Source organism: Dromiciops gliroides, chromosome 1, assembly GCF_019393635.1.
Source record: "Dromiciops gliroides isolate mDroGli1 chromosome 1, mDroGli1.pri, whole genome shotgun sequence".
NCBI lineage: Eukaryota > Metazoa > Chordata > Mammalia > Microbiotheria > Microbiotheriidae > Dromiciops > Dromiciops gliroides.
The window spans coordinates 54,431,546-54,502,077 of record NC_057861.1 but is presented as its reverse complement, the minus strand read 5'-3'; the positions used below and the strand labels follow the sequence as shown (position 1 = coordinate 54,502,077).

General features: G+C 48.9%; 1 protein-coding gene and 1 long non-coding RNA gene across 9 annotated transcripts; one reads left to right on the top strand and one right to left on the bottom strand.

The window, feature by feature from the left end:
* The first annotated feature begins 17,433 nt into the window (after positions 1-17,433).
* LINGO3 (leucine rich repeat and Ig domain containing 3) lies at positions 17,434-58,943 on the top strand. Of its 8 annotated transcripts, none has more exons than XM_043975669.1 (5): positions 17,434-17,740; positions 20,320-20,471; positions 37,322-37,508; positions 51,512-52,262; positions 55,014-58,943. In XM_043975669.1, the coding sequence occupies exons 4-5, from the start codon at positions 51,546-51,548 to the stop codon at positions 56,091-56,093; spliced, it is 1,797 nt and encodes a 598-aa protein (XP_043831604.1). In that variant the 5' UTR covers positions 17,434-17,740; positions 20,320-20,471; positions 37,322-37,508; positions 51,512-51,545; the 3' UTR covers positions 56,094-58,943. The 8 variants fall into 8 exon arrangements, with proteins under 8 accessions (XP_043831604.1, XP_043831606.1, XP_043831605.1 ...); XM_043975670.1 differs by lacking the exon at positions 17,434-17,740 and adding an exon at positions 18,714-18,805; XM_043975668.1 differs by lacking the exon at positions 17,434-17,740 and adding an exon at positions 48,311-48,355 and having other exon boundaries at positions 20,252-20,471.
* Positions 18,752-20,339, bottom strand: LOC122734680. The gene is made up of 3 exons (XR_006354071.1): positions 20,208-20,339; positions 19,602-19,672; positions 18,752-18,874 (listed from the first exon to the last, which is right to left on the bottom strand). It is a non-coding gene; the product is annotated as an uncharacterized LOC122734680 (long non-coding RNA).
* Positions 58,944-70,532: the final 11,589 nt, after the last annotated feature.

Sequence of the window (70,532 nt, the reverse complement as noted above, 5' to 3'; positions counted from 1 at the left end):
GGCAAATATGAAGAGTACAGAAAATTATGGGAAGACTTACAGGAACAGATGCTGAACTAGATAAGCAATAAACACAATGACAATTAAAAGTAAACAGAAGGGACAAAACACCCTGAGACTAAATACTAAGTAATAATAGCTAACATTGGTATAGCTCTATGTGCCAAGCACCCTTCTAGGCACCACCTAGTTGCCCTACCTAGGAGCAGAACAGGAAGAGCCAGTTGGATCCTCACAACATTCCTAGGAGGGAGGTACTATTATGATTCCCATTTTACAGATAAGAGAATTGAGGCAAGCAGAGGTTAAGTGACTTGCCCAGGGTCACTCAGTTAGTGTCTGAAGCAGGATTTGAACTCAGGCCCAGCGCTCTGTAAACTATGGTGCCACCTAGCTATCCCAGCTGTAATGACAATGAGCCAGCCTGGTCCCCTAAAGGGAGAGAAGAAAATATACCTCTTGTACTCAGGGGCCGAGTTGCTTGTCTTTTCTCTTTCTTTCTTCTTTGTTTACAAGGGATGTTTCTCTGGGGAGGGAAGGAATATATTTGAAAATTTAAGTGATAAAAGAACAATTATATTTAAAAAACAAAAATTGCATATCTCTGAACAACGTTGTGATGCCCAGGAAATGCTGCCGCAGTCTTTGGAGAGAAAGGCAGTCAGTGAGCTGCTATCATTGCTCCCAGAACTCATCCTAACTAATTTACTTATTAATCTTCATGACTGTGTTTGGAGTTCTTAAGGTTCACTAATATGAAGCAAATTTCTAAGATGGTGGAATTTGGTGTCTTAAAAACCAACCAACAGGGGCAGCTAGGTGGCGCAGTGGATAGAGCACCGGCCCTGGAGTCAGGAGGTCCTGAGTTCAAATCCGGCCTCAGACACTTGACACTTACTAGCTGTGTGACCCTGGGCAAGTCACTTAACCCTCATTGCCCTGCAAAAAACCCAGAACAAAACAAAACAAAAACAGGTTAAAAAAAAAAAAGAAATGGAACAGGTCAAAGCTGAACACTAGTAGGACTGGGCTTTTGATTGGTCCATTGTACTTCCAACCTATGCATGATAGGGAGGTGTTTTGTTGTTGTTTAGTTGTTTCAGTCACATCTGACTCTTCATGGCCTCTTTTGGGGTTTTCTTAGCAAAGATACTGGAGTGGTTTGCCATTGCCTTCTCCAGCTCATTTTACAGTTGAGGAAACTGAGGTAAACAGGGTAAAGTGACTTGACCAGGGTCACACAGCTGGTTACATGTCTGAGGCTCTATTTAAATACAGGAAGATGAGTCTTCCTGACTCCAGGCTTTGGCACCACCTAGTTGCCCTACCTAGGAGCAGAACAGGAAGAGCCAGTCTCAAAAAAACCCAACATCTATATATTGGACATTGTTAGAGCAACTGAATTTACTACCAATCGGCTTATCAACAAGCATTTGTTAACAGCCTACTCGATACCAGGCATCTTACTAGATGCTAGAGATGCAGAAATAACATTGTAATAGGCCATGTTTTCAATTAGTCTCTATACTACAGGGAGCAAACAACACATAGATGGATAGATAGATAGATAGATAGATAGATAGATAGATAGATAGATAGATAGATAGATAGATAGATAGATAGATAGATAGATGGATGGATGGATGGATGGATGGATGGATGGATGGATGGATGGATGGATGGATGGATGGATGGATGGATGGATGGATGGATGGATAGACAGACCAGTAAATGAAAATATTAATCTGCTACATATATGAAACAAATACAAGGTAAGAGGTAGGGGAGGGAACCAGGAAAGGCCCTTTTTAGGAGACAGAGCCTGAGTAGGACTTTGGAGGAAGCTAGGGGTTCATAGAGGTGGAGGTGAAGAGAGTGGATCCAGGCCTGTATCCCTGGGCCCTTCCTTCTGTCTTCTGGTCATCAGCACAATTGAGGGGGTGGAGGGGATATTGGACTGGACAATCTCTAGGTCTCTCCAAACTCTGACGTTCTGTGTTTTCAGGTCAAGCAGGGCGGTGCTGGATCCAGTTCTAACCAGCTTGCTTATGAGTACCAACCTTAAACTTTTAGGGTGAGCATTTACTCCTCAGAAATCAGACTCGATTTGTTGTTTTGTTCATTGTCTAGACTTAAGGGCAAAAACTTCAAACTGTCTGTGCATCTGGAGAGCCCAATTAAAGTTTTACCAGTACAACTCTATATTACTCTATAAATTTTGCTTAAGCTCACCTGGGGCCTAGGAGAAGGCTTGGGATATAAAGATAGCACCAGGGGCAGCTAGGTGGCGCAGTGGATAGAGCGCCAGCTCTGGAGTCAGGAGGACCTGAGTTAAAATCCAGCCTCAGATGCTTAACACTAGCTGTGTGACCCTGGGCAAGTCACTTAACCCCAATTGCCTCACAAAAAAAAAAAAAAAAGATATCACCAGACTGGAGGCCTGGTGACTATAGGCTAATAATAATAACTGGCATTTATATAGTGTTTTAAGATTTGCAAAGTGCAAAGAAAATGGATGTAAATCCATTATTTCACTTCAATGTGTCAACATTCTTGGTTCAACATCTAAGGTTTTACCCACTTTGACATTCCTTGTTCTAAGGGCCCTCCCAGCTCTGCCATCCTTTGTTCTAAGGGCCCTCCCAGCTCTGATATTCTCTTTCCTAAGGTTTTTCCCAACCCTTACATGTTATGTACTAAGGTTCCTCCTAGCACTCAGATTCTAGCCCTGAGGTCCTTCCTAGTTCTGACATCCTGTGTTCTAAGACACCTGCACTGCCGGTTCTGATAGCCTGTGATTCACCCCAGCACCTCTGCCATTACCTGGACAGCCCCCAGCTCTTCGTGCCATCCTCGTGCCTCTAGCCCATTCAGAGGCCTAGGAAGCCTCTGGGCCTTCCTGGCTGGTTGGCTCTCCTCACTGTCTGGCCTCATCTCTTCCCTCTCCCACTCCCAGCCTGGCCCCCTTCCAACAGGCCTTAGTGGAGGAGGCAAGCAGCTGCTAGGGAGGGGAACTGTGGCATTTGCCAGCAAGAAGCTGTTGTTGTTGTTATTGAAGACCTGGATTTCTGCCTAGGGAAGCAGGCGCCCTATGACCATGGGAGCTGAGGGAGGTGGAGAGAGAGGCAGATGGGCATCGGGGGATGAGAGCTGGAAATGCCAAACTTCTCAGAGAGTGACTCAAGGGGACAGGGCGCTCTGATAAAAGTGCGGTGGGCAATTTGGATGGTGGAAAGCTGGTGTCCAGGTTGCCAGAGAAAGGGAGGGAGGCAGAGAGGGAGGGAGATAGAGGCAAAGACAGAAAGAGGTCAAGAGAGCCTGAGAGGGAGAACCAGAAACAAGGAGGGCCAGAGGGAGGCGGCATTACGTGTCCAAGAAAAGCAAATGGGATTTGGGGCTTTTAAAATTAGGCAGTGAACAATTGCAGTGATCTCTCACTTGCCAAGTCCTTTGGCCTTTCTCTGAGTCCTCACCCTCACTGACCTCTCTGTGGCATCTGACAATGCTGACTCTTCTCCCAAATACCATCCTGGTCCTCAACCACCAATTTGGCCTTCTTTCCATCACAACACAATTATTTCTTCCCTGCCCCAACGCTCCTTCTCCCATCACCTTCACTGAGATGTGTGTGAATTCTTCCCATAATCGCTTGGCGTTGCCAATCTCATCGGCATCCATAGTTTCTTTCTTTCTTTCTTTCTTTCTTTCTTTCTTTCTTTCTTTCTTTCTTTCTTTCTTTCTTTCTTTCTTTCTTTTTTTTTTTTTTTGCAGGGCAATGAGGGTTAAGTGACTTGCCCAGGGTCACACAGCTAGTAAGTGTCAAGTGTCTGAGGTCAGATTTGAGCTCAGGTCCTCCTGAATCCAGGGCCGGTGCTTTATCCACTGCGCCACCTAGCTGCCCCCAGCATCCATAGTTTCAATTACCGCCTTGGTGCAAATGATTTCCAGACCTATACCTTCAGCCCTCCCGTCTCCTGTCTCCAGCTATCCCTGCTATACATCTCCACTGGATACCCTGCCAGAATCTCAAACCCAACTCATCATCGTCCCCCTAAAGCAGCCCTTTCCTCCATCTTCCTGTCTCTGTGAATGAGGAAACCACACTCCAAGTCACCCAGGAAAGAAACCTGAGGATTGATTATCTTCTATTTCTTTCCTTTCTTTCATTCCTTGGCTTCCAAAGTCAGTGGCCAAATTTTGTCATTTCTCCTTCCATAATATCTCTCATCTCTCATCTCTGCCCATTTCTCTCTCCTCTCATTGTTATCTCCCCAATTTAGGCTCTCTTCACCACTTAGCTGGATTATTGTAACGGCCTCCCAATTGGCTCCCTCCCTTTTCCAGCCTATCTTTCGCGAAGCTGCCAAAGTCATCTAAAGGCAAGCTTCTGACCACAGCAATCCTCTGCTCTACAATCTTCAGTAACTCCCTATTACTTCAAAGACAAAACATCAGGTCCTCATCCTGGCATTTAAGGCCTTCTACCATCAGGCTCCGGTCTTATTCCCCTTCTTACATTTATTCCAGTCAAACTAGATTAGTGTCTGTCTTTCACATTTAATGTTTTTCCGCTGTGCATTCCCAGACCTTTCTCATACTTAGCATGCCTTATCCCTTCTTTCAGAATCTTCTTTCACCAAGCCTCAGCCCAAGTGCCCCCTCTTCAGTGAAGCTTTCCCTCATACCTACCCCCCACCCCCAGCAGAAAGTGTTTTCTCTTTTTTTGGGGGGGGGCAATGGGGGTTAAGTGACTTGCCCAGGGTCACACAGCTAGTAAGTGTCAAGTGTCTGAGGCCGGATTTGAACTCAGGTCCTCCTGAATCCAGGGCTGGTGCTCTATCCACTGCGCCACCTAGCTGCCCTCCCTCCAGCTCATTTTTGCAGATGAAGAAGCTGAGGCAAACAGGGTGAAGTCATTTGCCCAGGGTCACACAGCTAGTAAGTGTCTAAGGTCGGATTTGAACTTAGGTCCTCCTGACGCCAGGCCCAGAGCTCTATCCACTGTATTAGTGGTCAATGACTGTATAGTTTAATTGAGTTGCAATAGATTTCATTCATAAAGGCATATTGTCCAAAATTCCAGAGAGTATAGTCACATTACCCTCTGACCAATCGATCAACAAACATTAATTATTAAGAACCTACTGTGTGTGTGTGTGTGTGTGTGTGTGTGTGTGTGTGTGAAGAACCTACTATGTGCTAGATACTCTGCCAAATGCTAGGGATAGGTCTTTCTGCTGTTGAGTTTGGTATACTCTTACTACACACACTGACTCTTCCCCCCCCCTCCTGGGCAATGAGGGTTAAGTGACTTGCCCAGGGTCACACAGTTAGTAAGTGTCAAGTGTCTGAGGCCAGATTTGAACTTAGGTCTTCCTGAATCCAGGGCTGGTGCTTTTATCCACTGCACCACCTAGATACCCCCCCACACTGACTTTCTTAATGAAGTTGTTCATCCTTCATTTTTGAAGACCAGTTGACATTATGGGATGATATCTTGACTAATGGATGAATTGGATTTAAGTGAGGCATGACTGCACAAAGTTGTTAGCCTCACTATCTCTTCCAGAATCATCTAAATCCAGAGGCAGGACAAAAATCAGGATGGCAGGTGACGGTCCAGGATGCAGTGAATGACCTTGGTGTCTTTGATGTCTGACCAAACTCTAAGCGCCCCGTAGCACCTGCTTCAGCCGCTTTCACGAGCATTGGAACAAATTATTCTCAGCTGCCTATTCTTCGCATGTTTAGGTAAACACCTCCCTAATTCACTGAGGGGTCTGAGGCCTGTTGGTTACCCTCAACCTGGATTAGCCATCTGCCCAGACAGTTTTACCCAGGTGTGACTGCTGCATGTGCCACAGCTTCTTGGAGCCATGAGTGAGAGTGGGGTGACAGGTGGACACCAAAGATAGATGAGCAGCCCAGAAAATGGCTCAGCAAGCCCGCACACTAGAAGCGCTGGTCCCCTCCTGAACATCCCCATATACCCCAACTCCCTTAATAAAGAGCACGGAACAGGAAAGTTCGGTTGCAATGTGGGACAGAGAAAAGTCAAGCTCTCCTAATAAACATTAAACACCCACTTTGTGCCAAGGACTACACTAAGCACTGGGGAAACAAAGGCAAAAACAGCCCCTGGCCCCAGGGGGTGTGCAACCTAAGGGCCTGGAATCTGGAGTCAGGCAATGCAGTTTACAAGCTGGCCCTTCCACTCACCTGGCCTGTGTCCTTGGTGTATACAGTGAAAGGGACCTTCAGATCTTTTCCAGTTCTATAGCCTGTGATCCCTTCTAAGCTACTGCCCACCGGTGTGACTTTGGGGCCAGATATTTCTTTCTTTCTTTTGTTTGTCTTTATTTCTTTCTTCCTTCCTTCCTTCCTTTCTCTTTCTTTCTCTCTCTCCCTTCCTTCCTTCCTTTCTTTTTCTTCCTTCCTTCCTTCCTTTTTCTTCCTTCCTTCCTTCCTTCCTTCCTTCCTTCCTTCCTTCCTTCCTTCCTTCCTTCCTTCCTTCCTTCCTTCCTTCCTTCCTCCCCCTTTCTTCCTCCCTCCCTCTCACTCTGATAAACAAAGTTAAGTGACTTGCCCAGGGTCACACAACTAGTAAGTGTGTGAGGTCAAATTTGAACTCAGGTCTTGCTGACCTCAGGGCTAGTGCTTTAGATACACTGCTTCGCCTAGCTGCCCCAAATCCCTTTTCTTTCTAGTCTAGAGCTGCAGTTTCTCTATCTGCAAAATGAAGTAGATTGGGTTCTCTGATCTCTTAAGTGTCTTTCTGATTCTCACATTCTGTGATTCTAATGGAGAAAGAAGGGAGGAGGAAGTAGAAGAAGAAGAAAGAGACAGAAACATAGAGAGATAGATACAGAGACAGATACACAGAAAAAAATAGAGACAGAGAGAAAAGGAAGGAGAGAGACAGAGACTAAGAGAGAAAGGGAGGGACACAGACAGAGGCAGAGATGTGCCTTTCTTCCATACACACACACACACACACACACACACATATACACACACTTCCATCTATACATACACACATTGTTTTCCCATACACACACACATACACACATGCACATTGTCTTCTCTGGCTAGGCTGGAAACTCTCTGAAGGCAGGGACTGCTTCTCTTCTATTTTTGTACTCTTAGCACCCAGTACAGTACCCAGCATGCAGTAGGTGCTTAATAAATGCTTGATCGCTAAGTAAGTGATTGGCATAGGTTCTGGTGGCTGCCAAAGCTTCCTTTTCAGATTTCTGTCTTGGGTCCTGAATGTCAGAGCCATATCCCTAGATTTTTAATTAGAAGGGCCTGACTCCGAATCCTGGATCTGTCACTAAATGGCAGTGTGCTCTTGGGTGAGTCCCTTGCCCTCTCTAGGCCTGGTTTCTTCCTTTACAAGACTGGGGGGGTAGGGAAGGAGTGGCCTAGATGCTCTTTTCTTGGTCTAAATCCTTTAATCTATGGCCAGCTTTCTGCTCTGCAGTTCAGGGAGATAAGGACCTTAGTGGAGTGGAGGGAGGGAAAAGGGATAGAGAGGGGGTATCTTTTTCCCTCTCCCTCCCTCCCTCCCTGCCATGCCCCCTTCCCTCCCCCTGCCCTTCTCTGCAGAATTCCCATAGGATCAGAGGCAGCCAGCATCACCCTTGGCAGCCCAGCAGGGGGACTTTGGTTGGCCTGGCAGGGAACCTGGACTGGTATAAATGCCCAGGAAGACTGAGCTGCTGGTTGGGACTGCCAGCTACCAGGACAGCTATGGCATCCAGAGGCAGCCCCCCAGCTCAGGACGTCTTCAGCTTGCTGGTGACCCCTGACTGTATCCCTCCTTTCACCATCCCCAGGTGGAAGCAGCCCAGAGGAAGAGAACAGCCGCAGGTGATGCCCGACCCTCCTGACTCCCAGCCTGGCACAGCCCTGAGCCTGGCCCACCTCCCCAAGATCACCACACCCTACGGTTTTGTGACCCTAGGGGAGAAGCCAGCTATGGCCAATGAGGAGATCTTACTGTGTCCCCTGCCGCCTCCCAGCCCCCCTGTTCTTCCCTCAGGCCACAAGGAGAACCCCAGTTGGCTCCAGGCCAGGGAGGCTGCCTGGAGGAAGACCAAGTCTGTCTGTGCCCCAAGTGTGCCAGGACTGAAGATCCCCCTCAATCTAAAGAAAAGCCCTGGTCCTCAAAGGAAGAACCTTTTGAAGAACAAGATGGCAGCTTGGAAGTTTGGTGGTGGCCCTGGGCCCTGGGCCCAGCCCCAACCCCTCCCTGTAACCACCTCCCCCAGAGGTCCCCAGCCTCTACCGCTTCCCCATGAGGTTGTATAGCCAGGGAGGGACTGCGGTGTGGTGGAAAGATCCCTGATTTGGAGTCAGACCATCTGGAAGGGACCCTAGAAGTCATCGAGTTCCACCAGAAAAAGAAACTGAGACCCAGAGAGGTTCTTAGCACCAGGGATCCCGGTGGAGACCTTAGAGGCCATTCATTCTAACTGCCTCTTTTTACAAATAGGGAAACTGAGTTTCCCAAGGTCAAAAAGGTGGCGTGGGTTGGGATAAGAATTCAGGTCTTCTGATTCTACTTCCAGAACTTTCCTCCTCATGCCAGAGCCCCTCTCCCTTCCCCAGTCACGGTCATGTCCCCTGGGGCTCCATTCCTTCTGACTGCTGCCCTGCCTCTCCCTTCAGTCTGCCCTAAGAAGCATCCCCTGAAGACTCCCCAGTCCCCTCCCCTGGGCCATCCCCTTGGGGCTGCTTCATGCCCCCCCCCCCGGGGCTACAGCTTCCCCAGGGTGTGCCTCCTCCAAGGAATGTCTTCGGTTTCACTGACCACTGGACCTCTGCCACAGATGGCCACCTAGCACCCATCCTAAAGGCAGAGAGGGATTCAAGTCCCAGCCCCCAGGATTCTGGATCAGGAAGGGAAAGCCTGGGCCCACCTGGAGGTCCCAGCATATTGTCTCTAGGTTGTGCGGTTAGGAGCCCGAGTCATGGATACGAGGAAGTAGCACGTTGCCAGCCTCTGCTTATGTCTGAGAGGCCGCATCAAGGACCTCCCCAAGGAACAGGATGAGCCAGAAGAGGGGGCGGGCTGGTCACATCTTGAGGCTGAGGAGTAACAGATGGCCAGGCTGGTGGAGGCCGTGACATCTGTGAAACATTAAAAAAATAAGAGCCAGGGGGATGGGGCTCTGGTGATGGGGCAGCTTGTCTACGCAGGAAAGCCCAGCAAGCCCAGGATGACAGCGTACAGGCCATCAGTGGTCTACACTGGCGGAACGAAGGCCTGTGTGGCAGGCAGGATGGAGCGGCTGACACTGAAGTGAGTACCACACGGGGAAAATGTTTGAGTTATTATTTTTAACATTGCAATGCTTTCTTCATAGAAAATAGACTTTGGGCGCCATTGTGAGGACCAGATTGAAAATCAAAGGACTTGGGTTCAGGTTCCTGCTCTGACTACCTTGGGCGTGTCCTTTTCTGGAGCCTCACTTTCCCCATCAGTAAAATGAAGGATTTAGACTAGATGACCGCCAAGGTTCCTTCTGGCTCTAAAGCTACGATCCCAGGAGAGTGACATGACTTTATGATAACCAACATTCATAAGGCGATTATGAGTTCAGAGAGGGCTCTTACACACATTCTCTCATTTGAATCTTGCCAAGGACCCTGTGAAGGAAATACCACATGATTGTCATTTTACGGATGGGGAAACTGAGGCTCAGAGAGGGAATCAACTTGCGAGTGGTCACACAGCTAGTTTCAGAAGCAAGAGTAGAACCCTTGTCTTTCTGGATCCAGGTCTGGCACTCTATCCACTACACCGTACTGCCTGGATGGTCTACTTGTAACTCTTTTTTTTGTTGTTGGTTTTTTTGTTTTTTTCAGTGAGGCAATTGGGGTTAAGTGACTTGCCCAGGGTCACACAGCTAGTAAGTGTTAAGTGTCTGAGGCCGAATTTGAACTCAGGTACTCCTGACGCCAGGGCTGGTGCTCTTTCTACTGCGCCACCTAGCTGCCCCGTTGCAACTCGTTTTTAACATGTTTGTTTTATATTTAAGCACTGTAGTAGAAAAGTTATCATGACAGCAGCATTTCTCTATATTTCTTTTGTTCTTTCATTCTTTCTTTTCCTTCCTTCCTTCCTTCCTTCCTTCCTTCCTTCCTTTCTTTCTTCTTTCCTTCCTTCCTTTCCCCCTTCCTTTTCTTCTTTCTTTCTTTGTTTAGTTGTTAAATTTATTATTTTGTTTTTCTAAAATTTATTTATTTTAATTTTTCTCAATTACATGTAAAGATATTTTTTTAGTTCCAAATTTTTCTCCCACCCTCTGTTCTCTCCTTCCTCCTGAAACCAGTAAGCAATTTGACATAGGTTATACATTACGATCATGTTAAATGTATTTCCACATTAGTCAGAACAAAAGGAAAAAAACTCAAGAAAAAATAAATATGAACAATAACAAAAAAGCAACAACAAAATTGTCTTCCTTCCTTCCTTCCTTTCTTTCTTCTTCCTTTCTTTCCTACCTTCCTTCCTTTCCTTCTTCCTTTCCTTTCTTTCTTGCTTTTTTCCTTCCTACTTTCCTCCTTTCTTTCCTCCCTTCTTTCTTTTTCTACCACAAGAAAAATGTAAAGTTGAAAAAAGAAGCTTTTATCACTGTAGGTAAATAAGGTGGTACAATGGTTAGAAGACCAGATCTAGAGAGGAAGCCAAGGACCAGCAGGGTGATCATTTGGGGGATAGAGTGCTAGACTTGGAGTCAGGAATACCTGAGTCCAAATCTAACCTCAGATACATACTGGCTCTATGACCTTGGACAAGTCATTTGATCTCTTCAGCCTCAGTTTCCCCATCTGTAAAATGTGATAATAATAAACACCTATCTCACAGGGTTATGGTGAACACCAAATGAGACAGCATATATAAAGTGCTTTGCAGATCTAAAATCCTATGGAAGGGGGCAGCTGGGTGGCACACTGTATAAAGCACCAGCCCTGGATTCAGGAGGACCTGAGTTCAAATTTGGCCTCAGACACTTGACACTTAGTAACTGTGTGACCCTGGACAAGTCACTTAACCCTCATTGCCCCTCAAAAAAAAAATCCTATTGGAATGGTAGCTTTTTTTTTTTTTTTTTTTTTTTTTTTAGTGAGGCAATTGGGGTTAAGTGACTTGCCCAGGGCCACACAGCTAGTAAGTGTTAAGTGTCTGAGGCCGGATTTGAATTCAGGTACTCCTGACTCCAGGGCCGGTGCTCTATCCACTGCGCCACCTAGCTGCCCCAAATGGTAGCTCTTTTTATGAAAAGAAACATTGGGTTGAGAAGACACAAGCATTAATACAGGTGAGATTTCATCGATAACAAGTTACAAGAGCTTGTGTTATTACAGTTCTTTAAGAAAGATGTATTACTCCTATTTTACAAAGAAGGAAACTGAGGTTCAGAGAGGGGGAGAGAACCATCCAGGGGCACAAAGCTAGCATGTGTCAGAGGCTGGAATTGAACCCAGACTTCCTTCTGTGACCTGTGACCCTCTCTCCACAGCACCCCATTGTCTCTTTCCATGGGCCTCTTGGCAATGAGTGGATCTGCTGCTGCGATGACAGACACGCAGTTGGTACTTGAAGCCTCTCCAGCTTAGCAGGACCTGCCAGAGCTGGCTTTCCACTGGCAAAGCTGTGGAGAAACTAAGGTCACCTCTTCCCCATGATGGAGCATCCGAGAAAGATTTGTCCAAGAACAAAAACCAAATCAATTATAAGCTGGATAAAGTGACAATAAATATAAATCAAAGAAAAGAAAGTTGAGCAAAGCTGGCAGTGAAATGCAAAGTCTTGACAAAATCTTGTACCTCCCCCCCCCCCCACCCCAGTAACACAAATATAATAGTCTCACACATTAACAAGGCCAAACCTAGGTGCCGCCCCTCCCCCCCAGGAGGTGGCTTGTAGGAATGGACAAAGAAGGGCAGGTCATGACTAAGAGTGTCAAACTCAGGTCTGGAATTCCCAGTCCAGGTGGACAGCAACGAGGAAGAGGAGGAAAGCCAAGGACATTAACCATCTTAGTCTATGGACAAGGTGAAAAATACCAGGAGCCTCCAAAGCTCTGAAGAAGATGGAATGGGCAAGGGGGTTCACCAGAATGGAAACAGTTTCTCCAAGGAGAAGTCAATTTCATTAGCCCCCTTTTCTTTGTAAGCCCACTCCTGTCCAGCGTCTGTGGTTTCCTGAGGGATAACTCCGTGATGCTTCATGCAGTGTGGTGGGAAAGGGTGGGGGGAATGTATAGGGTGGGTAGGAGATGTGACGACTGATTGGCTGAGAGACCTTTGAGCCTTTGACACAGCATCTACATAAGGTATAGGGACTTCAGAAGGAGGAGGGGATCAAATCACAGACTTTTGAACAGAAGCCTAGAGATCTCCATAGGAGATGTGTGGGAAAGCCAGGCCCCAACATGTCCCTGGATTCCCAGCACCTGCAACTCTAGAGACTGAGCGTTGTCTGAATTACAGAGGAGCCGATTATTAAATTTCCAGCGGGAGCATCTATCCCTCAGAAATCAGAAAACTACCAATCAGGGCAGGATTTATTGTTTTTCCTATTATCTAGATTTAAGAAGGTGACAGAGAAAATGTTTAAAATGCAGATTAAACTTAAAAGTGTGTCAAGCACACATTTTTCTTTTGAGAGAAGAGTTGGTTGTTAAATATTTACTAGTCCATTTCTGCTTGGAATGGATTGTCCCCACCCCCGCGCTGAGTCATCTTTTCCCTTTGGTGGAGTTGAGGTCTTATCTTATTCACAGTCCAAGACCCCACTTACAGTTTATATTCGATTCTCTTTTCTGCATAACTTTCTCCATTTCTGTTTACTGCTTACATCAATAAAGAAATTTAAAGCTGTTTGTTGGTGGTTGTCTTTATGTAACCAGCCGTTGGAGGAGGGGAGCTAAGTTAAGTGAAGATCATCTGGTACATTTCCCAGGAGAGTGATTAAGGAAAATGTCTTTTGTTCTGAACCTCTAGTACCCCTGGACTACTAGGATTGGAGATAGGTCAAGTAGATGTAATTCTAGCCCCCAAATCCCTCTTGAAGATAACAGAGTGAAGGAGTGAGTACTTAGTCACTGTATGTTTTCTCTTGCTTCTCAAAAAGGCAGAAATCTCATTCTCCCTTGGAGAGGAAATGGGCCAGATCCCAGACCACATCTTTCTATGGCCTATGCAGGCCACCCAGATAAACGTCTCTTACAAGGCACTGCCCGCAGATGTCTTCTGTCTCCTCTAGCTTTGGGGGCTCTGGGTCCCCTGGTCTAAGGTGCCTGTGACATCATTCAGTGTTGCCTAGAATTCTGTTTTTACTTTTGTGCTTAGCACAACACTGGACACATAGGAACTGCTTAATATATATACTCAATTGGGTTGGTTGATTGATTTTACCAGATAGGAAAAGGCTGATCTCTTCAAAGAGGAATTGGGGCGAGGAAGTGTGGAGAGAACCTTGGACTTGCGGTCAAGAGACATGGGTTGAATTATAGCTCTGCTCCTCTACTATCAGTGTGACCTTGGACACCAGTCAATTCATCTCTCTGGGCCTGAGTTACATCATCTATGAAATGAAGGAGTTGGGCTAGCTAACCTCTAAGGGGGCAGCTAGTTGGCAGAGTGGATAGAACACTGGCTCTGGAGTCAGGAGGACCTGAGTTCAAATTACACTAGCTGTGTGACCATGGGCAAGACACTTAACCCTCAATGCTTCCCCAAAAAAGATAAGAAACAAAAGAGATGACCTCTAAGGTCTTATCCAGCTCTAAATGCTCTGATCTATGCCAATCTAAGACCCTTACTCAAGAAGAGCCAAGCTTGGCCCTACTAGAGGAATGTGACCTGGGTGGGGTGGGGGAGTGAGGAGGAGTTTGTGGGAGGCGGCCCCACTATCTGGTGATCACCATAGTCCAAGCCTGAGGGCATAAGGGCCTGTCCCAGGCTGGTGGCTATGTCAGAGGAGAGGAAGGGGTGGATGTTATGAAGATTAAATCAACAGGCCTTGTGTCAGAGGGTGAGGAGCAGAGGATGGCCCCTAGGTTGTGAGCCTGGGGGACTGGAAGGAGGATGGTACCCTCAGCAGGAAGAGTTAAGTTAGGGAGAGTGGAGGGTTTAAGGGTGGGGGAAAGATAATGTTTGAGACCTGGTGAACTTAAGATGTTTCTGGAACATCTAGTTTGAGATGTCCAATGGGCAGCTGGGAGTCAGCAGAGAGGTTAGGGCAAGATAGGTAGATTTGAGAATCATTAGTATATAAATGATAGGAGCTCATGAGGCCACCAAATGAAGTAGTGTAGAAGGAGAAGAGAAGACAACCCGGGATTGTCTCTATGGCCCCTTGCCGCTTCAATATATATGTATTTTTTTTGGTGAGGCAATTGGGGTTAAGTGACTTGCCCAGGATCACACAGTTAGTAAATATCAAGTGTCTGAGGCTGGATTTGAACTCAGGTCCTCCTGAATCCAGGGCCGGTGCTTTATCCACTGTGCCACCTAGCAGCCCCCTGCTGCTTCAATATTATAAACAACTGCCCAGCCATTCATCTAAGCAGGCCAGTCCTTGGCAGAAAGAAACCCACTTCTCATTGATGATGAGGAATTTGGATGGATTCTGAATACTTGCTTCCCAGAGCCTGTGACTGGTTCCAGAGACCACTGATTCTCTCTCTATCTCCCTCTCCCCCTCTCCCTCTCGTTCTCCCCACCCCATCCCCAGCCCAGGACTCACCCCACCTTAGGACCTACTTGCTTGCCATCCTGCTCTGGGCCAGAAGGGGTCAGTGTCCCCTTAGGAATGGGGACACACCGGTCTTCCCTCCCAACCCTCCCTTCTCCAGCACCTCAGCCCTGCTGGACTGCTAAATGCACTTTGATCCCCAATCTGCTTGTCCCAATCTACGTGAGGACTCTGGATCTCAATGTCCCTAGAACACAAAGCTAAAACCATCTTGGGCCCCATAGAGAGAGGCACAACATTCAGAAGGAGGAAGGTGATTGATAGTCCTGCTGCCCTTTGCCCAGTTCAGGTACCATCTGGAGTACGGCATTTAGTTCTGGACATCTTTAGAAAGACCGGAGTGTTAACTCAAGAACCCCAAAGAACACTGATGGGGCGGAGACTGGACCATTACCTTAGATTTGGAAGGAACCTCAGAGGTCAGCTAGTCCATCCCATACCTTCACAGGAATCGTCTCAATCATCTCTGACAAATGGCTATCCTAGCCCTTTGGAACACTTCTAGCAAGGCAGGAATCCCCATTTCAAAAAAGATAACCCATTTCCCCTTTGGACATTTTAATAGGCATTTGGTATATTAATATTTATATAATATTTTATTAATAGTATTGTATAATATTTGGAATTTAATATTTGGACATTTCCAAGCAATTAACTTGGAAATTCTGCCCTTTTACAGTTTCCTCCCACTGCTTCTCATTCTGCCTTCCCAGGCCAAGCAGAACAAGGATTCTGCTTGGCCCAGGAGGGCAGAACAAGGCTAATTCTTCTTCCTTATTACAGCCCTTCTGATAATTGAGGATAGAATCAGAGGACCATATATTTAGAATAATAAGGGAACACAACAGACATATCATCTGACCTCTTTGTATTACAGATTTAGGAAACTAAAACCCAGAAAGGTCAAGATCACAGAGACAGTAAATGGTAGAGTCAGAATTTGAACCCAGGTCATAGGATCATCTATTTATTAGCAATAATAAAAGCTAGCATTTTTATAGTGTTTTTCAGGTTTGCAATGCAATTTATAAATACTAACTCATTGGGGCCTCAAAACAATCCTGGGAGGTAGATATCATCCCCATCTTAGATATGAGGAAACTGAGGCATAAAACAGTTAAGTGACTTGCCCAGGGTCACATGGCTGATAAATGTCTGAGGTTGGATTTGAACTCAGATCCTCCTGACTCTAAGTCCAACCATTGCACCACCTAGCTGCCTCATTGCAGCTAGAAGGGACCCTAGAAACCATCCAGTCCTCATTTCCTCATGAGGTTGTGACTTGCCCAAGGTCACATAGTCCTATCGTCTCAAAATCATATTCTCCTGAGCCTTGTCCTTTCTAGACTAATCATCCCTAATTCCTTCAGCCATTTCTTTCTTGACTTGGTTTGCAGTCCCTTCACCATCCTCTACATGCAGTGAGATCTGGTCAAGGTCCTTCCCAAAATGTGATTCCCAGAATGTTCCAGATGGGGTCCTGAGCAGGTCTGAAAGTACTTTCACAGGCATCATCTAAGGTGCTGCCGTGCCTAGGAATGGAGATTCTACAGTCTCTTCCCTCCTCCCCAGTTATCAGGGACCTAAAGTCTGGGGCAGGGGCACTAAAGCAAGAAGCCAAGAGTCCCTGCGTCCTCCTTCCTCTACTCCCATCTCCTACTCCTATTCCTTCCTTCACCCTCTTCTTTAGCAACAACCTTCTCCGGCTCTGTGATCAATGGCTAGTCAATCAAAAACATGGCTATCCCTACTCATGGAGGTGGGAGACCAGATTCACACACACACACACACACACACACCACCAAAAAAAAAAAAAAGTAGGAGCTATAACTGCAAGCCCTGTGTCATCAGGGTTAAATGAATGGTGTAGACAGGGTTGTAGAAGCTCAGAAGGAGAAGGCTCAGAAAGTTAATCTGGCCAAAGAAGACTTCCAGGAGGTGGCAACATTCTGGCTGAGCCTTGAAGGACAGAGAGAGGATGTCAATGGTGGCCTCTGATCTGCTTCCTCCTCCTCCTCCTCCCTCCCCCCCCCATCCAAGAGCTTCTATTAGGGAGAGGAGGCATACAGGGCTTTTAATTATAGAAACAATTATTAGGAAATAATGACTCTGGCAGCAGTCAGTCCGCAGTAGGGCTCGGATTGGTTTTTGTCAGAATTGGTGCAGAGGTAGATAAGCCGTTCTCCCTGTCCGTCCTCTTCCTCCTTCATTACCCACACTCCCTTCCCTGTTTTGCCCCAAGAAGATTTGAGCTCAATTCATTTCAATTCTCCATTCCTCCAGCAGAACTTGTTGGGGAAGGGAACGGAATGCCACTCAGACTCATGTCAGGGGTGAAGGGAACACCCACCCTCACCAGCTATTCCATTCCCTTTCTCTTCCCTCCTCCATGCCTTCATTCTGTCTATCTCATCCTTCCCCACTCCCTCCCCAGGGGATCTCCCTCACCTCCCAGGGTGAGATGTGCCCAGGTAGGCCATCACCTTGACAACGGCCTCTGGGCCTGTTCAGTCCTAGCCTCTTCCCTGCTCCCTCCCCCATGCTCCCACCCCCAAATTACAGGTGGTTCATTTCCATGACAACCAGGTACCCACGTGGCCCCTTCTCTGATGATTAGTCAGTGGCTGAGGCTCCGATGGGAGTTACTCACCTAATTGCTCCTGGCCTGTGCTCCCCCTTTTCATTATTGTGCCAGGATGCCTGGTCTAGTGAGACAAGCCTAGGCCTGGGCATCTGAAACCCTGGGATTCTATTTCTGAATCTACCACTGAGGAACTGGATGACCTTGGGAAAAGTCACTTTTACCTTCCAGGCCTCAGTTTCCCCTCCCCTGTAAAACGAGAGTGTTGAATTAGAGGATTTCCTGGCTTCCTTCGAACACTAACATTCTATATACTTGAAGGTTCCTCCCAGCCTGGACGTTCTGAGGGTCTACGACTTCTAAACCTGGGGTGCTCTCAGACTACGGTAAGTAGAAGAGCCCCCAAATTTACAGGGCCCCAAAGACCAGTGTAAGAGGCAGACAGGTGGCAGACTTGGATAGAGCTCTGGACCTGGAGTCAGGGAGACTTGAGTTTAAATCCAGCCTCAAACAAGTAGTAGCTGTATGACCCTGGGATGTCATAACCTGCCTGCCTCTGCAGTTGTGAAGATACAATGAGATATCTTTTCAGACCCTCCCCATTTCACCCAACTCTTCCTTCTAGCTGCTGTTTCACTTTTTTTTGTGGGGGGGTGGTGAGGCAATTAGGGTTAAGTGACTTGCCCAGGGTCACAGCTAGTAAGTGTCAAGTGTCTGAGGTCGGATTTGAACTCAGGTCCTCCTGACTCCAGGGCCCATGCTTTATCCACTGTGCCACCTAACTGCCCCTGCTGTTTCACTTTAGATCTGCTTCTTCTGCTCCCTGGTCTTAGGGTGGTTAAGGCAGCCGGCCCCCTGTCCTGGCCTGACAAGATTCGATGCCTCTACCCAGCTCTCGGGCCTCTGAACACCCGCCTCCTCCACCCCAGCCCCTGTCGCTTGTTGGCTCTCACCTCCTCCTCTGCTGTCTGGGTTCCTCAGTTGGCAATAACCTGGAGAGTAAGGCACCGGCTGTTGATTCCCACCCATGATCATTCACAAAGATGCTAATTAGGAAGCCAGCCATCGGGACCCACTTCCCAGGCCCAGGCACTCCGGGTGGCATGACTGCCCCCGCTTTTGGCTGAGCCAAGTCCTTGGACTGTATAAGAGAATGTTGGAGCCAGAGGGAGGGGCCTTAGAACAAACAAGAGAAAATGTCAGAGTTAGAAGGTGCCTTAGGAAGGACACTGTGGCAGAGACCGTGGAATAAGAAATGTGACAAGTGGAGAGGGTTATTCTTTCCAACCTTCTCACCTTATAGAGGAAGAAATGAAAGACCAGGGAAGAAAAGTAACCTACCTAGAATCGCTCAGGAGTTTGGAGGCAAAGATAATAGGAGAAGACGTGTTCTCTTCATTCCTAGGCCAGGACTTGCCCCACTGGACCCGGTTTCCTCTTCTGTACAATGAGTGAGTTGAACTGCACAACCTCCGAGGTCCCTTAGAGCTCTTAATCTATGATTCTGGGACCTTCTAAGACTGAAAAGAAGGAAGGAATGAGCCTAAACTAACTGACTCATTACTGGGCTCTCCCTAGGGGTGTCTGGCAGGATGCATTTTTTTTTTCTCCGGAGCCCCTTCAGAGATTAGGGCTCATGAGACAGAAAAGCAAAAACTGGTTAAAATTTCAATCCACATTCCAGAATCCCCCAAACCAGACCCTATGATGTGATCCCCCAACCATTCCCCTCCCCAACCAGCTGGGATACCAGCCCCCTATATGGGTGACACAATAAAGTCAGCCCTCACCCATTCCAACTGTTCCCTCCCTCATTCCTCCATGAATGAATGAATGAGCCATTTATTAAGTGCTTATTAAATGCAAAGCACTAGAGATATAAATAGAAAAGTAAGCTCATCCCTGTTCTCAAAGCGGGAGACAACACACATGGAAGGTTTCAGATGGAGAAGTCCCCAGGTCCAGCCTTAGGTGTGGTATAGCCACAAAGCAGATGCTAATGCCTTTTCTGTAATGTCATTTCCTCTGATAAGATCATATCAGTTTCTGACAGTGAACCATTTGACACTGCTGAAAGCTTTGCCAGTCCCAAGGCTCTGGGGTTCAGGGTCCTGGGCTTTCTCCATCACGGTGAGGGGTGGTGGGGGGAGGACAGTGGTCAAGTAGTGGTGGTTTGACCTTCCCAGGGTTCACTGTCTCCTGTCTTTCCCTGGGGGGGGCCTTGCTGATTCAGCTAGGCTGGCTCACCTTCCCTGTGGGAGGCTGTTGGTTGTCAGTTGGTGAGGATGGCTGGCTCCTTGTCCACAGGAATTGTCTCCCTGGAAAATGGCTGTGGTCAGAAGCAGGACTTAGCTGAGCATTGCTGGCAATGGGCCAGCAGCTGTTGCTTGTGGGTGATATTATGGAGAAGGTGGTCCCCTTCTCCATAACGAGGTCTCCCTTGAGGATGGCTGTGGGGACTCCACAGAGAGATTTGGAAAGCACTTAGCACAGTGCCTAGCACTAATTAGCAGCTTAATGAACGCTTATTCCTATCCTTCCTTCTCACAAGGAACCTCCCTCAGTAAGCACCCATCTACTAGACCATGAACTTCACGAAGGTGGGGGACCTAATTCTTACTAAACTTTGCATTTCTCCCCCCTCCCCCCATGCATAGCGCAGAACCAAGCCCAGAGCTGAGCACTAATGACTGAAAAAGCCCCACTCCTACCACCCAAAGACTTTCAAGGAGGATCCCCTCCCTCAATGCCACAGGCATTAAAGGAGTTTTTCCCCTAGAACCTTTCCCCTGGGGCATATGCCCTGGCAGAATCAGGAGGAGGGGGGGGGCGGGCAAGGTAGACGTGGTCTACCTGGGACCCAGCGAGGGTGACTGAGGGAGGTGGGGTGCCAGCGAGGAACTCTTGTCAATTTGGCTTTTCATAAATGTCCATTGTTGATGTTAGGATATGCCCCTCTCTCTAGCCCCGTATTCAACAATCCCGTCCAGCCGGCGTTTAGGGAGCCTCTCCGAGTCAGGCACGGTGCTAGGCGCTGCGGGGCAGGCAGGAAGAAGAGCCTCCGCTCTCTGCCCTCGAATAGCTTACACGCTTTTGGGTGAGACAAGACGGACCTACGTGAGTATACAAGAGGAATCAGGCATACAATGCCCGGACTCACGCAATGCACAAACGCTCACCGCCACGCTCACAATCAGCCGCCCAAGCATCTGCACCCTCACTCTGCACTGTGTGCGGGCACACACACGCAATGCACACTCACACATGCGGTGACACGTACTGCATGCCAGACCCCCGGGCGGCAGCAGCCCCGCACCGCATTAACAAGTGTGCGCAGCGCAGGCACACCAATGCCCCCGACACACTCACCCGCGGACCAGCACGCGCACACCCGCACACACACACACACACACACACACACACACACACACACGCACACACACGCACACACACGCACACCCCCGCCCTCCGCCCGGCTCTGCCCCGAGGAGGGTCGGTCCCCGCTCTAGCCCGGGGCTCTGCGTGGGAGGCGCGCGCACGCACGCGTGGGGGCCGGCCGGACACAGGTGGGGAGTCTGCCAGCCCGGCTGCCCAGGGCCTCGAGGGCTCGGGTCGGCTCCCGGGGCCGGGCCGGGCCCTCCCCGTGGTTCCCTGCCGCAGCAGCCCGCGCGCGCCGCTCCCCCCGTCCCCCCCTCCCCAGGCCCCCGCCCCGCGCCGGCCCCGGCAGCGGAGTTGGGCTCCGCAGACCGAGACCGCGGGCGGGCAGGCTGGCAGGCGGCTCGGGGCGCGCGGGGGAGGCGGGCGCACGGCAGCGCGCGGCGCGCGGCGGGGCCGGGGTGGGGGGAGGAGGCGGCGGCAGCGGTGGCAGCGGTGGCAGCGGGCTTCTGCTCGGGCTCGGGCTCCTGCTCCGGCTCCTCCGTCCCCGCCCCCAGCCCGGGCTGCAGGGAGCCGGGGGCAGCCGCGGCAGGCACGCGGAGGAGCAGCCGAGGTGAGTGAGCCGAGCCCCAGCTTGGGGTGGGGGGCCGGGAGCCCTACAGGTGCTCCCCTTCTCCCTCCTTCCCCTCCATTCCCTCCCTCCTTTCAGCAGCGCCAGTGCCCACCACTCCGTGCCCGGGGTGCTAAGTGCCCGCGCCTGCGTCCCTGGTCCGAACTGGGTGGGGAGGTCCAGGCACCAGCCTCGGAATGGGAAAGCTGCACCCTCGCCTCCGACTTCCTGTCCAGGTGTCTGGAGTGTCAGCATGCCTTCTTCAGTTCCCAGGTGCCAGGGTGGGCTCTGGGCACAGAGACAGGGAGCCCGGCCGGCCAGTCTCATAGTTCTCTCCCCTTCTCGGGGCTCCTTCTCCGACTCTTCCTTATTCCCCGTCCACACCTCTCCCCCTACCTCCCTTATTTGCCTGGGGTAGCCCACTTCCCTACACCACCCCACCTTTCCTTGTCCCTTTTGCTTTGCCATCCCCTAAGCTGCTCCCTCTTCTCCCCCTCCCCCTTCCCCCCAGGTAAGCGGGAGAATCCCCCAAGAAAACCTGGAGCTGTAATGTTTGTGGTGGTGCTGAGATGTCTGTGGGGCCACCTCCCTGTTTGGGGAGTGTACCCATCTGCATGCTTGGGTGCAGAGGGTCCGCATCCCCCTCTGCCCGCCTCCCTTCTCTCTTCCTTTTCCTCCTACCATTATTTTTGATTGATCCCCCCACTTGAAACTTTGGGTTAAAGTCTCAGCAGGGCCAACCCTCCTGTGGCCTTTTGCACCCATTCCAACTGTGTGTTAGGGCAGGGGATGGATTTCTCCTGGGCCTTAGGGAATAGTCCCCATTGAGGTTTTGAGGATTTTCCTCTAAAGAACCAGTTAGGGATGGGGGGGGCGGTTCCTGCCCCTCTCTTACTGCCCACCTTCCAGGAGAGAACCTGAGCCATACAAGAGGGCAAGGTGGAAGCTTGGAACTCTTGTTCCGGAAACTAGAAAGGGTTTCCCATGAGCTTAGCTGTTCTGGTGTGCTGGGGTGGGAGGCTGGGGCCGCCTGGCAGCAAGCTGTAGGTAGTGGGGGTGCAGAGTCTGCACTGTCCTTCACTCCCCATCAAACCAACCAACCAACCAACCATGGGACTGTGCCAGGGACACACAGGCCCTGAGGGAGGTCAGGGAGGAATCTTGAGGAACACCTTTCCCTTCCTGGTGAGTTCTATTAGCTCCTCTCTCCAGCTCTCGTTACCCTTCAGCATTTGAGACTGAGTTCATCCCCTACTAGGAGCCAGGATCAGGGGTGAGGAGTACTGGGATGGGGGATGGGGGAATGGAGGAATGAGGAATGGAGAGATGTGGGCTGGGCCAGGCTCAAGAGCAAACCAAAAAGTAGCTCCCAAGGGAAATGGGTGTGTGTATGTGGGGGGGGTGGTGTGTAAATCATTCAACAAGTCTTTGTGGAACAACCACAATTTGTCCTATCCTCCCCTGTGCTAGGCAATGGTCAGAAGACAAGAGATGATGTCCTCAGAGAGTCAGATGCTAAGCTATGTTCATCTGAAATGAGGGAGTGTTAAAAGTCTAAGGTTAAGTGCTAAATTGAGGGGTCTCTGGGGTCTGGAAGGGCCGGTTTCAGGGGAAGCTTCCCGGAAAAAGGGCAGGATCTAGAGTCAGAACCTGAGTTCGAATCTCAGCTCTCCTACTCACGATCTTTGTGACCTCTTTCATTTCCTTTCTCTGGGACTCAGTTTCCTTATTTGGAAAACAAGGAGGTTGAACCAGGCAATCTTTTTTTTTTTTTTTTTTTGGCGGGGCAATGGGGGTTAAGTGACTTGCCCAGGGTCACACAGTAAGTGTCAAGTGTCTGAGGCCGGATTTGAACTCAGGTTCTCCTGAATCCAGGGCCGGTGCCCTGCCACCTAGCCACCCCGAACCAGGCAATCTTTAATAGCTGCTGTTAATGTATTGCTTTAAGATTTTGCAAAGAGCTGCAATATGTTATCTCATTTGGGAGGTAGGTGCTAGGATGATTATTCCCATTTTGCAGATGAGGAGAGGTTAAGGGGACTGCCCAGAGTCACAGAGCTAGGAAGCATCAGAAATAGGATTCAAACTCCCACCTTCCTGACTCCAGGTCTTGAGCCAGCCTCCATCTTTAAGATCCTTTCCAGCCCTTGATAATAGATAAGGGCTAAGGTTCTCTCCAGCTCTTGATCCTTCGGTTCTCAGATATTTTGGGTTGGGGGGCCCAGGGGAGGAGTCGGAGTGTCAGCAAAGAGCTACTCCTGCCTACCTGTGGGGGAACAATGGGAGACTGGGGTTTGTGAGGTAGGTTAGGTCAAGGGTGGGGAGGGTGTCAAGCTCCCAATGCAGTGAAGAGGTGAGATAGCCAGTTGGGGGTGGCGGGGCCGATCATTGTTCCCACTCTAGGCATTTCCCCCATTTCTTTCCCTCTCCCCCTCCTTCTCTTGCCTCCAGGGACTAGGTTGAGTTATAAGGTCTCTGTCCTGGTAAGTAGAGGCTTGGGATGCAGCATCCATCTGCTTTGATCAGGTCACCCTGGCCTTCTGGCCAAGAGAGGGGCCCATATTAGGATCATAGGAATTAGAACAGGAAGGAAGCTCAGAGACCATTTTACTAAAGAAGAAGCTGAGTCTGGAGCAGCTAGGTGGTGCAGTGGATAAAGCACTGGCCCTGGATTCAGAAGGACCTGAGTTCAAATTCAGACTCAGACACTAGACACTTACTAGCTGTGTGACCCTGGCCAAGTCACTTAACCCTCACTACCCCACCAAAAAAGAAGAAGAAGAAACTGAGTCCCTGAGAGGGGTAGTAATTTGTCCAATGTCCTATAGGTTGAAGAGGCAGGATTAGAAGTCAGCTCCTCTGACTTGAATATAAGCACTGAGGACAGGGCCTGTCTCAGTTTGCATTCACATCCCCACATCTTGGCATGCAGTAAGCACTTAATAAATGCTTTTCACTCATTCATTGTACTGTGTTGCATCCTTTGGGAGGGCACATTGGAGCTGGGATCAGAGGCAGGCAGCTGTCTGGGACACAGCTGAGGAATCAGAGGGAGTGTAATGAGAGGTACTTTTCAATATGGCTTTATACAAATTCACTGATTTTTCATACCAGGAAATTCTCTTCTCATATTTGGGGATTAGCCAGTCACTGGAGGCTCAGTGATTGCAGGGGACAGTCACACATGGGGGTGCAGCTTTCAGACCGCGTCCAGGCTGGCTCTGGCCCTAGGCACCCCACACACCTTCATTTATCAACCCAGCTTGAGGCCCCTTCCTCATGGGTGTCCCAGGATTTCACAGGAGCCTCAGCAGTGGCTCAGCATCAAGGCTTGTTGTCCTAAACTCATCCTCCAGGAGAACATGGGAGCCAGAGTCATCCCTGGCTTGTCTGTCAGGGTAGTAGAATGGATGCTAGGCTAGGAGTCCAAGGTTTAATTCTCAGCGCTGACTCACTGGACAAATCATAAGATTTAGAGCCAGAAGGGAGCATAGGGGTCATTTGAGTCCAACCCTTTCATTTTATAGATGAGGAGATAGAGTCTCACAGAGGTCAAGTGACTTGTCCAAAGACATACGGCTAGTCAGGAGCAGCCAGAATTTGAACTGATATCACAGAAGGATTTTAGAAGCCATCTAGTCCATGGTGTCAAACTGTACATAAGGATCAAGCAGCATGTACACTTAGAAAACCACATATTAATCTTATCTATGTCCCATTATATTTTATTTATTTTGTTAAATATCTCCCAATTGCTTTTTTGGGAGGGGTGAGGCAAACAGGGGTTAAGTGACTTGCCCAGGGTCACATAGCTAGTGTCTGAGGTCGAATTTGAACTCAGGTCCTTCTGACTCCAGGGCCAGTGCTCTATCCACTGGACTACCTGGCTGCCCCTCCCAATTACACTTTAATCTGGTTCCTGCTGCAGTGAGGATTGTTGAGGACTGGTGGTGTGTTTGACATCTCTGCTCTTGGTCAGGGCTTCTTTTTTTTTTTTTTTTTGGTGAGGCAATTGGGGTTAAGTGACTTGCCTAGGGTCACACAGCTAGTAATTGTTAAGTGTCTGAGGCTGGATTTGAACTCAGGTCCTCCTGAATCCAGGGCTGGTGCTCTATCTACTGTGCCACCTAGCTGCCTCTCGGTCAGGGCTTCTTAAACTTTTTCCACCCAAGAAATTTTTACTCAACCCCTGGAATATAGGTATATAAAATGGGTATACAAATCAAACATTTACTGCCAAATTTTTCACAACCCCCACATTCAGTCACACAACCCCATATGGGGTCAAGACCCCCAGTTTAAAAGGCTTTGTTCTAGTCCAACCCATTTTACAAACGAGGAAACTGAGGCCCAGAGAGGTGAACTTTGTCCAAGATCATACAGCTAGTAAGCAGCACACCCTCTGACTCCAAATCTTGGGATCTCTCCGGTATGCTGCAGCTGCTTCCTCCTTTGCCTCAGTTTCCTCATCTGTAAAATGGGGGGAATAGCTACTGCCCCAACCAGGGGCAATAATGGCAGCGGGAAGTGCTTTGAAGGTCTGTCATTATTATTTTTTTTTTTTTAGTGAGGCAATTGGGGTTAAGTGACTTGCCCAGGGTCACAGAGCTAGTAAGTGTTAAGTGTCTGAGGCCTGATTTGAACTCAGGTACTCCTGACTCCAGGGCCGGTGCTCTATCCACTGCGCCACCTAGCTGCCCCCCCAGCACTTTTTAGATGAGATATTCATAGACTTGAAGAAGTTCTTGAGTTGGGAATAGAGTGGGTATCAGGGCTAGAGTTCCCGGCTTCCTGGGGATGGCCCCCAGGCTCCTGACACAGCAGAGGCTGTAGAAAGTGGGTTGGGTGGTATGCTAGGGGTTAAGATGCTTAAATTAGGTTCCTTGGTAGCTAATTAAGCACTTAATGAGTTGCTGTAACATTAAAGCCCGAAGGGGTTGGGAATCCAGGGCAACCAAGGCATCAATCCCTTTGCCCCTGAAACTCGCATCCCCCAAATTGGGGCTTAAAGGCAGAGGGAGAAAAAGGGCAGGTGAGGCAGGGAGAGATTTGGAGCAGTAGGTAGTAATGCTCCAAGCTGTCTTACTGAATACCAGGGAATCTGGGTCACACTTGGGCCTTCCCGATTTCTCTTCCCCTGAGTCTCAGTTTTCTCATCTGTAAAATGGGGGTTGGGGATTTGAACTGGAAGATCTCTCTAAGTCTCCTTCTAGCCAGGTCCTTTTCTGCTGTAACATTCTACGGTCCTGTGGTCCCTGCCAGTTGTCAGTGAGGCATGGAGGATAGCATGTGGTTCTGGGAGTAACTGGGTTCAGATCCTGGGTTCAGATCCTGCCTCTTACATACGCTAGCCACCAGAAGCTGGGCAAGTCCCTTAACCTCTCAGACGTCCCCCAGGCAATTCTCTGTGTCTGTAAATTCCAAGGGAGTCACTTATTTGCTTGGTGGAGGCCTCAGACACTCCCTCGCTGTGTGACCCTAGGCAAGTCACACGTAACCCTATTTGCCTTAATCTCCTCATCTGTAAAATGAGCTGGAGGAGGCAATGGCAAAACCACTCGGGTATCTTTGCCAAGAAAATCCCAAATGGGGTCACAAAGAGTTGGGCACAACCGAACAACGACAATGGTGGAAGGCGTTTTCCCTACGAGGAAATAGATCAATGAAATCATTGGTCAGAAGCAACATGAAACCTATCCCTTCCAGCTCTGACACCATACAGAGCGATTCCAGGTGTGCAAAGCACTTTCCTCTGAACAATCTTGCCAGGTAGGCAAGTGCAAGGATTATTCTTCTCATTTTATAAACGGGGAAATGGAGGCTCGGGATGTTAACTGTCCTTATTGCTGTGATGATTGTCACCCAGACAGGAAGTGTTTGAGCATGGACTCAACCACTAATATTTAATGGTTTTGTGTGTGTTTCATTCTCCTGTCCTTCATAGAAGAGAGGCATGAAGGCTATAACACATCTCTTTCTTTTGTACACCCTTTGGCCCTGCCATCCTGGTCTCTCTGTTGTTTCTCATATTCTCCATGCCTGGAAATACACTCCCTCATCGCCTCCGCCTCTAGGAATCCCTAGTTTCCTTTGAATGTGGATGGGTAAAACAGCCGATCACTTGGCAATGCAACCCTTGAGGAATCCTGGCCCCTGGCAAGCCGAGGAAAACCGAAGCCCATGTTTGCTTGTCTCTGGTGGGGCCCCGGTCTCCCAGTCTGAACCCCTCGGAACCTTCTGTAATCTTCTCTCCTCCATGCTCACAGTCCTCTTCCTGCCTGACCTTGCCCTAGAACCTGCTGTCAGAAGGATCTGCCGAGTTCTCAGCCCATCATGCCTTGGGGGGTGACACCTCCCAAGGGTATTTGGATTTGAATGAGGAACTTGGAAGGATGCCAAAGAATAAGTCTAGATAGCAAAGGAGCTCAGTGGTGGCGGGCGGGGATTTCTTAGCGCCTCCTCTTCTGCCCCTTCTGCTCAGGCCAGCCCTGCAGGGAAATGGAGGCACGATCATCAGAGCCGATATTGAGACAGTCCTTCAAGGTTTGCCTAGAGTCTGCTTGGTCACCCTCCTCTGGACATTGTCCAGCTTCTCAGCTGGAAGGATGGAAGGAAGGAAGGAAGGATGGAAGGATGGAAGGAAGGAAAGAAGGGAGGGAGGAAGGAAGGAGAGAGGGAAAGAAGGAAAGGAGGGAGGGAAGCAGAGAAGGGAGAAAGGAAGGAAGAAAAACAAACATTCATTAAGTGCCTACTATGTGCCAAGCACTGCTAAGTACTTTTCAATTATTATCTTATTTGTTTCTTACAACAACCCTGGGAGGTAGGTACTATTATGATCCCCTTTCTACGGTTGAGGAGACTGAGGCAAACAGAGATTAAGTGACTTGCCCAGGCTCATGAGGGGAGAGATAGAGAAAGAGGGGAAAGGAAGGAGGGGGGGACAGGGAGGGAAGGGGAGAGGGGAGGATATGCAAAATAAATAGACAGTAGTTTGGGGAGGGAGAGGCTATCAACTCAGGGATCAGAAGGGGTTTCATGTGGAAGGTGATGCTTGAATCATAGCTCTCACTTCCAGAGCACTTTTCATTTTACAAAAAGCACTTTTTTAGGACAACCCTAAGACACAGGTCATGGCAGTGTTGTTATACCCATTTTATAAATGGGTATTTTGCCCATCGCCATGCCTCTCCTCCTTCCTCCAGCCAGTAAATGGCAGAGGCAGAACTCATACCCGGAGCCCGTGATGTCCATCCCACTGGTCTTCCTACTGTCCTAGGCTGAGACACAGGATATAATAGACCCTAGAGAGAATTCCCAAGCCAGGGCTCTTTTCTGTTCAGTATCTAATGAGAGGTGTAGATAAGAGGCATCTGGAAGAGGGAGAGGCCACTGATGGCCGGCAGAGAGCTGATGGCCCCCAGGTGCAGAATCAGACATATTCTTGGACATTGCCAGTGCAAGAATTTGTTTTGCTTTTAGAATATGCATCTGTTAGAGTGAGTTTTCTTTTTTTCTTTTAATAGGGGAGAGAGAGGGGGAAGAAAAAAATATTTGTTCATTGGGAAAAATTTATTTAAGAAAGAAGAGTAGAGATGGCATTCCAGACAAAGGAGATAAATTCAAGCAAAGGTTCTGAGGCAAAAAAAGCCCCGGTGACATGTTCTTGGGGGAGTGAGAAGACCTTGAATGAAGGGCCCATACTGGGAAGAGTAAGGGAGCAGAGGGGGACTAGACAAAGCATGGAGGGTCTGGGATGCCCAGGCTGACAAGCTGGGGCACTATGGTAGAGCGGGCAGAATGTCAGGCTTGGAGTCAGAGGACCCGAGGCCAGATCCCCAGTTTTGCTTTTTAGTAGCTGTGTGACCTTGGATAAATAATTCCTCCCTCCCTGCCTCAATTTCCTCATCTATGAAATGACGAGGGTTTCTCAGATCAAAGGCTCTTAACCTTTTGTTGTTATTGTTGTGCTGAGGACCATTTTGGCAGTCTGGTCTAGTTTTGACACTGTGTACCTCTTCTTAGAATTAAGTTTTAAAATACATAGTATTGCAAAGGAAATCTATATATTGAAATAAAGATAGATTTTTTTTTCCTGTGTGGGTTCACAGATCCCCTTAAATATATCCACAGAGCCCTTCTTGGTTTAGAGCCCATGAATTAGATCATCTCTAAGGTCCCTTCCTGTGGGCAATGGGAGACCCCTGGAGGTATGGGAGATTTTTGAGCAAGGGAGAGACATCATCCAAGGCAGGCTTTATGAAGATGGAGCAGGGATTGGTGGGGGAAAGATTAGAGATATGGATGTAGCAGTAAGGAAGCATCTGTGTCAGGCCAAAGGAAGAGGAAAGGAGGCCAGGCCCTCCTGGATTTCAATTAGCCTCCTCCTCCCTGCCTGCCCCCTTCTCTTCCTTCTCCTCCCCGATCCGATCCCCGATCCTGAGGGAAGAAAGGGGTCCCTGCTGCCTGGAGCTGTCCCAGCAAGGCCATCTGTGTTAGCAGCATTCAGCTCCCTGAGCTCCCTCTGTCCCATTGCATTAGGGAGAGGCAGGAGGATGTCGCTGTCCAGGGTCCCCTGGGGGGGTGCAGGCAGATGTGATCAGCTCGCAGAGAAGGGCTAAAATGATGACAAGGACAGCCCAAGGAGCATGAGACCACAGGCCAAGAGGGACAGAAAGAAAGGGAGAGGGGACACAATCTCCAGAGAGAGCCAGAAAGGCAAGATGCTTCTCCCAGAGACATTCTCCGCTCCCCCAGGAGGTGCAATACACATCTTCAAGTCTCTTTCATAAGTAAATGTGGTCTAAAGAAAGAGCCTTGAACTTGGATTCAGGAGACCTGGATTTTACCATTTACCAGCCTTTAGATGATCTTGGGCAAATGGCTCCATGGATCCTGATCCTCAGTTGTTGTTTTTTTATCTGTGAAATGGGTATAGTTAAGACCTGCACCATTCTACCTCAGCACTGTCTGTTGTGAGCAAAGCACCTTGTAATCTGGAAAGCATCTTCGACATGTGGGTGGTGCTTGTTTGAACAAGGACTGAAAGGACAGTCAGTGGGAGGTGGCCACTGAGCTCAGTGTCTGGCAGTGGGGACAGGCTACCCTCCGACAGACTTGGGAGTCTCCAGTTCTCCTTATTTCCAGCCAGGTAGGAGGGTGGGCAGTTCATACCCAGATACTCATGGAATGCATGCCTGGTAGAGGCCGCTAGGTGGTGCAGTAGAGAGTGCTGGGCCTAGAATCAGGAAGACCTGAGTTCAAATCCAGCCTTAGACATTTACTAGCTGTGTGTCCCTGGACAAGTCACTTCACTTCCTGTCTGCCTCAGTTTTCCTCAAGCACCCACCCCACAAAATTGTTTTGAAGATCAAATGAGATAATGCTTATAAATTGCTTAATATAGTACGTGGCATATAGTAGGTGCTTAATGAATACTCCTGTCCCCTTTGAGCTTTTCTTACCTGGCCATTCGTCAGAGCCCTTTGGGATGGAGGGAAATGGGAGCGTTGCTTGGAGCTGGGATAAAGGCTGGGCTGTCTGCTTCTTCCTCTCTTAGCTCATTCCTTCCTGGACAGAATAGGAAGGAAATTCTTCCTGCAGCTGAGAAGCCTGGATAAGCAGAGATTACTAGCCAGGCCAGGGAGCCTGGGGTTTTGGTCCAAGAAAGCTCAGAAGCCAAGCTGGGGCCGAGCTCCCCGGAGGCCCGATGCCCCGGCCTCCTGCCCGGCAGGTTATTCTCCCTGCAGCACTGACCCCTCCCTGGCTTTCTCTGCAGCTGATCATGCATAAAGATGAACTGCCAGGGCTGGGCTCTGCCCTTGAAACACACTCGTCTTCTGGCCAGTTTGGGATCAATAAAGAACCTTCCCCAGTCCCATTCCTTTCCCTCCTTGCCAGGGCATGGGCCTGCCCCTTGTCTTCCACCAATCAGTTGATAAGAGAAACTTTTCGGAGCACCTGCTGTTTCCAGAGTCCCCTGCTAGGCCCCGGAGAGGCTACCAAAAAGATGATGATGATAATAATCATGCTAATAGCTAACACTGATATTATAGTTTAAGGTTTGCAAGAGAGACCTAGAGGAGCTGGGAGGCACGATAGCTAGACCACTGTACTCGGAATCAGGATCCCGAGTTCCGTTCAAATCCCACCTCAGACACTAACTCAAGGAAATCATTTTACCTCCGCTTGCTTCAGTTTCCTCATCTGTAAAGTGGGGATAATGATAGCACCTCCCTCCCAGCATTTTATGAGGATCGAAAGAGATAATATAGGGGCAGCTAGATGGCCCAGAGCACTGGCCCTGGATTCAGGAGTGCCTGAGTTCCGATCCAGCCTCAGATACTTAACACTTACTAGCTGTGTGACCCTGGGCAAGTCACTTAACCCCAATTGCCCCGCAAAAAAAAAAACAAAAAAAACCCAGAGATAATATATATGCAAAGCTTAAAGCATTATGTGAATGCTAGCTATCATCATTGTTATGATTAGTTCACATATATCATCTCATTTATCTCTACAACAATCCTGGAAAGAAGATGTTATTATTGTTCCCATTTTACTTGGGGCAGATGGAATTTAAGCACCTCGATGACTGGCTTGAAAGGAGCTAGTTTAGAGAGAGACGAGGTGAGTCTTAAGGGAGCAGCAACGACCAGCCGTGATTCCAGAGGACTCAGGATGAAAACATCTACCTACCTCCTCCCGAGAGAGAGTGGATGATGGACTCAGGGGGCAGATTAAGCCGTTCATTTTCTTTTGGACTCAATGATGCAGGACTTGGTTTTGCCTCACTAGACGCGCTGGTAATGCGGGTTTGGTTTTTCTCTTTCTCAACAAGGGCGGGAGGGAGAGACAGTAGGTTTTTGTTGATTGAAAAGAAAATTTAAATAAAAAGCAAAATGCAAAATTAAGCACCTACTGCATGTAAGGCACCATACTCAAAACATAGTAGGTGCTTAATAAGTGTACATTGAATTGAAAGCATGTAAGGAGTGACATGATAAATGGGAGATCTGTTCTTCCTCCCTCTCCATCCCCATCACCTTGTTCCTATTTTTACCTATTTTCTACATGCTTATACAGTACCCATAGCTGGAAGGGACCTCGGAGGTCATTTAGTCCAACCTCTCATTTTAAGAATGAGGGAGAGGGGCAGCTAGATGGCACAGTGGATAGAGCACCAGTCCTGGATTCAGGAGGACCTGAGTTCAAATCCAGCCTCAGACACTTGACACTAGCTGTGTGACCCTGGGCAAGTCACTTAACCCCAATTGCCTCACCAAAAAAAGGAAAAAAAAAGAATGAGGGAACTGAGGCCTCGGGAGGTAAAATTACTTACCCAGGGTCACACCAGCAATAGATTTCAGTGCAGATTCTCACTTGCTGTCTTTACCAATTAAATGTGTGCTCTGTGAGGACAGGCAGTCTTCATATCTGTCTTAGTATTCTCCATGCCTGGCATGGTACCTGGAACCCATCAGGCCCTTGATAAATGTTGAAGTTTTCGATCCCAGGTCTTCCTTTCAAAGACAAACATGTACTCTGAGGCATTAGAGGGAATGAGGAATGTTGGCGACCGACAGGCATGTTGTGTAGACTGGGAAACCAAAGCTCAACATGAAATAATGATTCAAGAACTCAGAGTCAGGGGCAGCTAGTGGGCACAGTGGATAGAACACCAGCCAGGAGGACTTGAGTTTAAATCTATCTTCAGACACTTACTAGCTGTGTGACCCTGGGCAAGTCATTAAAAAATTTTTTTTTTTTTTGGTGAGGCAATTGGGGTTAAGTGACTTGCCCAGGGTCACACAGCTAGTAAGTGTTAAGTGTCTGAGGCCGGATTTGAACTCAGGTCCTCCTGAATCCAGGGCCGGTGCTCTATCCACTGCACCATCTAGCTGCCCCTGGGCAAGTCATTTAACCCCAATTGCCTCCAAAACAAAACAAACAAAAGAACTCACAGTCACTAAATTGCAGTCAGGACTGAGACCCTCTTCTCCACTGGGTTTGGAACCAAAAGATCTGGGTTCAAATTCTGCCTCTGTCACTAATCTGTGTGACCTTAGTCAAGTCCCTTGCTCTCTCTGGAAACTGGATTTCAGTTTCTTTCTCTGTAAAGTAGGCTAGAGGCTAGCTTTCAGCCTCAAACCCTGTGATCTTCCCATTGGGTTTTAGGCTAACACATAGCACAGAGAAAATCCAGAGACCCCTATCTGGAGTCATAACATTAATAACCCCATCTATAACAGCCCTCAAAAATGAAGCAACTATTCTGTGCCAGGCACTAGGTTGGGCATTGAAGATACAGAGGAATTCTGTGGGGTGAGACAACATTGTACATCATCATCAGCTAACATTTATGTAGTATGTGCCAGGCACTGTTATCTTATTTGATCTTCACAATGACCGTGGAGTTAGGTGCTATTATGACCCATATTTTACAGATGAGGAAATTGAGGCACACAGAGGTCAAGTAACTTGCCCAGGGTCACACTGCTATTAAATGTCAGGGGTCAGATTTGAACTCAGGTCTTCCTGACTCCTGGTCCAGTACTCTGTCAACTGTACCACCTAGCTGCCCCATAGATAAGCACAAGATAAAATGCAGAGTTGGACTCCAGCATCTTGGAGCAATCAGGAAAGGCTTTGTATAGAGCTTGGAAGGAAACTAGGGGTTCTAAGAGGCAGCGGCTAAGAGGGATGTGTTTTGAGCAAGGGAGTAAGCTGGGACAAAAGTGTGGAGGTGGGAGATGGATTGCTGTGTTTGCAGAACTCTAGGAAGCTCAGTTTGGCCAGTGTGGCAAGAGGAGAGGTATATGATGTCGGTTAATCGGTGCTTACTCTGTGCCAGGCACTGTGGTGGTACGTGCCGGTGATTCAAGTACAAACAGAAAGAAAGACAGCCCTACCCTCATGGAGCCTCCGTTCTAATCAGGGAAGGTGAAAAGCACAGGGCAAAGGGAAATAGGGTACCCCCACAGAGGCATCATAGTCAAATCTAGAAAGTGAAGCACAGCTGCTCCGGCCCCTTAGACAGAGGCTAGTTTGTGGAAGGCCTTCAATGCCAAACAGAGAAACTTCTATTTTTTTCCTAGAGTCAAGAGAGGCCGGTGGAGTTTATTGAGTAGGAGAATGATCTAGTCAGACCTGTGCTTTAGGAAGATGGCAGGAAGAGTGGAGGATGGATTAGGAAGGGGAGAGGCTAAAGGCAGGGAGGCCAATTGGGAGGCCATTGTGGTAGTCCAGGCAGCAGGTGAATAGGGCCTGGACGACAGCACTGCTGTATGAGTGGTGAGAAGAGGATGCATATGGGAGATGTGGGAATGGTGGGACCTGGCAACACCCTGGATAAGACGGGGAGAGGGAGAGTAAGGAGGATGCTGAGATGGCAGGCCCTGGTCAGTGTCGGGAAGGTGGTACCCTTAAAAGGGGGGGAAAGGAAGGAGGGAAGAGCTGAGGGTTTGGAGGGTTGTGTTTTAGACAAGTTGAGTTTGAAATGCCTGTGGGACATGGTGCTCAGGTTCAAGTAGGTCTTTCCAGAAAGCTGAGAGCATTTTCAAAGCCCCAAGCAAACAAACCCAAACCCCTTCCCTTGGGGACTCCAGAGCCCAGTGCCAGAAGGGACAGCCGGGAGGGCGACAGCTTAGTGCATTCCTCCCCAGCCCTGCTGGGTGGAGAGCGTTTCCAGGTCCTTGGGATCTGTCCCTGCCTCACTTCCCTTCTTCCAGGTCACTCTGTCCTAGAACATCCTAGCCTGTTTGTCATCATTGAGAACATGGACTGTCTGTCTCTGGCACCCCAAATCAGCCTCGCTTACGGTGGACCTTCTTCATCGTCTCCATGCCCAGCCTGGGGCCCCTTCTCCACCCTCCTTTGTCTAGGTTCTTCAGGACATGGAAATGAGAGTTCATATTTGAGCAGCAGTTTAGGATGAGAGACTCCCTGAATTTTAAAAGAATGGAGAATGTAGAACTCAGAAGGTCAGAGCTGGGAGGGCCCTTAGAACATAGGATGTCAGAGCTGGGAGGGCCCTTAACCGGAGAGATACAGAATTCAGAGGCCCCTTGAAACATACAACAGAAAATATCAAGCGAGAGGTCAGTCCTTAGAACCCAGACTGTCAAACTGGAAGGGGCCTTAAAACACAACGTAGGGGAAGCTAGATGGTGCAGTGGTTAAAGCACCGGCCCTGGATTCAGGAGGACCTGAGTTCAAATCCTGTCTCAGTCACTTGACACTTACTAGCTGTGTGACCCTGGGCAGGTCACTTAACCCCATTGCCTGCAAAACAAAACAAAGCAAACAAAAAAACCCCACAATGTAAAAGCTGGGGGTGGGGGGAGTACCTCTGATATCATCCAGATGTATCAAACTTATGGGCCTGTGTATGGCTTGTTGCTCCAAAAGAGTATAGTCTGAACCAGATGAAAATGTAATTGGGAAATGTCTAACAGATTAAAAAAAAATACAGTATAGCATAGAAAATGTGGATTTGTGGTTTTCTAAGTATGTAGTTAGCAGTACCTGTTTCTTGACACCTGGTCTAATTTGACCACTTTATTTATATATATTATTTATAAATGAGGAAATTGAGATCATTAAAATGGAATTCATTTCCCCAAGGTCACGTAGCCAAGTTAGTGCAGAACCAGGACTGGGACCCAGGTGTCCTGACTCCTAGCCCGGGGGCTCTTTTTGTGGCATCATACTTTGCCCAAGGCTAATCAGCAGTTTGTCTGGGAGCCAGAAACCTGGACATCTGGCCTTCCAGCCAAGAGCTATGGCATGGCCCCAGAACTCAGCCTCCTGCTGACCTCTCTATCCTCTCTCTCTCTCTCTCTCTCTCTCTCTCTCTCTCTCTCTCTCTCTCTCTCCCTCTCTCTCTCTCTCTCTCTCCCTCTCTCTCTCTCTCTCTCTCTCTCCCTCTCTCTCTCTCTCTCTCTCTCTCTCTCCCTCTCTCCCTCTCTCCCTCTCTCCCTCCTTCCCTCTCCTTTTCCCTGATAGCTTTCCACTCAAGTGACAAGGAAAGAGTTAAACATTTCGGGCCAGGAGGGGCATGAGGAGAATTTTTAGTTAAAAAAAATAGGCCACAGCTTCTGTGGTTCCCCTGCCAGGCACTTTGGGATCAGCTGCCCCTTGTTCCAAATTAATAATTTTAGAATGTTAGAGCTGGAAGGGACCTTAGAGATCATTAGTCGGCTCCTTCAACTGACAGATGGAGACTCTTAGACCCAGAGAGGTTATGGGACTTGCCCAAGGTCACACAAAAGTTAGTGGCAGAGACCTAACGTAAACCTTAATCTGCTTACTCCTGGTCCAGGGTCCTTCTCAATCTGGATTGCTGTTTGGGGATGAGATGCAACACTCTGCAAAACCCAGCCAGGGAGGCTTGTGGTATCTCATCTGCCATTAATTTTCTTGATAACCTACATCAAATTTTCTATCTCTGAGCCTCAGTTGCTCTATCTAAAATGAGAAAGTTGGGCAATATTATTTTAAAATTCTATAACATTCTGTGTTCTCCTTGCTAGCTCTGACATTCCATGTTCTGAGGGCCCTCCCAGTTCTGACATTCTGGGTTCTAAGGGCCCTTCCAGATTTAATATTATATATTCTAACATCTACTCTAGGTTTGACATTCTGTGGTATATGAAAAGTTCTGGAATGTTCCAGTTTGGGGGAACACCATCCCACCAGCCTCCAACAGGATGTTTTTCCCTCAGAGAGGGAAGCATCAGAGCCTGACCCTCCACCCACCTCTTCTGCACTTGGCCAGGTGGCCTACCATTAGGGGCACGCAGGGAAGGGTTGCCTGCCTCTGGGACCCTCTCCCTATCCAGGGCAGCCACCAATGAGTGATCCCCCAAACCCCTGGCACCAAAGACAAGGCTTATTCACAGGCAAGTAAGGCATCTCCCCCTCTCTCTCCCCAACTGGCCATGACTTTCCCTTCCACTGCCTGAAAATTTCCTTTTTCAAACAGGGTCATGAATAAGAAATGGGAAGGTTCCGCAGAGCCAAACTGCAGGTGCTGAGCCTCCTGGCCAGAGCAGGCATCCTTCCTCTCAGTGAACTGGACCCAGCTTTACCTCCTCCTTTGTCATTTCTCCAGTAGGAATTCTTAATACTTTCTTCGAAGTCCTAGAGTCCAGCCCCGTTTGTGACCTTGGGTAAGTAAGCCTGTTCCTCTGGGTTTCCTTATGTGTCAGATGAGGACAATAGTGTTTCTTCCTGCCTCCCCCATAGGGGTGTGGTAGGGTTGGGGGAGGGGCTAGAAAGAGCCTAGTACCTGCCTCTGAATGTGGGCTTTTCCTGACAAAATCACTTCCCTTTTCTTGGCCTCAGTTTCCCCCTCTGCAAAATGATGCATTAGACTAAATGAGCTCAAAGACTCATCATCTCCAGCTCTAGCTTAGTGATTCTGCAGTCCCCAGTGGAAAAACATTTTTGCAAATGCAAGGCATTATCAGTCAATTCATTTTTTTTTTTAAAGTGAGGTAATTGGGGTTAAGTGAGTTGTCCAGGGTCACACAGCTAGTAAGTGTTAAGTGTCTGAGGCTGGATTTGAACTCAGGTCCTCCTGACTCCAGGGCCGGTGTTCTATCCACTGCGCCACCTAGCTGCCCCCCCCCCATCAATTCATTATTGAGGATCCCCTGTGGATGTTGGCCCTGGCTCCAAGGAGGTGACTTTCCCCTTGGGGAAGTTAATTAGTAAGAATATTATGTAATCATGTCTGGAGTCTGCTGCTGGGACTTCGAGGGACTTCCCAGAAGACCCAGGCATTAGTGCTGAAAGCAGTGGGATCCTGGATTTGGCATGATTATGGGAAGGGCACATGGCTTAACTGGAGACATCCAAGGGAGCTTGGAGGGGAAGGCAGGAGCAGCAGCCAATGAGGGCATGCAGCACGCAGTAGGAGGACCCAGGTTCAAATCCCCACCTCTCTGGTAGACCTTGATCAAGTCACTTACAGAAAGGCAAGTCCTTGCCCTCACTGAGCTTATCATCAATCGCAATCACAAGAATGGGGGAGGAGTACCTGAGTTCAAATCCGGCCTCAGACACTTGACACTTACCAGCTGTGTGACCCTGGGCAAGTCACTTAACCCCCATTGCCCTGCAAAAAACAAACAAACAAACAAACAAGAATGGGGGAGACCATGTGCGAACAAATATGTACAAACAAGCTATAGTAGGGAGAAAGAGGAGATAATTAACAGAGGGAAGGCACTGGAATGAAGAAAGGTTGGGGGAGGCTTCCTGTAAAAGGTAGGATTTTAGCTAGGACTTGGATGAAGCCAGAAGGGAGAGCGCTCTAGGCATGGGAGCTTAGCCAGATCGGTCTTGATGGGCAGCTAAGGGTTAAACCAGATTTGCAGATCAGTTTGCTTTACCAGGACCCTAGAAAGGGGGGTTGGGTCCTGGGTACTGTGCACTCAGCCCAGGGGAGGGCAGCAGCTTTTGCCCGGAATTTCCCAGGGTCTCCAGGCCATCTGTTCCTGAGCAGAATTTAAAGTAATTCTAGAGCAGACTGCAGCTGGGGTGATGCAGGGCCTGACCCCAGAGTTGGGGGAGAGAGAGGATTCCCTCAGTCCAAGGCCTGGGTCTGGGCCTCCTCTCTCCCTCCCTCCCACCAAGGTCCTTGCAAGGGCAGCAGCCAGCGTGGCCCAAGGGAGCGCCAGCCAGCTAGCTATTGTTTCCTGAGCAGATGGCTAGCGGGCCCAGGGACAAAGCTTTGGGTAAGGGGACCCCTCCCCATCCCACCCAGAACTGGAGCCTAGAGGAAAAATCCAAGGGCCTCCTTGGAGTTTGGATGCTGGCTTTGTCAGGCAGAGAACAGTGCATCGATTCTGTCCTGAGTGTGGGCCTGGGCTCCTGGCATGGGGGGAGGGCACCTAGTTTGGAGGGTGGATGAACGCAGAGCAGGGTCAGCCCTGAAACTCCTCAGAGGGCCTCTGAGCCAGACTGAGGACTGGGATGTCCAGGTCCTGAAGAGAGGGAGAGTTGTTCCCTCAAGTATTCTCCTAACCCACTGCCAAGTGCCCCGACTCCTCTTTGAGTGTGGCAGGAGCCATCACCCTGGAGGGCATGGCAGCCACTGAGCCAGTCAGTCAGGGATCCTGGGGGAGCAGAAAGACAGAGTCCCCGCTGCATCCAGAGGTTGGGGGTGGCTGTGTGGGGGTGAAATGTGATGAAATGTCAGGATTCCTGCTTGACCTTCCTCCCAGGATGGTCAGGTTCAAGCCCTGTTTGCCTGGGCACTCCAGGGCAGAGGGTTATTGCCACCACTGCCCTAAACTAGAGGTTTGTTGTTGTTGTTGTTGTTGTTTTTTGTGGTGCAATGAGGGTTAAGTGACTTGCCCAAGGTCACACAGCTAATAAGTGTCAAGTGTCTGAGGCTGGATTTGAACTGAGGTCCTCCTGAATCCAGGGCTGGTGCTTTATCCACTGAACCACTTAGCTGTCCCTAGACTAGAGGTTCTTAACTTTTTTTTTATGTCCTGGACCCTTTGCCAGACCCATGTAGTCTACAGACTCCTTCCTGAAAGATGTTTTCAAATGCAAAGATAAAGAAAACCAATTATGTTGAAATAAAGGTTTTTCCATATAAGTTCATGGACCCCCAAAAACTATCCATGAACCCCCCTTTAAACTCCAGGTTAAGAATCCCTGTCCTGGAGCCTGTATGGAGAATCTCATGCTTCCCTGATGCCACCCCTTAGCCCTGGGCCTCCTATCTAACTCATCCAGGTCTAGCACAATGCCCTCTGGCTGTCTTCATGCCATGCCCCTGCCCAGGAGCCTCCCCGCCCCCTGCCTCCCACCCTGTGACTTCCCACACTGAAACAACTCTCCCTGCCCTCCCTGAGTCGTCTTCCCTTATTAAGGTGGGGACCTCAAGAGCAGGGACCGTCTCATTGCTGTCTTTAGCTCCCCAGGGCTTTACATAGTGCCTAGGCCAGAGTAAGCCTTTTAGAAAAGGTTTACATTTCGTTTCCCTCAGGGAAATGCCTCAGGAGGAAGCTTCTAGATCCATTTCCCATCCCACTACCCTTGTTTTCCTGCCACACACACGAGGTTGGGCAGCTCTGTGGCCCTTTGGCCCAAAGAAGGATTGGCATTGCTTTTTTATTGGGGGGAACCTCCCAATAAGGTTCTGTCCTTGCCCTTCTCCAACTGAGCCCAGGGCTCCGAGTGAGCAGCATCAGCTACGCTGAGTGATAGTGACGTTCCCGGCATCCCCCATGGCAGCCTCAGCCCCCATCCCACAAGTACCAGAGGTAACACACGTCAGTCCCCTAGCTTCCCTGGCTCTTAGGTCTCCCACTCCTGACTCAGGGCTGAGGCCCCATCATTCCTGCTCCCACATCTACCCCCTTCTACCAGTCCTCAGGTTGGGAGCCTAGAGCGTGGGGATGGGGGAGGTGTCTCCTCCTCAGCCCTCTTCCCCCTCCCTGGGCCCAGGAGCACAGCCCCTGGGAGTCACGACACCACAGTGGGGGGAGAGGGGAAGTGGGGGGAGGTGGCCCTGCCTCTGTCACATTGTTCTTCTAGAAGGCAGGCAGGCAAGCAGGCGCTGACTGAGCCGCTGCTGACAGGTTTCAGGTGGGAAGTCAAGTTCACAGGCAGAAGCAGGGATCAGCCAGGTGGGGGGGGAAGGAGGGAGAGAGAGAAGGAGAAAAGGAGGGAGGGAGGGAGAGAAAGGAGGGGGAAAGGAGGGAGGGGGAGAGAGAGAGAAAGAGGAGGGAAGGAGGGAGAAGAGGGGGGGAAGGGAGGGATAAAGAGGGGAAAGAAAGACAAGGGAGAGGAATGGGAAAGAGATAGGAGGGAAGGGGGGAGGGGAGGGAAGGAAAGAGAGAGGGGGGAGAGGGGAAAAGAGGAGGGAAGAGGGTATAGGGAAAGAAAGAAGGAGGGGGGAAGGGAGGGGAGAGAAAGAGGGGAGGAAAGTGGGTAGGGGAGGGAGGGAGACAGAGATGCAGGGGTGGGAAGAGGAAGGCAAACAGCCTGGCTTTGGGTGGTCAGCAGTCCTCAGCCTCCTAAGCAAAGCCCAAACCCTCTTGTGGAGGAGAGCCAGTGGGACCTAAGGAGAAGACCAGGAGGCACAAGACTCGATTTCCTCCCCTGGCTGAGCCCCTCACTAGCCCTGTCACTTTGGGTGAGTGACAGCACAGATTCTGCTGCTCCTGGGGGTTCATCTGGCCCTCATTGTCCTCATCTGCAAAATGAGGGGACTGGGAGCAGCTAGGTGGCGCAGTGGATAGAGCACTGGCCCTAGAGTCAGGAGGACCTGAGTTCAAATCTGACCTCAGACACTTAACACTTACTAGCTGTGTGACCTTAGGCAAGTCATTTAACCCCAATTGCCTCACTAAAAATAAAAAAAAAATTTTTTTTAAATGAGGGGACTGAACTACTACAGTACTATTTCAGATGCTGAATTTGGCACTCAGAGGACCTGGGTTCGAATTCCGCCTCTTATCCTGTCGGTGTCATCTTGGGCAAATCACATGACTTCCTTGTGCCTCAGTTTCTTCATCTGTAAAATATTTGATGGGGGTGGGGAGTGGGGGGTTGGACTAGGTTGCCTCTGGGGTCCCTTCCAGCTCTAGATTCGTGATCCTATGTTCCTCCCTGGGCCTCAGTTTCCTCACCTGTCAAATAAGGGGATGGGGACTAGATGTCCCTTCCGGCCCTAAATCCTAAAGGCTCCCTTGGGGCCATTTTCACTCTGACATTAGTCTCAAGGTCCCTTGTAGCTCTGAGGTTCTAGAAGTATTTCTCCAGCAGCCAGTCTAGCCCCAGTCATACGCCCTCTTCCCCTCGGGGATACCCTCTACAGAGGTAGCTGCCCGTTCCAGGATCCCTCGGAGCCAGCCCCAACTTGGCAGTGACTGTACACCTTCCCCAGCCTTTGGGCCTGTGGCCTCTCTGAAGGAAATGACCTAGAAAGAAAGTGATTGTTAGCCCCAGAGGCAAGGGGAGGGGGGGGGTCGGATTTTGTGGCTGGGGAGGAGGAAGGATTATGTCCCCATAGGAGAATTAAGCTAGGATTAAGAATAAATCTCATTTAGACTCTGTGCTTTCCATGCCCTGCCCCCCTCTGCCTTTACAGTTTCTCCCTATAACCAGTACACCAGTACAGTGGGCTGTGCTGGAAGCAGGAGATGTCTCCCTGCAAAGGCACCTGGTGTGTGACCCTTCTGGAGATGGAATCAAAGAATCAAAGAGTTTTTAGTCTAGAATAATAATAGTTTACATTTACATAAGTAAATGGCTGTTCTAAGGTACTGTTCTAAGCACTTTACAAATGTTATCCTATTTGATCCATACAACAATCTGGAAAGGGAGGGGCTGTTGTTATCCCCATTTGACAGCTGTGGAAACTGAGGCAGACAGATAAAGTGGCTTGCCCAGGGTTACCCATCTAGTTAACATCTGAGTATTTGAATGGCTAGGGGGCAGCTAGGTGGTGCAGTGGATAAGTGTTGGGCCTCCAGTCAGGAAAACTCCTTGTTCTGAGTTCAAATCCAGCCTCAGATACTTTCTAGCTTTGTGACCCTGGACAAGTCACTTCACCCTGTTTGCCTCAGTTTCCTCATCCGTAAAATGAGCTGGAGAAGGAAATGGCAAATCACTTTAGTATCTGCCAAGAAAACCCCAAATTTTGTCATAGAGAGTTAGACCCGACTGAACAACAACATTTGAAAGGCTATTATGTGAAAGAGATTAGATTTGTGCTGCTTGGCCCCATAGGGCAGGTTTTCTAGCAGCAGGCTAGGAGATACAAAGAGGTGAATTAGGATTAAATGAAGGGAAAACTTCCTAACAATTAGAACTATCCCAGAGTGAAGGGGGTGGAGGGAGGAGGAGAAGGGCCAGGGGGAAGCTCCAACGGGTAGGAGGCCCACTGGTCACTTGTCAGGTATGTTGTAGGCCTGACTTTTGTTCAGGTGTGTGTTGAATTCTGAGGTCTCCTGCAACTCTTAAGGCCTGGCATCCAAGGCCCTAGACACCCTGGTGCTACCTCTCCAGATGTTTGGGCATTCTTTTTAGTTTGGTTTTATATATTTAAAATCTCTTTCGGGGGCAGCTAGGTGGTTCAGTGGATAAAGCACCAGCCCTGGATTCAGGAGGACTTGAGTTCAAATCCAGCCTCAGACACTTGACTAGCTGTGTGACCCTGGGCAAGTCACTTAACCCTCATTGCCCTGCAAACCCTCCCCCACCCCCACCCCCCACCCCCCCAAATCTCTTACCCTGTGATGGGAAACAACATGTACTACTCTCATTTTAGCAAAAATTGCCTGACAGTATCTTGGGGAAGGAAGCATGAGGGAGGAAAGAATTGTGCCAGAAAAAAAAAAGGAAAATTTTAAAAAAGAAGAAGAATTGTGCCAGACAGTTTTTAACAATTAGAGTTTGATGAGTAAGGGGTAGATGGTATATCACAAAATCATAGAATGTCAGAGCTGGGAGGGCCCTTAGAACACAGAATTTCAGGGCTGGGAGGGCCCTTAGGACACAGAATTTCAGTGCTGGGAGAGCCCTTAGAAACCAGGATGTCAGAGCTGGGAGGGCCCTTGTCTGTGTACAAAAGACTGGGAGAGTGGGGGAGATTAAATGGGGAATCAGGGAGCCCATTCAGGAGGCTGGTGCTAGGGTCCAGTTGAAGGAGAGCAGTCTGGAAATCAGGGTAGGTGTAGACAGGCTGCAACCCGTGGACATGAGAGCTGGGATTTCCAGGGCTTGGGGTCCAGGCAGGCAGAAGGGCCAGATGTATCCATCTCAGGAGATCAGCAAGGACTTATTTATCACCTGCTATGTATGAGACACAGTTCTAGGTGCCAGGATAGAGATGCAAAGACAAAACTGCAAAATCATTCTCTTTTTCAAGGAGCTTTCCTTGTATCCTGGATGAGATAAACCTAGAAAGAATTTTAGAGGTCATCTCATCCAATGCCTTCATTTTGAGGGTGTGGTGGGGAATAAAAGCACATTTTTAAAATTCTTCATCTCCCTTCTAAGACATTTTAAAAACAAAATGCATGTTATGAATTTTTTTTGTTGATATATCATAATCATTGCTGAAAAAATCATCCCCAGTGGCTAGAGTAATGGGTCTGGAGCAGCCTCAGACTCTTACTAGCTGTGTGACCCTGGGCAAGTCACTTTATCACTGTCTGCCTTAGTTTCCTCAACTATAACATGGGGCTCATGATAGCACTTCCCTCTTGGGGTTGTTGTGAGGACTGAGATAATATTTGTGCAGGACTTAGCACAGTGTTTGGCACATAGTAGGCCCTCTTGTTTCCTTCCTTCCTTCCTTTTCTTACCACCACCATCATCTTGAACCCTCTCCCTGGTAACAAAGAAAAGCAATCAAGCAATTAATTAAATATACAATGTAATGTATACACCATTCTTCCCTAGTAGTCCCCCACTTCTCTGCCAAAAGGAGAGAGGTATGTCTCTCTGTATGTTTTCTAGGATTATTATTCAATCCCTTGTTCTTTTCTTTTTTTCTTTTTTTTTTTTCCTGGGCAACAGGGGTTAAGTGACTTGCCCAGGGTCACACAGCTAGTAAATGTCAAGTGTCTGAGGCTGGATTTGAACTCAGGTCCTCCTGAATGCAGGGCGGTGCTTTATTCACTGCACCACCTAGCTGCCCCTTCAATCCCTTGTTCTTACAGATAAGGAAACTGAGGCCCAGAGAGTAACTGGTCCAGCATGACACAGGTATTGAGAGGGAAGGGGTCTGAATCCAAATATAGAACACTACTTCCTCTCCATCAGCCCTCCATCAATCCTGGTTATATCCAATCTCTCCATCAATCTTCCATCAATCCTTGTTATGCCCTCTCCGGCCAAGCAGAACAAGTCTCTCATGTGACAGCTCTTTGAATGCTTACAGACAGTAAGCAATCACTTCTTTGCCCCACGTGTCGTTTTCTCCCTCCTTACTGTACCTACTTTCTTCAGCAAATCACAGAAACAGAGTTGTGGGTTTTTGGTTTTGTTTTGTTTTTAGCTCAGCAGGATCTTAGAAGACAGATAGTCCAACTCTATCGGTTAGTATTTTTTACTTTTAATTAAACTCTTTTTTTCCCCCAATTATTAAAAAAAATTCTCTCCTTCCCATCCAACCCCCAGTCTGGGCGGGGGCGGGCCCCGGAAGAAAAGGAAAAAGAAAACCCTTGGAACAAGCAAAGTAAATTTCTGCATTGGCTGTATCCAAAAATGCGTGTCATTTCGTACATATCTTTCTCCAGTGTCTGGGTCACATAGTAAGCACTTAATACGTGCTTATTGATTGATCGGAGGTGGTCAGCAGTGCGCTTTCTCATTGGTCCTCTGAAACCGGTTGGTCTTGGAATGGATCAGAATTCCAGTCATGGTTGGTCTAGGAATTGATCTGAGTTCCTACGTCTTTCAGAGCATTGTTATTGTACAAAGTGATCTCCTAGTTCTGATCGCTTCGCTCTATCGTGCCTCACAAGTCTTCCCAGATTTCCCTGAAATGGCCTTTTCCCCTCGTTGCGTAGAACATGATAGTGTTCCCTTACATGCACATACCCTAACTTGTTTAGCCATTCCCCAGTTGATGGGCACCTCCTGAGTTTCCAGTTCTTTGTCAGCTGAAAAAGAGTTGCTATCAGTGTCTTTGTTCAAGTGGGATACTTTCATTTTACAGAGAGGTTAAGATGTCCCCAAGGTCACCTAGGTAGCGAGGCTCAGGACTGGCATCGAATCCCAAGCCCTCCCTCCCATCCCTAATCTAGCTGGCTTCCCGCCGCCACCCCACGTGGCCTTTCTCCTCATTAACTTCCATGCCCTCCTGGCTTCGGCATCAGGTTTTCCCTTCATTGCTCTTGGCTGCCTTGGTCCCTTAACTGGGGACTCGGCCTGGCTCTCCTCCACCACCCCCGGGGACCTACAGCTGTCCCAGCACCATTTCAAAGCAACCCCTTATTAAATTGCCTCACTGATCCTTCCCGGCAGGGAGCTTGGGCTCTTGTGACTGCCCATTCTGTGCTGGCTAATTATCTTTAGAAGCAGAAGACCATCTGGACCTGCCAGAGGCCTTGCAGTCCCGGGGTGTGGAGAGAGGTTGGTAAAGCATGGGTGAGATTCAGGGTGACTTAGGTATGTAGGCGGGGGACCGCCCCTCGGCTTGGCTGGGACCGGGGATGTTTGGTGGTCAGACATGGGCCCGAGAGTCTGAGCCAGGACAGCTTCCTGGAGAAGGTGGGTATGGTAGGATTTAAGAAAGAGGGGCAGGATGGATACAGTAACCTCCGCGGCTCCCCTGGGGCCAATAACCATCTCCTTGCTATTGATTTCCAGGTCTCTGTGCTCAGCCCCAGCCTGTCCCTGAGCTCCACGCCCACATCACCCACCGTCCAATAAGACATTTCAGACTGAATGTTCCATCGGCATCTTACACCGGACACCTCCAGAACAAAACACATTATCTTCCTCACTCCCCATGCCCCCAGCCGAATATGTTTCTTTCTCTAAAAGACACATTGACCTTTCAGTGTCCTGGATTCACAACCCTCTCTGGTTAGGCCCTTAACAACTGGCCTTGGACTACTTTCTTTTTTTTTTTTTAGTGAGGCAGTTGGGATTAATTGACTTGCCCAGGGTCACACAGCTAGTGAATGTTAAGTGTCTGAGGCCAGATTTGAACTCAGGTACTTCTGACTCCAGGGCCAGTGCTCTATCCACTGTGCCACCCAGCTGCCCCTGAACTACTTTCCCAAACTCATGCTATTAATCCCCTTCCCGAACTCTAGTTTGGACAAACTCACTTTCTTGCTGTTCCTCACAAAAAAATACACACATGCTTATATGCATACACATGCACACATACATGCATGCAGGTGCATAATAGATATATGTGTTTTCTCGCTCGTTTTATATATCTATATGTCTATATCTCCTTTATCAAATTGCTTACTGTCTTAGGGAGGAGGAAGAGGGGGAGGGAGAAAATTTCGAACTCAAATCTTTTTTTTAATTTAATTAAATTTTTTTTTTTTGGTGAGGCAATTGGGGTTAAGTGACTTGCCCAGGGTCACACAGCTAGTAAGTGTTAAGTGTCTGAGGCCAGATTTGAACTCAGGTCCTCCTGAATCCAGGGCTGGTGCTCTATCCACTGCGCCACCTAGCTGCCCCTCAAAATTTTATTTAAAAAAAAAAGAATGTCGGAGCTGCTAGGTGGCGCAGTGGATAAAGAACAAGCCCTGGATTCAGGAGGACCTGAGTTCAAATCTGGCCTCAGACACTTGACACTTACTAGCTGTGTGACCCTGTGCAAGTCCCTTAAGCCTTACTGCCCCGCAAAAAAAACAAAAACAAAAACAAAAAGAATGTTAAAAATTGTCTTTAAATGTAATTGGAAAAAAATAAAATACTATTTAAAAGAAAAAAAAAAGCATGCCATTTCCTACCTTCATACCTTTGCCTTGGTGAGTTCTCTGCCTGAAATGTTCTCCTTCCTCTCTTCAGCCTATTAGAATGCCTCACTTCCTTCAAGACTCTGTTTGAGCATCACTCAGAAAGTTCCTAGTATGTTGCATTTGTGGTTGTTCAGTTGTTTTCAGTGGTGCCTGACTCTTTTTTTTTTTTTTTTTGGTGGGGCAATGGGGGTTAAGTGACTTGCCCAGGGTCACACAGCTAGTAAGTGTCAAGTGTCTGAGGCCGGATTTGAACTCAGGTACTCCTGAATCCAGGGCCGGTGCTCTATCCACTGCGCCACCTAGCCGCCCCCGGTGCCTGACTCTTTGTGACCTCTTTGGGGGTTTTCTTGGCAAAGATACTGGAGTGATTTGTCATTTCTTTCTCCAGTTCATTTGACAGATGAGGAAACTGAGGTAAATAGGGTTAAATGACCTGCCCAGGGTCACGCAGCTAGCTAGTAAGGGTCTGAAAGGCTAAATTTGAACCCCTGTCTTTCTAACTCCAGGTCTGGTGCTCTATCCACTGTGTCACCTAGCTGCCCTAGTTTATGGTAAGTGTTTAATAAATGCTTGTGGACTTGACTTTCTACATCAAACCTTCCCTGATCCCCTTAGCTACTAATGCCCATCCTCCTTAAACTACCTTGCATTTATTCTGTATATGATTGTGTGTCTGTGAGTTCTCTGACAGAAAGTAAGCTCCTTGAAGGGCAAGGATGTCTTTGTATTTCGAGCACATTTCTTGGCATGTAGTAGGTGCTTAATTCATGTTTATTGATTGATAGTGGAGGTAGGAAGCAAGAAATAAGTAACACAGGTTAGATTAAGCCTGAGACAGGATTGAGCTACATGGTTTATAAAGGTCCCTTAGAGTTCTGACATCATTTGGTTTATATTCCATTCTGGCTCTGACAATCTTTATTCCAAGTATCTCCCAGGTGGGGGTAGCTAGGTGGTGCAGTGGATAAAGCACTGGCCCTGGATTCAGGAGGACCTGAGTTCAAATCTGACCTCAGACACTTGACACTTACTAGCTGTGTGACCCTGGGCAAGTTACTTAACTCTTATTGCCCTGCCAAAAACCAAAAAAACCCACCAAGTATCCTCCAGGCTCTGATGTTCTATGGACCCTTCAAGTTCTGACATTCTTTGTTCCAAGGGCCCTCCCAGCCCTGACATTGTGTTCTAAGGGCCCTCCTAGTCCTGAAATTCTGTTCTAAAGACTCTTCTGGCTCTGACATTCCATGTTCTAAGGGTCCTTCCAGCCCTGACATCCTGCGTTCTAAAGGCCTCCCAGCTCTGACATTGCTTGTTGCAAGTTCCCTTCCAGCCCTGGCATTCTGTGTTCTAAAGGTCCTCCCAGCTCAGATATTCTGTGTGCCAGACAATGAGGAGCCAACTTTGGGAGGTCTGTGACACCGGGAAGCCCAGAGGAGACTAGCTGAGGGGAGGAAGGGAGCCCTACTTTGGGGGTGTTTCAGCTGACAGGACACCCAAAAATAGCCACTCAGTGAAGCTGAAAGGGGAGGCAGTTGGGCTAGGAGGTAGCCAAGCGGAAGGGCCCTGCCACAGCAGTGGCTGTCAGTTCCCGTCTGGCAGCTTGGCCGGGGCCGCCCCATCTCCACCCCCTTTGTGGCTGAACTGCGCCGAGGTTAGGGAGAAAGGGCAGCCACCGTAGGGCACTGTACCTGGGTACGTCTATATGCAGAGGCTAGGCTGAAGGGGAGGGCGGCCTGGCCTCACGTCCAACCTTCTCTGCCCGCCCCTTTCATTGTCCCAGGAGGTGCCTGTCTCCTCTGGGAGCTGCTGTAGATTCCCTTTCCCCAACAGGCTCTGATTGGCTTCAGGAAAGTCCTTTCCCTCTCTAGATCTTGTGGGAGGTTTGGGTTGGATGGTCTTGGGGGTCCCTTCCAGCTGTTGCTAGCTTGTCTGTGTCCTAAGGGCCCCTTTCAGTTTGGACAATGGTCAGTGTGTTGTTAGGTCTCTCCTAGGTTGGGCCTTGTGCTTGTTTATTTCACTACATTTCACGTCTGCCCAAGATTCTTAGTTATCTCTTTCTAGGGAGTCATATCTTCCCAGCTAGACTGTAAGCCTCCTGAGGGTAAGGACCAAGTTTCCCCCATCATGCAGAAAGAACACAGGGCCAGACCCAGTGTGGAGCTCAGAAAGGAAAAGTTAAGTGAAGGAAGAGATGAACCTTCTTGGGAGAGGGATTGTCCAGGGAAGATGTCCTCCCTTCCCCCAGATGTCACCCAGATAATCTCCCCCACATAGCTGTCTGTCTGTCTTGTTATGCATGCTGAGCCCCTAAGATTTCTTTAAAAAAATTTTTTTTAAAGTGAGGCAATTGGGGTTAAGTGATTTGCCCAGGGTCACACAGCTAGTAAGTGTTAAGTGTCTGAGGCTGGATTTGAACTCAGGTACTCCTGACTCCAGGGCTGGTGCTCTATCCACTGTGTCACCTAGCCACCCCCAGCCCCTAAGATTTCTAAGAGGTGGGAGTAGGCAGAGAGGGCAGGGACAGAGGCAGAAAGGTTGGATAATAGAGCTGTGGGAAACATGGGTGGTCTCTGATCACACCTCTCCTTAGGAGACATTGGGAGGCATTGGGGTTATGCAGAAGGGATGGCTGGTGAGGTCACAGCTATGGGCTAAGAGCAGGTGCTGAGAGCTTTGACCCCCTGGTGTGTGGATTCTCTCTCTAAATCAAATACATTTGGCCATGCCCCTCCCCCTGCCTTCCCCCAAAACAGTTAAGCAAAGCTGTCAGATAATGACTGGTGACCGATGGTACTCTTGTCTGCCGTTTGTTACTGGAACGGAAACCCTCACTCTCTAACTTCCAATAGATGGTCCCAACGTTGGCCGCTGTATCTGACGTCTTTTTGAGCGTAACATTTATTTGCATCGTCCTACTCTCACTGTGCGCATGGTTCTTCTGGTTCAGCTCTAAGGGCTCTCTCTGCATGGGCAGGTCTTCCCAGGTCAGTGCCCATTTACACAATATAAGGTAACCATGCTTACTGCTAAGGTCTTCTCTGATATTTTATGGTCCTGGAGCTCTAAGCCTCAGTTTTCTTACGTAACCAGGATGATCTTTCCCAGCTCTTAATATTCTTTTGTGTTTTTTTTTTCCCCCAGAGCAATGAGGATTAAATGACTTGCCCAGGGTCACACAGCTAGTGCTAAGTGTTTGAGGTCGAATTTGAACTCAGGTCCTCCTGAATTCAGGGCTAGTGCTTTATTCACTGTGCCATCTAGCCGCCCCAGCTCTCAATATTCTAAAGGCCTTCCTGACATTTCTGCCATTCTAGCATTCCTCCGGTCTCAGCCATTCTCTATATTCTGTCTCCTGCCAGCACCGATAGTCTCTTTTCTAAGGGGATTCAGGAGTACCTGAGTTCAAATTTGGCCTCAGACACTTGACACTTACTAGCTGTGTGACCCTGGGCAAGTCACACGGGTGGCGTAGTGGATAGAGCACCTGGCCTCAGATACTTACTAGCTGTATGACTCTGTATAAGTCCCTTAACCCTGTTTGCCTCAGTTTACAGATGAGCTGAAGAAGGAAATGGCAAACCGCTCCAGTATCTTTGCCAAGAAAACCCCAAATGGGGTCATAGAGAATCAGATATGACTCTACCACAACAAGCTCCCCACATTCCATAGTGTCAGGTTCCTCAGACATTCTGTTTTTTCTCCCCCAGGTGCCCGTGAGAATGATAGCAAGGCCCTAAGACCATGTCCCACACCATGACATGTTGGCTTCAGCTCCTAAGCCTTCATCTGGTGCTCCTGAACGGGGCTCCGGGGGCTGGCTGTCCAGCCCGATGCGAGTGTGCTCCGCAGCTGCGGTCCGTGGTGTGCCACCGCAGACGCCTCACGGCCATCCCAGAGGGCATCCCTACAGAGACCCGAATTTTGGAGCTGAGCCGCAACCGCATCCGCTGCCTCAACCCCGGTGACCTAGCGCCCTACCCCCTCCTGGAGGAGCTGGACCTGAGTGAGAACATCATTGCCCACGTGGAGCCCGGTGCCTTCGGGAACCTGCTGCACCTGCAGACCCTGCGCCTGCGGGGCAACCAGCTGAAGCTCATCCCCCCGGGGGTCTTCACCAAGCTGAGCAACCTCACCTTGCTGGACTTGAGCGAGAACAAGCTGGTTATCCTACTGGACCACATGTTCCAGGATCTCAGGAACCTGAAGCGGCTGGAGGTGGGGGACAACGACCTGGTCTTCATCTCCCAGCGGGCCTTCTCAGGGCTGCTGGCCCTGGAGGAGCTCACACTGGAGCGCTGCAACCTCACCACGCTCTCTGGAGAGTCACTGGCGCACCTCCAGAACCTCGGAGCTTTGCGGCTGCGATACCTGGGCATCCCCGCCCTGGAGGAGCACAACTTCCGCCGCCTGCCGGGTCTGCTCCATTTGGAGATCGACAACTGGCCGCTGCTGGAGGAGGTGGGTTTGGCTTCAGAGGGGGCTGGGCGGCGGCGGCTGAAGTCAAAGCATGGGAGGGGGAGGGGTAAAAGAACTTCCCAGATTTTGGGGGGGTTGGAATCTTTAATCTTTTTGGAGAAGTAACTCAGGTGATTTTCAGGTAAACTCTGAGGTAGGACCAGTGTGGTGCTGCATAAAGAACTTGGGTTTGATGGGGCAGCTAGGTGGTGCAGTGGATAAAGCACCAGCCCTGGATTCAGGAGTACCTGAGTTCAAATTTGGCCTCAGACACTTGACACTTACTAGCTGTGTGACCCTGGGCAAGTCACTTAACCCCCATTGCCCCGCAAAAAAACACAACAACACAAACCCCCCCCCAAAACAAAAAAAAAACCTCTGCAGGGGCAGCTAGGTGGCGCAGTGGATAGAGCACCGGCCCTGTAATAAGGAGTACCTGAGTTCAAATCCGGCCTCAGACACTTAACACTTACTAGGTGTGTGACCCTGGGCAAGTCACTTAACCCCAATTGCCTCACTAAAAACAAAAACAAAAACATTTGGGGCAGCTAGGTGGTGCACTGGATAAAGCACCAGCCCTGGATTCAGGAGTACCTGAGTTCAAATCTGGCCTCAGACACTTGACACTTACTAGCTGTGTGACCCTGAGCAAGTCACTTAACCCCCATTGCTCTGCCAAAAAAAAAAAAAAAAAAAAAGAACTTGGGTTTGGGGCAGCTAGGTGGTGCAGTGGATTAAGCACCGGCCCTGGATTCAGAAGTACCTTAGTTAAAATCTGGCCTCAGACACTTGACACTTACTAGCTGTGTGACCCTGGGCAAGTCACTTAACCCTCATTGCCCCGCAAAAAAAAAACAAAAACAAAAAACTTTGGGTTTGCAGCCCCGAGACCCTGGGTTCAAAACCTGTGCGACTTGGTACAAGTGACATCACCTCCTCTGCCTCATTTTTCTGCATTGGTCTAATGAGGAATTCCTCATTGGTCTAATGAGGGTGTTGGGTCAAGTCCTGACACTGTCATTTACTAGCTGTGGGATCTTAGGCAAGTCAAGTCAACAAGCATTTTTTTTTTTTGCGGGCAATGGGGGTTAAGTGACTTGCCCAGGGTCACGCAGCTAGTAAGTGTCTGAGGCCGGATTTGAACTCAGGTACTCCTGAATCCAAGGCTGGTGCTTTATCCACTACGCCACCTAGCCACCCCCAACAAGCATTTATTAAGTACTTACTGTGTACTTAAGGAGGCAGCTAGGTGGCTCAGTGGATAGAATGCTGGGCCTAGAGTCAGGAAGACCTGACTTCACATCTGGCCTCAGACATTCATCAGCTGTGTGATGCTGGGCAAATCACTTAACCTCTATTTGCTTAAATCCATTGGGGAAGGAAATGGCAAATTTCTTCAGTACCTTTGTCAAGAAAACCCCATAGGGGGTCATGAAGAAGTAGTACAAGACTGAAGGACAATATGTACCTAAATAAAGGCAAAAAACTGTCTCTGCCCTCAAGTAGCTCACAGTCTAATTGGGAAAGGCTTCCTGGGGAAGGAGAAATCTTAGCTGGGATCTGAAGGAAGATTGGGGCCAGAGAGGAGGGAAGGCCTGTGAAAATGCACAGTCTCATTTCCCCTATCTATAAAATAAGGGGGTTGGACTGGATTAGGAGCACCCAAGGAGGAAACGTGATATATTGGAAAAACCACTTCACTGGGAGTCAAGGAGTGCAGGGTTCAAGTACAGATTCTCTTTTCTTAATTAATTTCCTGTGTAACCCTGGACAAACCCAGGACCTACATCTGTGTCTCCAGCAACAGTCAAGTCCATTCACTGCTTTATGCCTCAGTTTCCTTCTCTGTAAACAGTGTCAAAGGAGGAGATTGGATAATGGTGTTTTTTTTCCCCTAAGGTCCCATCCAGCTCCAACATTATTATTAGAAATCCATATGTGGGATTTTTGTTATCTTTTTAATTATTTTCAGCTTCATTTAAATTCCTAATTAAGCCAAGGCTGCTAGCATGACATCTGGTTGTGGCAGGCAGATGTTTAGACCCTACTGATTCCTGTGTGCTAGCTAATTAGGGAAAGGATTTTTTGCTAAAAATCTCAGGAGGGCCACATGTGGTAGGCCGGCTGCAGATTGGATATCTGGGGAACAGATCATTTATAAGGGCCCTTCCAGCCCTTGACATTCTGTGCTCCCAGATGAGGAGACTTGAAGGGTGATCGCTCTTCCATGGCAGAAGAAAATATATGTAAAGAGCACTTCAGGGGTTTCTTTTCCACTAAAGTTGGGGTAGTACCCAGAATTGTTTTGACCTGAATCTTTCCAATCAATAGTGAGTTAGAGCATTTTTTTATATGGCTATAGGTTTCAGATTTCATCTGAAAACTTCATGTCTTTTGATCATCTATCAATTGGGGAATGACTCTCATTTTTTATTTTAAGTGGGAGCAATGAGGGTTAAATGACTTGCCCAGGGTCACACAGCTAGTAAGTGTCAAGTGTCTGAGGCCAGATTTGAACTTGGGTACTCCTGAATCCAGGGCTGGTGCTATATCCACTGTGCCACCTAGCTGCCCCCTGGCTCTCATTTTAACATTCAATAAAGTTGGCAAAGTCATTTTGGTGCTCCCCCATGCCTCAGTTTTCCTTTCCTGTAAAATGAGGGAGTTGACCTAGGTCTGCAGCCCTTTCCAGGTGTAGATCTGTATTCTCAGCTTGCCCCCTCCCTGGCTCTGACGTTTTTCGATCTGTTCCAGGTCACAGCCAGCAGTCTTCAAGGCCTCAACCTCAGCTCCCTGTCGGTCACCTACACCAACATCAGCGCGGTGCCCGCCGCGGCCCTGCGGCACCTGGCCTACCTCACGTCCCTCAACCTCTCCTACAACCCCATCAGCACGGTGCCGCGGGGCTCCTTCCGTGACCTGGTGCGGCTGCGGGAGCTTCACCTGGCCGGGGCCCTGCTGGCTGTGGTGGAGCCCCAGGCCTTCCTGGGCCTGCGGCAGATCCGCCTGCTCAACCTCTCCAACAACCTGCTTGCCACGCTGGAGGAGAGCACCTTTCACTCGGTCAACACCCTGGAGACGCTGCGCGTGGACGGCAACCCCCTGGCCTGCGACTGCCGCCTGCTGTGGATCGTGCAGCGGAGAAAGACGCTCAACTTCGACGGGCGCCTGCCGTCGTGCGCCAGCCCGGCTGAGGTGCGGGGCGATGCGCTGCGCGCCCTGCCCGACTCGGCCCTCTTCGAGTACTTCGTGTGCCGCAAGCCCAAGATCCGTGAGCGGAGGCTCCAGCACGTCACGGCCACCGAGGGCCAGGCGGTCAGCTTCTTCTGCCGGGCCGAAGGCGAGCCGGAGCCCAGCATCACCTGGGTGACGCCCCAGCACCGAGTGGTGGCAGGCGCCGGTGGCGACAGGACCCGGGTGCTGGTGGGCGGCACGCTGGAGATCCGGGAGGCCCAGGCCCAGGACAGCGGGACCTACGTCTGCGTCGCCAGCAATGCAGGCGGCAACGACACGTACTTTGCCACGCTGATGGTGCGCCCCGGGGCCAACCGGACCCTGGGGCCCGGGGAGCCGGGGGACCTGGCCGCTCGCAACGACACGCAGCTGCCGCGCTTCCCCCTGGACCTCACCACCATCTTGGTGTCCACAGCCATGGGGTGCATCACCTTTCTGGGCGTCGTCCTCTTCTGTTTCCTCCTGCTCTTTGTCTGGAGCAGGGGACGAGGGCAGCACAAGAGCAATTTCTCCGTGGAGTACTCCTTCCGCAAGGTGGACGGGCCAGCTGCTGCTGCGGGCCAAGGGGGTGCCCGCAAATTCAACATGAAGATGATCTGACTCCCCCCGGCCACCTGGGATGACCTCTCCCCGTCTGCCTCCTTCCTACCTCCCTCAGGTGTCCCCTCCTTTCACCTGCCCCATGGTGTGAAGAGGGACGGTTAGCCCTGGGTTTGGAGTTGGGGAGGAGACGACCTGGGATCCAATCCCAGCCCTACCATTTACTAGCTGTATGACTTAGGGGAAGTCCCTTCCCCTCTCTGGGGCCTCTGTTTGCTTATCTGTAAAATGGGGAGGGTGGGAGGGGAGATCAAGCAAATGATTCCAAAGGTCCCTTCCCTTCTGACTAAATGCAGTGGTCCTATGATCCTTCTCTCTACTGGGGAGTAGACCCCGCCCAGGGGGAAGGGGAAGGTGTCTATCCAGAGGCACCTCAGCTGGGGTGATGTGATGTGGGGAAGGGGCGTGTAGTCACCCCAGTGTCTAGAGGGGGAGGGAACATGGAAGAGATTTCCATGCCTAGGAAACGCAAGGCCCTGGCATCCAGTGAGGAAAACCTGACCTCAGAACTTAATCTCCCATCTATCCACCTCCTGCAGGCCCTGGGTGAGTGTCTCCCACCCTACCTTAACCTGGTTTTAAAAACAATAATCAACTATGCATTTCTCAAGGGGTGGGGAAGGAAAGGGGAGACACAGCCAGGGCTGGTGGAGGAGGATTAATTTCCTTTTCAATAATAGAAAAATGCCTTCTGGCAGAGATGCTTTTTTCCCAGGATGCATTTCTAAAGGGTTTTCAGCCAAGGTCTCCAAAGCCTTGATGGGGCTGCAACTCTGGGGTAAACAGGAGATGTTCTCCCTCCCTAACCCCCTCCTGCCCTATGCAGAACTTAGGTTCCCCCAGAGAAGGGAATGGAGGGGGCTGAGACATCCTGTGCCAGCTCTCAGCTGCTTGTGAGGCACACAGGTGAGAAATCAATAACATCCCCCCCCCCCAACACTGGGGGCTCCCGCCTGAAACAGCACCATAGCCCATGGTGTGTGTGTGGGGGGGAATCATGCAATTTCCACCCAGTTCATATGAGCAGCTCAAACTCGGAGCCCCGGTGACCACAGAGCTGCCACCCAGAGCCTCCACCTAGGGGGCAGCTCTAGGTGCCCTCACTACTGCCTATGGTCATCAATAGGGATTGGAGTGACCTTTGCCCCCAGCATCTCCCACTCCATTTTCATGGCTCATATTCTCTCATACAGCCACATAAGGGGGATGAGGGAGGGAGGAGGGGATTGACCAGAAGGAACATGGGCTCAGCTGCCACACCACCAAAATGCTTGGTGTTTATGACCAGGTAAGTGGTCTGTTGCCCTAGTGGTTAGAGCTCCTCTGTGAGTGAGGCCAAAGCCACTGCTTCAAGTTGGTGAGTTGGCTTTGCCACGTTATGTTCTGTGCCTCCAGCCAGAGGCCTGAACCCAACTCCCAGCTGAGGTCTGGACTCTAGACTGATGCCTAACCCCACTCAGCTGTCTTACATACATGGGGAATTCATCAGAGAGGAATGGGGAAGGGGGTGGGGGGGTTGTGATAGGGATGCATTCAGAGGAGGGTGATCTGCATGGGGAGAGCACTGATTGAAGGCCACGCCCTGTAAGAACCAGTTGAAGGGAACTCTGTGCTTAGTCTGGAGAAAAAAAGACTTGGGTAGGATATAGATGATCCTTGTCTTCAGGTATTCTGAGGGCTGGCCTATGGAACAGAGATTTATTCTGCTTGACCCTAGGGGGGCAGAACAAAGAGTAATGGGTGGAAGTTAGGGAAAGAGATGGGTTTTAGTTGTATGTAGGGGGGGGGAAGAAATTTCCCAACAATTAACACTTGTGTCAAGTGGAATGAATTGTCTTGGGAGAAAGTTGGGTCCTACAGCACTGGCTCAAGTTGCCCACTAGTCGGGTACGTAACTTCCGTCTTGGAGACTGTATAGACTGGACTCTAGAGGAGAGGGAGCGATGGGGTCAGTGGGGAGGAGGAAGAAGCAGGGACAGGCAAAGGTGGCCTTGGTTTAAGAGAAACCAGCTTGGGCCCTGGGGCCTGGAAATGGAGATGGGAGGGAATCAACCAGGAAAGAAACAATTCGTTTCAGAGAAGATATGGATGGGATGCTCATGGGATTGTGGGCCCTGAAGGGGATGATGGCTGGCAGTGTGGTCCTCTTGCCACCCAGTGAAGCTTCTTTTCAAAGAGTTTGTCCCAGCAACATGGGGAGAAGGGGAGGGGAAGGCTTGTCTTTATAAACCATCCTGTTCAGCCCCCTCATTTTTCAGAGGAAACTGAGGCTCAGAAAGGTTAGGTGAGCTGTGATGAAAGGGAAGGGGGAGAAGAGGGATGGGATGCTTGCCAATGACCTTGTTCTTCCTCAATAGTCGGGCATGGGGGGTGGTTCAAAGGCCTGCTCATCACACTCCATTTCTCATCCTGCTGCTCTCTATTTCAAGAGAACTGGGTTGTGGCCTCGGTTTCCCCCTCTACATGGTGGAGCTGGAGGTGGGCGGAAGATTTAGACAACCCTGATTTATTTCATTGCCTGAATCATTTCTTCAGTTTTGACCACCCCAGCATGGCTTTTCCTGTCACAGAGTTGGAGCCCTCCCTTTACTGGGCAATCACTGGAAGTTTGCTTATTGGGAGGAAACACTTTTAAAAAAAATTATCAATAAAAAAGTAGAAATTATAGTTACTTTTGTGTTCTCCAGAATCATAGTGACTATGAAATGTCACTGCAGGAAAAGTCCTTGGAGACCATGTTGTAGGGAGGCAATGTGGTACAATGGAAAGAACAATGACAAATCCTGCTTCTGATGCTGACTACCTGTGTGAACTTGGCCAAGATGTGTACCCCCCCCCTTGTTTCCATATTTGTAAAATGAAGGGGTTACGGGGGCAGCTAGGTGGCGCAGTGGATAAAGCACTGGCCCTGGATTCAGGAGTACCTGAGTTCAAATCCGGCCTCAAACATTTGACATTTACTAGCTGTCTGACCCTGGGCAAGTCACTTAACCCCCATTGCCCCGCAAAAAAAAAAAATGAAGGGGTTGGACTAGATGACCTCTGAGGTCCCTTCCAACTTCAATGCTTACTATACCAATCCCTTATTTTATAGCTGGAAACTGAGTCCGGGATGGGTGAAGTGAACCTCAGATCCAGAGGTCACAAGAGGAGAAGAAGGCCTGGGTTATCCCAGGGACCTGGTAGAAGGGTCTTTCTGCCTGCTAGGAATTTAAGCCACTCCAGTGACCCACAGGCAATCATGAGTGCTGCCACCCTCCCACCCTCCTGTAGTGGTCCAATATTCTAAGCTCGGGGTTCTTTGCAAAATTGTTTGGAATCAAGGGCCTTTGAAGTCCAGCAATGGGGACAGAAGGAGCAGAGAGAACTCCTGAACTGGCAGCAGGGGTTGAGATAGCTCTACCATCGACTAGCTTTGAGACCCTGGGTAAAAGCCTGCCTGCCTTTCTCCCCACTTCAGTATCTGCTATACAGGGAGAGGGTTGGACTAAGTCCCCAAGGCCCTCCCAGCACTTGTTTTGAGTGTTCTGTGTTCTTTAGGCTCCTACCTTCGATAACATTCCCCATTTGGAGGAGGGGCTTGCAATTCCCTTTCTGCCTCTGATCACACCACCTCTCCCCCAAGGCCTTTTTGGTTTGGGTTGAAACGAAACAAAGCCTGGCTTTTCTTTTTAGGGGTGCTTCAGGTATACCATCCCTGGGGATCCAGAGATGAAGGTTGTCAAAGCAGGGAATGATCAAAGCTGCTAACAAAGACTGGGGTGAGCACCCCTGGTCTGTGGAGAGTAAGGGGATAGGAGGGAGGAGAGAGAGAGAGAGAGAGAGAGAGAGAGAGAGAGAGAGAGAGAGAGAGAGAGAGAGAGAGAGAGAGAATCTGGCCCCTGGGTCTCCTAGGCTGAAATCCCAACAGCAATGGATGTGGTGGGAGAATTAGGACAACTCATCGTCTCTGGGCCTAATTCTTCTTTTCTGTAAAATGGGAGAATCCTACCTTCTTTCTGCCCTTCCCAAAGATAGATGAGGCCTTTTTTTTTTTTTGAGATGAGAAGTCTTGGATCCCTTGGGGCCAGAGAATTGATTGGCTGTGGGCAGAGACAGGCCTCAGAAACAGTGACATTTTCCCATCTCCATCTGATTTGTTTTTCTTTTGCAGAAGAAGAAATGAGTAAATCCCTTTCTGGCCCCTTTCCCCATAAAATATCTTGTCCCCACACTTGATTTTCTGTATAAAAGCATGTGTGATCTCTCTAAGCCCCCATTGACTTCTTCCTTCTTGGGGTATGTGGCTGTGGGGGGAAACCTCATCTGAGGCCACCATTCATTGTACGGGGGTACAGGCACTGCAGAGACACCGGGCTTGCTACTTGCCAAAAAAATGGCAACCCCAGTCGTTCCTGCAGACATTAAAGAGTTGGCCCCCGAAAACCTAGGGAAGGAAGTCCTCAGAACATTGCCGAGGGCCCTCTCCCCTTGTCCCCACACCCAAATCTGTGAACGGATCGTTCTTGAGCAGCAGAACTCTCATATGTTCAGTTAGTAGAAAGGTCCAGCAAGAAGTGGGGGAGTGGGGCAGCTAGGTGGCACAGTGGATAGAGCATTGGCCCTAGAGTCAGGAGTACCTGGGTTCAAATCCGGCCTCAGACACTTAACACTTACTAGCTGTGTGATGCTGGGCAAGTGACAACCCCAATTGCCTCACTAAAAAAAAAAAAAGAAGTGGGGGAGCCCAGGGTGGGGGAGGGCAGATAGGACCATTGATCACAGCTGCAACAAATGGGATTTTCTCCCATGTGGCTGGAGAAATGAGTGGCCAAATTAGGGTTTAGAAAGTAGATGACCCACGATGGTAAGACTTCACCTACCAGTAATACTGCATCTCTTGCCAGCCACACATTTTGGGAAGGGTGTCAACAAACCAATATCCATCCAGAGATGGGGAGAGGACTGGCTGAAGGAATCAGAAACGTTTAGCTTGGAGAAAAAAAAAAGCATGTGTGTGTGTGTGTGGGGGGGGGGTGGATATTAAAGCAACGTCATGTGGAAGAAGCACTTGTACTATATGGCTCCTAATCGGGGAGTGGAAACTGAAGAAGCTGATGCCAGCCTGACAAAGAAATTCTGACCTTAAAGGTGGTCCAAAAACCCTATGAGGTGGGGCAGCTAGGTGGCACAGTGGATAAAGCACCAGCCCTGGATTCAGGAGGATTTGAGTTCAAATCTGACCTCAGATACTTGACAGTAGCTGTGTGACCCTGGGCAAGTCACTTAACCCCCCTTGCCCCACCAAACAAAAAAAACACCCCCAAACCCCATGAGGTAGTGAGTTCCTCATCACTGGAAGCGTTCAATCAGAGGCTGGAGGATCACTTCTCCGGGTCATTATAGTCAGGTAGTTCATAGCCAGTCTATGAGAATGTATTAAGTGACACCTATGTGCCAGGCACTGTCAGTCTCAAGGTACTCACAGTTTAATGGGGGGGGAGGGAGGGGGCAACAAAATGCAAGCGACTATTTGCAAGCAAGAAATCTCGATGATAAATGGGAGGTGGCCTCGGGGGGAAAGGCACTGGCTTTATAGCTTTAAGAAGAATCCAGAAAGGCTTGTTGTAGGAGGTGAGATTTTAGCTGAGACTTGAAGGAAACCGGGAGGCAGAGATGAGGAGGAAGAGAATTTCAGGCATGGAAATGCCCAGTGTCCTGAGGTGGAGGGATAGCAAGGAGGACAGAGTCCCCAGAAATACCTAAAGGAGAGTACGGTGCACAAAGACTGGAAAATTCAGAAGGGCTTTAAAAGCTGAATGGGCTTTTATATTTCATCCTGGAGGTATTAGAGAGCTACCGGAGTTGATTAAGTGGGGGAGAGGAAGGTGACATGGTCAGATTAAGTTTTGGGAAGCTCACTTTGACAGCTGAGTGGAGGATGGAGGGGGGAGAAACTCGAGGCAGAGAGACCCTCAGCAGGGTATGACGATAGTTCAGGCAGGAGGTGATGAGGGCCCTGATGCTCCATGGTGGTGGCGGTGTCAGAGAAGAGAAGGGGACCACATTGGAGAGATTCTTTGAAGGTAGAAATGTTAGCACGTGACAATTGATTGGATATGTTGAGGGGTGGGGGGTGGGGGAGGTGAGAGTGAGGAGTGGAAGATAACAGCAAGTTATGAACCTGGGTGCCTGGGAGGATGGTGATCCCTTCACCAGGAAGGAATAGGGAAATACAGAAGAGGAAAGATAACGAGTTCGGTTTTGTACATGTTGAGTTTAAGGTGTGTACGGGTCATCCAGTTTGAGACTTGTGAGAAGTAGTTGAGATTCAAGATGATGTTAGGAAGGAGATCAGGGATGGACAAATACACCTGAGAATTGTGCATGGCAGCTGATGAGAAGTGAAATGGTCTAAAGATCCATGGGGGGACCTTCACTGAGGTACGGATTGGACTAATTGCTTCCAGTCTTGAGATTCTGATCTCAGCACCTTATCAAATTTAACATCCTCTGCCCCTTCGGCAACATCACACCCAGGATCCTCCCTGAGGCTACAACTGAGGGATAATGAATGGCCTCCCCTTACTTCCTTTCAGGAAAAAAAGACTTGATCCATCTACTTTCTTTTTTTTTTAAGTGTTTTTCTTTTATTTTTTTTTAATGAACAAAAATCTACTCTCTCTCCTTCCCACCTCCTCCCCTTCAACCCAAAGACTTTCTGTCCAGTATAAGAAACACCAAACATAAGTACAGTTCAGTGCCTGACTCCAAGTAGACATTATTTCATCATTTTGTTTTTGTTTTTCGGTAGGGCAATGAGGGTTAAGTGACTTGCCCAGAGTCACACAGCCAGTAAGTGTCAAGTGTCTGAGGCTGGATTTGAACTCAGGTCCTCCTGAATCCAGTTGCTTTATCCACTACGACACCTAGCTGTCCCCAGTAGACATTATTTCAAAAACCGGCTGAGATATTTGCTATCCTTTCCTAGAGATTTCTCCATCCTGGATGCCTTGGACCAATCCACTAAGGACAACCCATTTCGGACCCAGATTCCACTCTCGGCAGTTTTGTCCAGTTCTTCCCTTTTGGATCTATCCCAGCAGGTTCCAATTTATCCTATAAGTAGCTTGTATGAACATAATTCTTTGTATGTTGTCTCCCTCATTAGATTGTAAATTCCTTAAGAGCTGGGACTGGTTTTTCCATTTCTTTGTACCCCCAGGGCTTAGTGACACATAGCAGTCACTTAATAAATTCTAACAGACTGACTCTGACCACTGAGGAAGCAGGTGGCTGGCTGTCTGCTAAAGCCTTTCTCTCTGAGGCAGACCTATCCTCCCAGCAGCTCCCTGATGCTATTGGACCTCACTTTCTCCAAAAATGCTTTCCCTCCTTTTATTCTCTGCTTCCCTATCTCCCTAGTTATGTCTGAGTCACTCCATGGAAGAGGGGAAAGACCATTGGTTCTCAAGTTATAGGAATTAGGTTCAAATCTCACCTCCGATGCTTAGTCCCTGTGTGACCTTGAGCTAGTCACTTAGATTGTCAGCTTTGGTTTCCTCATCTGTTAAATGAGGTGCTTAGACTAGAAGGCCTCTGAGGTTTGTTCCAGCTTCAGATCTCTGAAGCCTATGAACTTTTTTTGTTTGGTTTTTTGCTGGGCAATGAAAGTTAAGTGACTTGCCCAGGGTCACGCAGCTAGTAAGTGTCAAGTGTCTGAGGCCGGATTTGAACTCAGGTCCTCCTGACTCCAGGGCCGGTGCTCTATCCACTGCACCACCTAGCTGCCCCAAAGCCTATGAACTTTTAACCATATCCAGTTGTGAATTGTCTCATCAATCCAGTTCTTTGTTGTAGTTGAGTCATTTTTCAGTAACATCCAACTCTTCATGACCGACCCCATTTGGGGTTTCCTTGGCAAAGATACTGACTGGAGTGGTTTGCCATTTCCTTCTCTAGCTCATTTTACAGGTGAGAAAACAGGCAAACAGGGCTAAGTGACTTGTCCAGAGTCACACAGCTAGTAAGTATCTGAGGACAGATTGAAACTCAGGAAGATGAATCTTCCTGACTCCAGGCCTAGCACTCTATCCACTGTGCTACCTAGCTACCCAGTCTCTTCATCCCCTAGAAACTCAGGGACTCAGGAGTGAAGTATATTAGTCCTGGCTTTGCCACAAACTCACTGTGTAACCTTCCTTTTCTGGGTTTCAGTTGCCCCATTTACAAAAGCAAGAGGTCAGTGGTTCTCAAAGTGTGATCCAGGGGGCTCCAGGGACTCCTCATGGTCAAAACCATTTTCATAATAATGCTGAGATATTTTTTTAGGGGGGAGGTGAGGCAACTGGGGTCAAGTGACTTGCCCAGGGTCACACAGCTAGTAAGTGTTAAGTGTCTGAGGCCGGATTTGAACTCAGATCCTCCTGAATCCAGGGCCGGTGCTCTATCCACTGCGCCACCTAGCTGCCTCCATTGCTGAGATATTTTAACATATAATGTAGTAAATATTGCCAGATATAGTCTATATAAATGAAAGCTCCTAGGGAGTGGGATTCTCAATTTTTAAGAGTATAAAGGGGTCCCATGAGCTGCTGGACTAGGTGACTTCTCAGCTCCAAGAATCTACTAGTTTATAACCCACATCTGCAGTACTCAGTGATTTGTGGCATGGTGACATGGAGAGGACAAGGATTTTCACTCCCATTTCATGGTTAATTAATGATTGTGTTTCCATAGCATTTTATGGTTTCTAATGAGCTAGGGACACAGGACAAATATTATCACGCCTTTACAAATAAGATATTAAAGCTCAGCCTAGACTGAAGTTCCCAAAGTGCTTTGCAAATACATTAGTTGCCTGGAACCTCTTCCTCTAGCCTCAAACTTGACTCCTGGGGGATCTGAGGCTCTTTTCACTACACAGCCAGCTGCCTCCAAGTGATTTGCCTCCACTGGGAAGCTGGTAAGTGGCAGGGCCAGGCATCCAACCTGGGCCTCTTCTGAACAACGCCTGGCACTGGATTGGCTATACCAGGCTGGCTGCCTCTCAGGCATAGACTCACAACCATTCCTCAACTGATGACTTCCCTGTAGCTAAAAGCCTGATGGGGCATGGGGATCCTCAAAAGACAGCATTACTCCTGCCCCCTAGAGAATTGCTTTGGGAAAGTGGGAGTGGCTCAATCAATAAGCATTTATTAAGTAACTACTCTATGTGTAATAGCCAATGGTAATACAGAGACAAAAATGGAACAGGTCCTGCTCTCAAGAAGCTTACACTCTCTTGGAGAGCTAACATATGGAGATGTAAATGTAGATTATATATACACATATAAACATATGTGTATATGTATGGGTATATATACATATTGTGGATGTATACACACACACATAATCCTCCCACCCCTGCAGGCAAGTGACTGACTTGAAACAAACAAGCTGATTAGAGGCTGGAAGGCCATGGTATCTTGTAATCAGCCAAGGACATATTAAAGATCTTGTCTCTGGGCCTTAGGCTGGATATGCTTTTATTGGAGGCAGGAACCATCAATTATCCCAGGAGAGATGCTGAGAGCACAAAAGATGGAGGGTCAGAGTTTGCTCTGATCCCAGGACTAGCAGTCCCTGACACACGTGCCTGGAGGACTGTCTGTCTATCTGTGTCATCGGTCTGTGGGTCTGTCTCTCATATACACACATGTTCAGACACTAAATGATAAAACCATAAGATATCAGAGCGGGAAGGAGTTAAAGGGTAAACTGTCAGAGCTGGAAGGGCCCATTGAGCATAGAATGTCAGAGCTGGGAAGAGTCCATAGAACCCAGGATGTCAGAGCTGGGAGGGCCCTTAGGACACAGGATGTCAGAGCTGGGAGGGCCTTTAGAACATGGAATATCAGAGTTAGGAGGGAACTTTAGAACATGAAAGAAATATTAAAACTAGGAGAAACCTTAGAACATGGATTGTCGGATCTGGGAGGTACCCCAGAACAAAAAAATGAAAGTAATGAGAAAGACACTTAGAACACAAAATGTCAGAACTAGGAGTAATCTTAGAACATAGAATGTTAGAGCTGGGAGGGCCCTTAGAACAGGATGTCAGAGCTGGGAGAGCCCTTAGAACACAGGATGTCAGAGCTGGGAGAGCCCTTAGAACACAGGATGTCAGAGCTGGGAGGGCCCTTAGAACATGGAATATCAGAGCTAGGAGGGAACTTTAGAACATGAAAGAAATATTAGAGCTAGGAGAAACCTTAGAACATGGATTGTCGGAGCTGGGAGGTACCTCAGAACAAAAAAATGAAAGTAATGAGAAAGACACTTAGAACACAAAATGTCAGAACTAGGAGTAATCTTAGAACATAGAATGTCAGAGCTGGGAGGGCCCTTAGAACAGGATGTCAGAGCTGGGAGAGCCCTTAGAACACAGGATGTCAGAGCTGGGAGAGCCCTTAGAACACAGGATGTCAGAGCTGGGAGGGCCCTTAGAACACAGGATGTCAGAGCTGGGAGGGCCCTTAGAACACAGGATGTCAGAGCTGGGAGGGCCCTTAGAACACAGGATGTTAGAGCTGGGAGGGCCAGTCCAACACCCTCATTTTACAGAGGAAAAAAGAGAGGGTCAGAAAGGGGAAGTGATTTGCTCATGGTCACACAATATTAATAGTTGGTCTAGGCCTAGAACCCAGACATTCTGATTCCCAAGTCCTGGGCTTTTTCCAAAGCACTGCAGCATCTCCTATCTGAAATGGGGATTCTAAATCTTGTCTCTGTCACAGACTAGCAGCCCCGTTTCTGCCTGTGTTGCTGTCCTGGAGGGGACACGAGCTGCAGATGAAACCAGAGTCAGGAGAGGGTAAATCCTCCCCGTTCCTGGGTAATCCTCCGTATCCACTGCCCTTCCTAAAATCAGAACAAAGCCCTGGCAGGTGCTTGGCTTTGAAAAATGTGACAGATGTTTTGGAATAAGAATGAATGGCATGATAATCAGATCAGGATGAGAGGTTGAGGTTGGTTGCCCCAGCCCCAGGCCAGTCCTACTTCCCAGCTGGGAGCAGTGGAACGTGGAGCCCCAAAAGGTGAGGGGCTACCCCGGGTATCCTCTTCCTTGGTTAGACAGTGCCCCCTCCCCAGACCCATGGAGTACCATGTGTGGCTCACATTTTAGGAAGGATGTTGACAAGCTAGAGATTTTCTTGGGGAGGTCAGCCAGGATGGGGAGAAGACTGGAGACCCAGGGTATTTGAAAATGGGTTGAAGGGGGGCAACTAGGTGGCACAGTGGATAGAACCCTGGAGTCAGGAGTACCTGAGTTCAAATCCAGCCTCAAACACTTAACACTTACTAGCTGTGTGACTCTGGGCAAGTCACTTAACCCCAATTGCCTCACTAAAAAAAAAAAAAGAAAAAAAAATGGGTTGAAGGAAATGAGTTTGTTTAGCCTGAAGAAGAGAATATGTACTGGTCTGTCATAGGAAAGTGGGGTTAAACTCCATCTGCTAAATGGGCAGAACCAGCAGCAATAAGTGGGTAGAAATTTCTGATAAGGCAATAATTCCGGCTGTAACTCATGACCAACTTGGCTGTCCAAAAGTGGGATGGATTGTCTCAGGAGGTTAGAGGCCAGTTCTGATCTGGTTGACACAAATTTCCCATCAATAGAGGTCTTCAAGTGGAATTTGGATCAACACTGGAGAATTTTGTAAATGAGATTCCTATTTAGTATAGAAGGCACTGGATGACCTTCCATCTCTGTCTTCTTAAAGTACCTTTCCCCTGGGGCAGCTAGGTGGCACACCAGCCCTGGATTCAGGAGGACCTGAGTTCAAATATGGTCTCAGACACTTGACACTTACTAGCTGTGTGACCCTGGGCAAGTCACTTAACCCCCATTTTTCTGCCAAAAAAAAAAAAAGTACCTCTCCCCCAAGAGCAATCCCTTGAAAGGCCTGGGAGAGAAGGGGTAGAGCCTTCCCTAGGCCTCTATGACCCACACAATCTCCTCCAGGTTCCCAAAAGGTTCCTATCCTCTTCCTCAAAGGGAGTCTCCAGATAAACCAGCTACCCCTTAGTCTTCTAGACCACAGCAGAAGCCTTAGGGGGTGGGACTAAGGATCAGCTCTGGGTTAAATCAGGGCAAAGAGGAAATAGGAACCAGATGGTTTTGAAGGCACCTTCAAGCTCAGATGTGCTAATGTGCTATTATCATGATGAATATTTCCACCGGCCTTCAGGGGAAGAAAGCCTTTTCTCTGTGTAGGAACAAAAGACCTTAGAATTTGAAGAGGCCTCAGAGAGCAGAATTTGCTCCTGTCTGAATAGTTGCAAAGAATCATGGTCTCAGAGATTCTGAATTTTGGAAGTATTTATCAAATGCCTGTTGCGTGCCAGGCACTGCGCACTAAAGATGGAGGAGACCTCAGATAGCATTGGATCCAATCCCTAGGACTTCCCTCCATTGCTCCCGGTACAGTTGAAAGGTCACAGGAGTTGAAGTCGATGACCAGAGTTTGAATCTTAGCTTTGGCCACTTACCTGTAGGAGCTTGGGCAAGACACTTAACTCTTCTAACTTTCAGTTTCCTCATATGTAAAATGAGGGGGTTGTTCTAGATGTCCTCTAAAATCTCTTCTGGTTCTAAAATCTGTGATCCTATAAACTTTCAAGGGGCACCTGGGTGGTACAGTGGATGGAATGCCACGCCTAGAGTCAGAAAGGCCTGAGTTCAAATCCAGCCTCAGACACTTACTCACTGTGTGACCTTGGGTAAGTCACTTTTTTTTTTTTTGCGGGGCAATGGGGGTTAAGTGACTTGCCCAGGGTCACACAGCTAGTAAGTGTTAAGTGTCTGAGGCTGGATTTGAACTCAGGTACTCCTGAATCCAGGGCCAGCGCTTTAACCACTGCATCATCTAGCTGCCCCCTGGGCAAGTCACTTAACCCTGTTTGCCTCAATTTCCTCATCTGTAAAATGAGTTAGAGAAGGAAAATGGCAAACCTCCCCAGTATCTCTGCCAAGAAAACCCCAAATGGAATCACAAAGAGTCAAACATGACAATAACAACAACATGCACTTCCAATGCTAATTTTCCCTGTGGGGTCAAGCAGAATAAATCTAATCCCACATAACAGTCTTTCAAATGCTTGAAGAGACCTTTCACCTAAATCCAGATTAAACATATTGAAGAGTAGCTTCCCTTCCTGCCAGTTCCATCGACCCTTTCGTCCCCTGCCCTTACCAACTAGTACCTTCTCTGCCCTATCAGATTAGTAAATCCCTACACAGTGTTCCCTTGATCTCTGTGACTGAGTCTGTCTGTGGAGGTGAAAGTCTCCCTCCATCTGTTACCTACCCTGACATTCTCATCCCGAATGAATTTCTATCCTCACAGAAACTCCTAGACACCTCTCTCTCTCCCTCTCTCTCCCCCCCCCTCTCTCTCCCTCCCTCTCTCTCTCCTCTCTCTCTCTCTCTCTCTCTCTCTCTCTCTCTCTCTCTCTCTCTCTCTCTCTCTCCTTCTCTCCTTCTCTCTCCTTCTCTTCTCTCTCTGTCTCTGTCTCCTCCACTCTGAACTCATACTGGCAGGTCTGGGGATGGAGGGCGGGGGTGGGGGGTGAAGTTTCCAGAGGGGTGGGCTAGTCATGACTGCTAAGGCCCTAGGGGTAACCTTGGTGGTTGGGGAGGGGTGCAGGGGGAAATACACACCTAAATTCATGATGATAGCTCCTGAGCCACCACCAGTGTGCTTCCTAATTACCCAAATGAGTCACCATGAAACCATTAATTCTTAAACATGAAACATTTATTAAATGAGAAGGCAAAAGGAAGAATAATCAAAACATAACATTTTCTAAATAAAAGACAAAAGCAATGATAATCAAAGTGTAACAGTGTACCCATAAACCTGGATTATATTCTCCCACCAAAACACACACATACACACGGAGTATCTTTTGGGGGAAGAAGGGGGACAAACTTACAGAAACCTAGCAATGAGGTATATGAATAGGGAAACCCATGTGACCCAAGGTCAGTTTAGGACTCTGGACTTCAGGCCCAGATGTCTATGTTCTCTTTATAGAACATTCTATACCATGGATCACTGGCTGGGTGACACCAGTCCTCTTTAGAGTTCCTCCACTCTCCTGCTAGAAAAAGCTCTGAAGCAATGCTAAGCTCTTTTAGGCTAACAGTACCCTTAAGACTAGAATAAGCAGTTTTGAAGGTCGGCTTCCTTGGCTAAGCATTGAAGCAGCTGGATGTTCTGAGTGAAAAAGCAATTACTTTTGAACCCAGGATCTGCCAAGCCAATCATGTCTTGCTCTCTATAGGCTTTGTGGGATTCTCCCACCTCTCGTCTCTGCTTAAAGCCATAGAGAGCAATAAAAGGAATAAGTTAGTCTTTATGGCATAGATTTTGCTAGAGGGCAAGGCAGTTTTCCCCTGCTTCTCTCAGC

Excerpts from the sequence above, each read along its gene's own strand:
- LINGO3 (XM_043975671.1), top strand. The coding sequence starts at position 51,546 with ATGTCCCACACCATGACATGTTGGCTTCAGCTCCTAAGCCTTCATCTG. Across the intron at positions 52,263-55,013 it reads ACTGGCCGCTGCTGGAGGAG|GTCACAGCCAGCAGTCTTCA; the intron begins GTGGGTTTGGCT and ends GATCTGTTCCAG.